Source organism: Impatiens glandulifera, chromosome 6, assembly GCF_907164915.1.
Source record: "Impatiens glandulifera chromosome 6, dImpGla2.1, whole genome shotgun sequence".
NCBI classification, from domain to species: Eukaryota; Viridiplantae; Streptophyta; class Magnoliopsida; order Ericales; family Balsaminaceae; genus Impatiens; species Impatiens glandulifera.
The window spans coordinates 54,086,970-54,141,410 of record NC_061867.1 but is presented as its reverse complement, the minus strand read 5'-3'; the positions used below and the strand labels follow the sequence as shown (position 1 = coordinate 54,141,410).

General features: G+C 28.1%; 6 protein-coding genes across 7 annotated transcripts; 5 read left to right on the top strand and 1 right to left on the bottom strand.

The window, feature by feature from the left end:
* The first annotated feature begins 2,838 nt into the window (after positions 1-2,838).
* On the top strand, positions 2,839-3,615 carry LOC124943915 (ethylene-responsive transcription factor ERN1-like). Its single transcript, XM_047484372.1, has one exon. The coding sequence runs from the start codon at positions 2,839-2,841 to the stop codon at positions 3,613-3,615; it is 777 nt and encodes a 258-aa protein (XP_047340328.1).
* Positions 3,616-5,545: 1,930 nt separating this feature from the next.
* LOC124942177 (serine/arginine-rich splicing factor RS41-like) lies at positions 5,546-10,169 on the top strand. 2 transcript variants are annotated; one of them, XM_047482634.1, is made up of 6 exons: positions 5,546-5,627; positions 7,195-7,323; positions 8,212-8,324; positions 8,594-8,829; positions 9,167-9,448; positions 9,885-10,169. In XM_047482634.1, exons 2-6 carry the CDS (start codon positions 7,218-7,220, stop codon positions 9,940-9,942), a joined length of 795 nt encoding a protein of 264 aa, XP_047338590.1. In that variant the 5' UTR covers positions 5,546-5,627; positions 7,195-7,217; the 3' UTR covers positions 9,943-10,169. The 2 variants fall into 2 exon arrangements, with proteins under 2 accessions (XP_047338590.1, XP_047338591.1); XM_047482635.1 differs by lacking the exon at positions 5,546-5,627 and adding an exon at positions 7,764-7,969 and having other exon boundaries at positions 7,193-7,323.
* A 1,247-nt stretch (positions 10,170-11,416) lies between these two features.
* On the bottom strand, positions 11,417-13,479 carry LOC124943971 (F-box protein PP2-A13-like). The gene is made up of 3 exons (XM_047484422.1): positions 13,086-13,479; positions 12,823-12,941; positions 11,417-11,848 (listed from the first exon to the last, which is right to left on the bottom strand). The coding sequence occupies exons 1-3, from the start codon at positions 13,404-13,406 to the stop codon at positions 11,446-11,448; spliced, it is 843 nt and encodes a 280-aa protein (XP_047340378.1). The 5' UTR covers positions 13,407-13,479; the 3' UTR covers positions 11,417-11,445.
* A 15,695-nt stretch (positions 13,480-29,174) lies between these two features.
* LOC124941446 (probable methyltransferase PMT15) lies at positions 29,175-33,631 on the top strand. The gene is made up of 7 exons (XM_047481776.1): positions 29,175-29,625; positions 29,699-30,002; positions 31,109-31,319; positions 31,396-31,693; positions 32,031-32,423; positions 32,504-32,581; positions 33,282-33,631. The coding sequence occupies exons 1-7, from the start codon at positions 29,249-29,251 to the stop codon at positions 33,511-33,513; spliced, it is 1,893 nt and encodes a 630-aa protein (XP_047337732.1). The 5' UTR covers positions 29,175-29,248; the 3' UTR covers positions 33,514-33,631.
* A 3,297-nt stretch (positions 33,632-36,928) lies between these two features.
* LOC124941178 (COP9 signalosome complex subunit 1-like) lies at positions 36,929-40,948 on the top strand. Its single transcript, XM_047481463.1, has 6 exons — positions 36,929-37,412; positions 37,494-37,814; positions 39,183-39,299; positions 39,444-39,529; positions 40,278-40,512; positions 40,582-40,948. Exons 1-6 carry the CDS (start codon positions 37,023-37,025, stop codon positions 40,756-40,758), a joined length of 1,326 nt encoding a protein of 441 aa, XP_047337419.1. The 5' UTR covers positions 36,929-37,022; the 3' UTR covers positions 40,759-40,948.
* A 1,094-nt stretch (positions 40,949-42,042) lies between these two features.
* LOC124941466 (probable pectin methyltransferase QUA3) lies at positions 42,043-45,550 on the top strand. The gene is made up of 7 exons (XM_047481800.1): positions 42,043-42,592; positions 42,674-42,877; positions 42,950-43,160; positions 43,325-43,583; positions 44,104-44,478; positions 44,571-44,666; positions 45,227-45,550. The coding sequence occupies exons 1-7, from the start codon at positions 42,170-42,172 to the stop codon at positions 45,435-45,437; spliced, it is 1,779 nt and encodes a 592-aa protein (XP_047337756.1). The 5' UTR covers positions 42,043-42,169; the 3' UTR covers positions 45,438-45,550.
* Positions 45,551-54,441: the final 8,891 nt, after the last annotated feature.

Here is a 54,441-nt window from a genome sequence, read left to right as displayed (position 1 = left end):
TTATATTTAAAGAAAAGTTTAACCTTGAATTAAACATGTCTTTAACAATGAATGAGACTATGGATACCGAGATAATTGTTAGAAATCACACAATAATAACATAATATAAATACTATAAACTAAAGAACATAAAAAAGATTTAACGAGGTTCGAAACCTAAACTTATATTATTTTTAACAAAAATATATTCTTTGGATGGAATTTATACATGAACTTATTGACTATAGTTTAAAGTAGTACAATTTGAGTTTTGTAATATGTGTTATTAATATTATTTTGTTGTTGGTTGATTTCGTTTAATTAAGAAAAATGCTTGTTTTGTTTTAATTTTAATTTTTTTTTTCTTCTTGGGTGTAAGAAAAAAAAAAAAAGTAGTACAATTTGGCAGTTTCTTCATAAGTTAAAGCCATACAAAATAGTACTAATCAACTATGATTAAATTAATGTTGTTTATTTTATTAGTGATGATCATAAAGGGACATATATGTCATTGACATTAAACCAATAATACCCACTATATTAAAATCAAATCTAAGCACTTGAAACTTGCCACGTGTCATTCTATGAGATGGGGTCTATACAACAAAATTTTCTTTCCTCTTCTTTACACGAATGAAAATGAGTGGAATCTTGTGCCGTTGTTAAATGATTTTGAACCCTAATTTTGTAACTAATGACAAACCCTAATTTTTTATTAGTGTATTAAACTATTTGCAAATGAGAACAATAGATAAGACACAATAAGGGAGTTAGGTTTGGCCCACAAATCATTCTACACCAATAATAACATACCAAAAAGATGTCACATTACTAGAGATTATAATATGAATCATTGATCTGATAACCCAAAAAAATTTCTAAGTTGAATTACTATTTAGGATTCGAAATTGAAGTCTTTTTTAATACGAGACTCGAACTTTCACATGTTTAGCCAAACTGGGTTTTTGTCCAAACTAACTAAACGTCGTTCTACTGCCTTCTGCCTTCGACGTAAAAGTTTTAAGTCTATTTTGTCCAAGTAGAAGTCGGTAGATAACATTTAATTTGTTTGGCCAGAAATTTAAACATGTGATGATGACAATTTAAAGTTCGAGTCTTATATTACGAAAACACTTCAATTTCGAGACCTAAACAAGTAATTTGAAAAAATATAATCTTGAATCCAACGGCTTAAATGTGGTAATCATTTAAAAAAGATGACAAAGTTTGGTGCTGCCTTTATTTTGTCTCATCTTTCTTTGATTTCATCATCAAGAAAAATAGCTTATTTGACTCTATTAGAGACATAATCAACCCATTACAATATCCAAGAGATTGTACTATTCAAACGGTTATTTACTATTGATATTTTGTAATTGAAGGTACTAATTCTTATTCGAATTCAAATTAGATGAATGTTTTGTTTCAACTAAACTAATGATTCGTCATATTAATTAGTCCATCTAGTAATCAAACTTAATGTTTTTGTATGAATTGAGATCTACTACAAACTCGATCCTTGGAACGTGACAAATGAAATACGTTGAAATAACATGAAAATAAAAACACGAGCTCTAAGAGAACCCTTCGCCAAGCCTATGAAAATTGTATGTGTTAGTGGTGCGTTATTTTCATTTTATGTTTAATCACAAAGAAATACGCAAACCAATCCAAGGTTCCGGTGACACCATATGATTGATCTACACATAATCGCATTCATCCTTGAGAAGGTCTACAAGAGCCCCCAAATATTACGAACTAATGAGCAATGAATCGAAATGACTTCTTCCTTTGTTTATAATCACATCTACTAAATATTATAAAACTTTCTCTTCCAAACCCTTATAAAAGTTATGAGAGGTAGGAAGCTTGTTTATCTAAAAAAAATAAACTAGTCTATGTTGTTAGAAAATTTATTTCTTACCAAGTCACTAAAGTTAAAGAAATCAATTTGATTGTTTAAACATGCCTGAAAACCAACTGAATCGGTCAAATAGTGAGCACTAATAAACAAAAACGTTTATAACAACGGTAAATATCTAACTGTTTTTGGTTGAATAGTTGTCTCCGTTTTTAAAACCGTTGATATAGAAGTAGTTGATATAGAAGTAGTCAATATATCTAAATGTTTTTAAAATTGTAGATAAATATCACACTTCTAAACCCATAATATAGAAGTGGTTGTATCATATACTAGAACGGGACTAACAACCAACCAACTAGAGTATTAATGCTTACAAATTAATATTTAATTCCTCAACCACACTATACAAATTTGAGCTCTTAAATTGTTTTACAAATAATAAATAATCATAATAATTGATGCCAATAGTTGAGATAAAAACAGATTAATTTTCTATGCAATTTTATTATTGTTATTGTTCCTGCTATTTTTTATTTGATAAGATATATTTTACTTATATTTATATTATTTAGGTTTGTGTGCTAACAAATATAATTGAATCAATCTTTTAACCTATCAATAAATATTACTATTTAAATTGTAGTTAAACATATATCAACAATTTAGTTATTCATCTAAAACCGAAAAATGAAACAATAAAAGAAAATTGAATTTTAATATTTATGCATGTATTTTTACATTCTTTATCAAACTTTGTCATTTTCTTCTCATCATGATTTAAAGATGAACACAACCCAATCTCCCTACAAAATTCACTAATCAATGAATATCATCCCACTAGATTTTCAATAGAAAACAACAAAACTCAATAATTGATTAAACCCTTCTTTATCAACCCCATGTATATAAGTAATAGAACACACTTCACTTGCAAACACAAAACAACTTTCTTCAAAACCTAACCCTACTTCACCAAAACCACCAAAAAAAACATCATGGTTCAATCCCCAAAAACCATCCCCGAAACCACATCCGACATACCACAAACTACCAAACCAACAATCACTCGCAAGTTTGTTGGAGTCCGACAAAGACCATCCGGAAGATGGGTAGCAGAAATCAAGGATTCATCTCAACGTGTTCGACTATGGCTAGGAACATTCGACACACCCGAGGAAGCTGCACGAGCCTACGACGAAGCTGCAAGAGCCCTTCGTGGCGAAAATGCACGAACAAACTTCAGTTTCGATTATAACAACCACAACATGTACAACAATAACAACAACAACAACAACAAATCTATCTCATCATCGGAGGATTCTCGGCTAAGTAAATTTGCTTCATTGAAGGCAAAATTCAGCAAGAATTTACAAAGTATAATGGCTAAATCCGAAGATTACAAAAACCGGGGTACTAAAAACCGAGTAAGTGATCATTTCACTTTCGCCAACATATTTAATTTCAAAAACAACGCCAACAACTTTGTCGATCAATTCAACCGCGTGTCGGAGAAGAGTACGACGATTGTACAACCGAGCATCATCGTGCCACCTCAAGTGGAGGATCATGATCTATATTCATCTGGGGAGAGTTTTGGTTCTCCATGTGATCAAATGATGGGACAATATTGTTGGATTGATCATGGTTCTGATCAAATGATAAGTAGTTATAATAGTTATGATGGTGATGAAGGTTTGAGGAGCAAGAGGTTTAAGGTTTCTTCATCGGTGGTGGTTCCTAGTACATTTAGTACTCAATCTCCTTTTATGTAATAATAAATGATACATGGAAGTGAAAATGGAATGACTAATGTTAGAATTATAATATGTGATGTAGATCAAAGAAGAAGAACAAGTTTGATCTAGTTTAATTATTTACTCTTCTTAAATTTGATGTAAAATGTAAAATATAAAATGTTTCTTATTTAAACTTATACATGATGAATCTTTGTGACAGCTTGAGTTATATTTATATTTACCAAATTTCTGGATATTAGTTTGAAGGAAAGAAAATTAATATTTGAAACATCTCAATTCTAATAGTGATCTATATGGAGATAATATATGAAATTTATTAAAATTATATATATTAACAAATTTATTACTAAAATTGTTTTCAAATCATTATATAAGAGCATTTGTTTGTTTTGCCTCTATTTTATTCTAATTTGATGGTGTCCTTATTTGTTAGCGTTGACTAGATTAATAAACAAACACTAGTATTAAAGAAAATTTATATATAGATAGAAAAGAAAACAATAAGAGCATGCCATCTCTTTCATATCAAATACAATGTGTAATTATGAATCTCATGCAAACTTATTAAGGACAAATGGAAAGAATTTAGTGAAAAGTTTGGATTCAAATAAGGATGACAATTATAATTTATTTAGGGTATATCTGTGCTTATTTTCTCCTTGTGTTCGCTCTTAAAGGAAGAAGGTTGAAATGACTTAAAGAAAAACATTTTTTAACATTCCTTAGGAGCAGCACAAAGAACATCGAGAGAAAATGGACATATATAATCTCATCTGATTATAATTTGGCTCGTGGTGTCGATTTGAATTGTCTCATTATAGACAATTTTTATGATTTGATCGGTATTTGATTAGGGATTGGGCGATATGTTATTTGTGTTTCCGCATCTATCTTATTTCGATTCTGTCCTAAACACAATTAAATATATAAATTTTTTAATGTATTTTTTTTATATTTTTAAGAGTTTTAATCTTTTTTATAATAATATGAATTTTTAATATATATAATATTTTTTAAAAAAAATTATATAATTTTATCATTGTTGTTATTGTTTAGATGATATGGTATAAATGTGACATGCAAGGATGTTGATATTTCGAAACGAATAATATTTTTCTATTGTAATCAATCGATTCGATGTGAGATGAGTTAATATACCGGGCATCCAAATATAAAATATGAGATCAAACACAATAATAAATAATATCAGATTTACGTGGAAACCCCTTTCAACTTGGAAGGTAAAATCAAGGAGTCAACCGACAAATAACACTATATCAACAAGAAACAAATACAAATGTTTTTCTCAACTTTAAACCTAAATTTGAGATATATATACCGGTTAAATCAATTCCATTCAACCCAAACAAATCTAGAGACAAAGAGATTGTCTTATTCTTTCTCGGTAACATAATGTTTTCTCCTTTTGTATCCTTAATAGATAGATTAAGGTTATTAGGGTTTATTTGTTTTATTGAGTGTCATAATTGGGAGGCCTAATAAAAGATTCCCGAAATCCGATACGAGAATGGTAGTAAAATTTTGTTTTGAAATAAAACCGCCCTTATTAGATCCGTGTTAACTTTGTTTTAGAGCAAAATAATCATCTAATATTTTATTAAAAAACATAATATTAAGTGCAAACATTGAAATAATCAAATAATTATATTAGCTTGATGATTATTACAAATAAAACTGATCATCATTAAACTAATTTTTAAATATTATTAAAGACCATTATTTATTTTATTCAAATCATTTATTGTTTTTCAAATCAATCAACTTTTAATATAAACAATTCATAAGTAGAATCTATAAAATATAAAACAATGTTTTTCTTTTACTTAAAAAGAAGAAGTAGAAATGGGCTTGGTAAAGCCCAATTCAACAATTATGGCTCAGCCCATTAAAAGTACTCTTTGCAGTTGTAAAGTCTTACCAAAAGCTGATCTGTTAATTCATTCATCTCTCTCAAAAAAAAATTAGGGTTTTTTTCGCTCTCAGCCGTTTGTTGCAGATTTCCGAAGGTAAATTATGTTCTTCTACCAACTTTGTATAGCTTGCTAGATCGACGATCTCTGATTCAGTTAGTCGCCGGATCTTTTTCTCTTTATATATTCCGGTCGATGATCTTTGTTTTGCTCTTTTGATGATTTTACTCGCTTAGTTTTGAATAATTAATACCGTAATCCGATCTCGTTTTCTATTTCTTTCGCATTGCTTCAGTAGAAGACGAGGAAAGCTGTTTACAAGTAGGTAACTATAGTTCTTTGATTATTGACTGATTGAGCTTGGAAGGTTAACAAATTTGAATATCTGATTCTGTTTAGTTGAGATTTTAGTAGGTTTTAGGTGTTTTGTGATAGTGAATGTGAACTTGATAGATTATTGGTTGGAGTATGGATTCATTCTGAAGTATGAGAGTTTTTGGTTGAGATTGTTCATGTCTGAGTATGTTTGAGCACTTTCAAGCTCATTCCAACTGTTATATTTTCAAATTTGATTATGGACTGATTGAGTTTGATCATTGGAAGGATAACAAATTTGTGCAGCTGATTCTATTTAGTTAGATTTTAGTAGGTTTTAGTTATTTTATGTTGGTGAATGTGAACTTGGATAGACTATCAGTTGAAGTGTGGATTCATTCTGAAGTATGAGCTTTTTTGTTTGAGATTGTTCATGTCTGAATAAGTTTGAGTACTTCCAAGCTCATTCCAAGCTTTGATTATGGACTGATTGAGTTTGGTCATTGGAAGTTTAACAAATTTGTATATCTGATTCTATTTAGTTAAGAATTTAGTAGGTTTTAGTAGTAACATGTTAGTGAATGAGAACTTGGATAGACTATCAGTTGAAGTATGGATTCCTTCTGAAGTATGAGTTTATTTTGTTGTGATTGTTCAGTTCTGATGAATAAGTTTGAGCACTTCCAAGCTCATTCCAACTGTTATATTTTCAACTTTGATTATGGATTGACTGTACATGGTCATTGGAAGGCTAACAAATTTGTGTAGCTGATTCTATTTAGTTAAAGATTTTAGTAGGTTTTATGTTAGTGAATGTGAACTTGATAGACTATCAGTTGAAGTATGAGCTTTTTTTATTGAGATTGTTCTTTTCTGAATAAGTTGAGCACTTCCAAGCTCATTCCAACTGTTATATTTTCAACATTCTTTGTCATGTCAGTAGTTTCTTCCAGTTTACAATCTTATGCTTTTAGTACTCATGTCAGTAGTTTCTTCCAATTTGTATATCTGATCCTATTTAGTTAAGATTTTAGTAGGTTTTTGTTATTTTATGTTAGTGATTGTGAACTTGATAGACTATCGGTTGAAGTATGGATTCCTTCTAAAGTATGCATTTTTTTGGTTGAGATTGATAATGTCTGAATAAGTTTGAGCACTTCCAAGCTCATTGAAACTGTTATATTTTTAACTTTCTTTGTCATGTCAGTAGTTTCTTCCAGTTTACAATCTTATGTTTTTAGTAAATGTAATAATATTTCAATCTGTAATTTTCCTTATCATAAGGCCAGTGATTTTTCTTTTGAAACAGTGCTCTGCTTTCCTGCTAACCACTTTTCTTTTCCTTCAGGATACAGAGATTCACTGAAGAACATGAAACCGATATTTTGTGGGAACTTAGATTATGATGCTCGTGAGTCAGATATTGAGCGGCTTTTCAGAAAATATGGCAGGATTGAGAGGATTGATATGAAAAATGGTAGAACATTATTTCTTCTATCTGATTCAAGTTGGTCTCTGTTTGCAGAGATTTTATGTTTCCTCTCCTAAAAATGATTTCTATGTATTTCCATCATTGGAGCAATAGTTTCACATTATTTCAATATTAGCTACTTTCAAGTTTGCCTGCCTATTGGAAAAGGCTTATCGACTCTTGGATTTAGAACCATCGCACAGCTGCTCTTTGAAGATTTGGAAGAGAAATCACTGATTCCATCATATTATGAGCACATGGTCTGAGAAATTCAAAGAGCCCTGTCATTCAAAAGAATTGGAGAACTTGGTGGCTTACCATGTGAAAAGGGTCGATTAGGTTCATGAAATAATTGTCTGACTTGGTGCTATATGTTTCCCTTGGGTGAAACACAAGTCTTTTCTTGTAGTCTAAACCCCAAATTCTCAATAGCTTCTTTGTCGCAGGATTACTTGGAATATTCATGCTCGTCCTGGTTTGTGCCCAAGGGTTCATGTCCTTTGGTTCTCCATCAGAACCAACCTGATTCACCATGGCACTACCATCCTTCACTTTCCTTGATTCAATTGCATTTACATTCATCATGCCCTTTCTTCTCAATTTCAGACATATTTCGACATAGAAATCATGACCATCTCAGATCCAATAGCAGGTGGTGTGTTTGATTCCTGATGGAATTATATAATTTTTCTTTTGTATAGTTTTATTTACTTTGCCCTTTGTTGTTTGTGACGTTTTCTCTTGTTTTCTTATTTTTCTTTGTGTTTCCCTCCATATGGATCAGTTAATGTTTGTGTCACAAATTGTTTCCATCGTGGTATCAACTAAACATGTTATTGGTATTCATTATTTTATTTTATTTTTTGAAACACATTAATCTTTTTTATTTCACAGGATTTGCTTTCGTTTACATGGAAGATGAGAGAGATGCTGATGATGCAATCAGGAGGCTGGACAGAATAGAACATGGTAGGAAAGGTCATCGTCTTCGTGTTGAGTGGTCCAAGGTATAAATCTTATTTGGATATTGTTATTTTGTCACGATAATGATTTCATTGGAAATTAGCAAAAAGTTTAAATAGAAAGTTATTGTTTTTCTTTGGGTATAAGATTTTTGTCTGAATGGATCTTAATCAGATTATTTTGTGGACCATGAACCATATATATTATATTGCGATTTTCTTTGCAATATTTTTTTTCTAATCATGATCATATCATTTCTTGGATCATAATTAGATTAATAGAACTTTGTAATGATCATTTGCTTGTATTTCAGCAAGATCGCGACACAAGGAGGCATGGAAGTCCAAGAAAGCCTGCAGCAAACACTAGACCATCCAAAACATTGTTTGTCATCAACTTTGACCCCGTTGGTACAAGGACAAGGGATCTGGAAAGGCACTTTGAACAATATGGTAAAATCGCCAATGTTAGGATCCGGAAAAATTTTGCATTTATTCAGTTTGAAACACAAGACGACGCCACTAGAGCATTGGATGCAACAAACAATAGGTCAGTTCTATTGATATATTGTAAGACCTTGTTTGACATGGGTTTTTTATATAAGATTTATTTTGAAATACCTCTAAAATATCTTTTTGGCCAAATAACCTTGGCCTTGTATGTTGAGGAACAGTTTGTATTTAATCAAATCATCAACTAAAATACCAAATTATCCTTGTAACATCAAACAAGCTCTTGATTTTCCCAAAAACCTATAAACCCTTTTTTTTCCAATGACCTTGCAATGTCAAACACGCTCTTGATTTTGAATAGCCGACCTCAAGGTTCTTTTGATCAACTGTAGCCTGATCAATCTATTAATTAAAATTTGATTAAATTTTTGCAGCAAGTTCATGGATCGCGTTATATCAGTAGAATATGCAGTTCGAGATGATGATGACAGAAGGAACAATGGGTATAGCCCCGAGAGAAGAGGGGGACGTGATGCCTCTCCCGATAGGAGGTATGGTCGAGGGCGTCTTTCGCCAAGCCCTTACCAAAGGGAAAGGGGCAGCCCAGATTATGGACGTGGTGGAGGTAACCCAACAACTAGGTCTGAACCTGCTCGAGCAAGTCCTACATACAATGGTGGTGGGGCTGAAAGCCCAATTGACAATAGGTACCCCAGGTCAGTAAAAAAATCTAACCCCTCTTTCAGCTTTAAAACACTATTTAGATTTTTTTATAAAAAAACAATCTTAATTTTAAATAACCCAAGATCAAACCATACTTTAAACAATGTTATTAAAATATCCAAGGAACTATAATTTTTTATTAAAAGTAATTTTCAATAATAACCTACTTCAAATAATGTTATTAAAATAACCCTAGGCATAGTTCCATCTTGTTATTATTTTCAAATAGCTCTATCACAAAATCAATCATGAATTCCCTAATTCAAATCATCAACAAAATTTTCCATTTATATTTGTACCCCTCAACTCATTGAAGTTGTAAAGTAATAGTGCCCATTTAAACAACATTATCTTTTAATGGTCATATGAAACATTGTTTCTCCTGTTGGCTGAGAATAATGGTTTCCCACCGTTTAAATATGTATGCAGTCGTTCCCGTTCACCGCCACCCCGAGAAAGATCCCGATCTGTAAGGTCCCGATCCTAAAGAGGATCTTAAAGAGCGATCAAAGTTGAGTCATTGAAAAGCCCTTTTCTCATGTTTACTCATTTCCTTAATCATCATTTGTGGGTTTTATTTTTCTTTTCAAATTGGAATTTGAGACATTAGTTGTGTTATTACTATCAGTCTGTTTGGATACTTATCTAGTCGGAGTTTTTAGTAGTGTTGTGTGAAATTGATTTTTTAAAAAGATTTTGATGCTGTCTTATTCATTAGTTCTCATAACTTAGCATTTTATATAGTCTATCAAAAAACATACAAGTAAAAAACATGGAAATAAGTTAAACTGCACCCATAGGCCAATAGGAGGAAACTGCATTCCATATTAAAATAAATAAAAATATTATTTATTATTATCGAGCAACACTTCATATTAAAATAAATAAAAATATTACAACTATAAAGAACATTATCTTTATCATAAGTAATCTCATTTTCTTTTAATAATCACATAAAAAAAATACAATAGCGCAGTAATCTCATTCTCTTTGTATTCCATAAATGTCTATGATTTGTAAAATAACACTTCATTATTTAAACAAATAAAAATTAACAATTTCAACCCAAACTTTTTTATATATATAAGTCGATGATTATCTTGCAAGTCAAGATCATTGCTTTTAAAATGCTCTAACATATATATCTTTAAAAAGATGTTGAAAATGGATAAATATCTCCAAGATATTTATCCTCAATTTAGGTCAAAGTTATCTAGTCTTTTATAGATCATATACTTTATGTCCACACATTTACAATTTTTATATTGTTCTATTCAAAAAATGATTTCTTATGCATATATGTTCTTCAATTAATTTGTCTAAAAAGAATAGAAATCTTACTAATTCATTAAGGTAGTTTAAGTTTGAGTAGTTCTAGTTTAAGGAATTTTATTTTTCGATTATTATTATAATGTCCTAAGTTAAATTAAAGTGAAAGAATGTGTTATCTTTTCGAAGAGAATAAACTTTAATTTAAAAAAAATAAAAAAATAAAGTATCTCGCTAAAATGAACTAGTTTACAAATTATTTTATTGTGATTTTGCAATATTATGAAAAAAAATCTTTAGGTTACACTAGCCGCCCATGTTTTGGGTTGCGACAGCCTCAAACAAACGACAATTTTGACAGCTAAAAAAAATAATAATTTTTCTTTTTGGTGAGATTAGAACTATGAACAGATAAAATTCTTTTGTTTACATCCTAAACCGATAGGCTAAATCTATTCTTGGTTAAAAAATATTAAAAACGTCTTTTTTATTTTAATAAATGAGCTGCCCTAGAGAGCAGGTTACCCTAACCCGGGACTTCCAGGGCTTACCCTAGGGCCGGCTCTGGTTACACTAAACAAAATTCATATAATATAATATATATATATATATATATATATTAAGACTTTTTCCATACATTATTTGTATTAATGTCAAAAAGTTATACAAAAAGAGTAAGCTAGCACTATTTTGACATATCTAGCAAACTAATCTTAATAGCTTAACCTAAATAATTTGGGCATATGAAAACCGAGTCTATACACAACCCTCCTTTTGTATGAGTACAATCAATCTGTCTCAACGAAAATTTTATCTTCGTAGACTGATCGGGCCTCGAAACTACAAAATCCCCAACACGATAACGCACCCAATTCCCTGGATTATCTAAGAAACATCGAGAAATTGAACACTGACCGTCAGATGTTGTGAGTTGAAAAATCACGGGCTTAATATCCCAACCATGAATATGATCAATGTTACAAATTCTTCTTCCTAACCTCTTCCCCGATTTCCCAAGTTGAAGTCGAAAAAAGAGGCTGTAGGAGCCTGAAGGGAGCTGAAAGTCTAATTCACCTACGATCTCGAGCCACCATGTTTGTTGAAGATATGCAATTGTTTCAAACCTATGTTATATACGTTTAATATAGAAAACAAAAAGTCAAAAGTTATAGAAATTTTTTTCATTCAAAATGAATTTAAAAAGAGAATAAGGCAAATAAATAATAAAAGGGCATATATACCTGTACACATGCTATACTACTAAAATTAAGCTCAACAACAAGTCATTATCTTTATTTTATTTTTAACTACTAATTTGATCTAGTATTACAATTTTTATGTTAGTTGTAAAATGTCTTGAATTCCATCATTTATTTTAAAATTGATTTTATTTTTCTCAATTTTAGAAGAATTGTAACTCAAAATGAATCATGAGGTAGTTTAAGTGTCAATAATTATCTATAAAAAAAATATTTAATTTCAAATTTGATTCTCACTAAAACCGTTCTAATTTAATCGGAATAAAAAAAAAATGTTTATTGTCACTACTAAAAATGTTATAATTCTCATTTATTTTAAATTGATTTTCCTTTTCTAAATATCGAAAGAATTGAATCACAAAAAGAATAATGAGCAAATCTTTGAATTTTATCAAACTTTTAAGTAACAACAAAATATTATATAATAAATCAAAATTTTCAAATTCAATTTTCACTAAAAAGAAAATAAACATATGAGCTAAACCTATAACTTAAAAACCAACTTATAAACATAAAAATCACTAAAAAATTTTATTATTATTTTTTTTAACTGTTGGTTCGTCAATTTAACCCAGCGAGTGAAACTTTTCGTCTTAAAGATTCGAACTAAGAGATATTCACATTTTTTGTCGCTATATTAAAAGAGGAGATCTAGAACTTAATTGATTTTCAACATTATAAGATAACCAATTTATGCTAGTTTGATAAAAAAATATATTTGAATTAAATTACTAAAACATATGTTTTTATCTAAAAATTATAAAACTAAAGATAAATTACATCTACCACTACTATTTACAGATAATTTAGTATAAGAAACGGCTTAGATTATCTTTTACCTAGACTCATCGGTCGGAATATGTGTCCAATATCTCCGATCATCAACTCCGGTAATCACCAAACCTATCGAAGAAATCAACAAACAAACACCCCCTGTCTTTTTATCAACCCAAATCTCCTACAATAAATTAAAAAGATAAACCCTTTTTAAGATATCTCAATCTAAATCCAAATGGAAGCGTTTTGAATGAAAACGAGTGTCGGATTTTCCTTAAAATCCACTATATAAAAAGAAATAGAGAGAATGATCAGAAGAACATACCCTAGTGCCGCCATCAAAAGGGTTGTGTTGACAGAGTCTACCATACAATTCCTTCTTCCCCAAATCAAAAAATTTAACTTTCTCCAATTTATCAACGATGAATTGATAATTAGAAGGTAATTTAAGATCCCAAATGAAATTTGCAGAAGAAGCGGCTTGGAATGATCGATTCATGCATGAAAGATTGCAGATTTCGATTGGATTTAAGTGGGTGAGAATTAGGGCTTTGCAATTCTCTGGTATGTCTTCTAGGTTGGATTTTAATGGTGTTGATTCTTCTTCCTCCTTTATTTGATGATATGAAGAAGAATTGCCGCCCATATTCAGTCTTTAGATGGAGAAATTTGAAGAAAAAAAAAACAGAGGATTTCAGGCTCGCCGGAGTTCTACGGCGGCGCCGGCGACGGAGGAGGCGGCGGAGGAGAGAGAGAGTTTCTATGTGATCTATTTACTCTCTATAGAGAATTATATAAGCCCCTTGTTTGATTTGCTTTTTAAAAATATGTTATTATCAATAAGTTGAATTAAATAATTCAATTTAATTGTAGGACTTTAAAAACTATATTAATATCAAATTTGAAATTCTAATTTTTATATTGAACACTACATAGTAATTTGGATTGGACATTATTTAGATAATCTAATTTATTATTTTTTAATGTTTAATATTTTATTTTTTCTAAATATTTTTTTGTTTCACTCTCATTTTTATAATTTTTTCAATCTAAAAACAATTTAAAATCATTTAAACAAAATAACTTTTTCATAAAAGAGATATTATAAAAAGAAAGGATGAGGTGGAAAGGGAAAAGCTTCTTATCCAATACACATGAACAATCAAGGGTCACATCAATGTATCAATAGTTTTAACCAATAATTATTGTATATAAATAAAATTTAAAAAATTCAATTTAACTAATTTTCCTTTAATATTTTTTTTATTTTTTGTTTATAAATGAGTATATAAGATTAAAATTATATTGAAAAAATCAAATCTTTCAAGAATAGCTCAAATTGAACCTTTCAAAATTTCAAATATTCTCTTACTCTTCTAATCATATTATTATTTTGAAAAAAAGTTGTTATATATTTATTGGTTTTATTAATCATATTTAATGCATTTTTGAAATTTCTGCCTCTCTAATAAATCTAGGTTCTAGCTTATAAGGGTCAATTGAAATTTCTAATCCACAACACAGCCATTCATTGAAATGCATAGTAAAAAGACACAAATCTAAGTAAGGTATGGAATTATTATTCAAAAATATTCCAATTTTTTTTAATGTTTAATATGTAAACAACAATTTTTATATTTATAATTAAAGAATATTGATAGTTTGAGAATAAAGTGAGTAATTTGGGGAATGAGAAATGTGAAAAAAAAAATTAATAGTTTTTGAGTCGAGTCATGTCATATCATGTGATGTTTAGGTGTCGTGATGTGTGGACTCGTGATTAGCGATGGCAATTGAGTGGTCCATTCCTGTCCTATTTTTGTTTCAGAGATTTTTTAATATCAACTCTGTCTTGTTCGGTTTTGAAGAATCCCTGCGAGGCACAATTTTTTTTTATAAAATATTATTTAATTTTTTTTGTAATATAATATATATTGTAATATATTGAAATTTTATATTATTATAAAGAAATAAAGTTACAACTCTTATAAAATATAATTAATAAATAAATATATAAGTGATTTTACATATTTAATTGTGTTTATAGTATTCGGGGTGAAATCGGTACAGATCGGAGCAGGGACACAAATATCATCCCCGCCTCATCCTCGTTCAAGTTCAGAAAAAACCCGTAAATAACATAAGAAAATTAGAGATTCAAATGAGTAATAACATGTAATAACTATCACAAATAAATAAGTTGAGATATATTAAGGGTTTATTTAACTAATAAACTTAAATAATAATTTGTATCAATTAAACATATTTTATAAATCGATTCCACTAAGCTGAATATTATTAAACATATTCGACATTTTGAATAATTGAACATTTTGAGTTCCGATTTTAAGAATAAATTTAAAATAAAAAATATATTATATTATGATTCTATATAAATACATAATTATTATGTCCACGTCGAGGACACGTTGACTAACTAATCCACCTGCTAGTAATTTGTTAATTATTTTATTTTTCACTTTCTGCTTTACATTAATAATTAATTACTTTATTTTACAACAAATAATTATTATTTTTTTACAATGCTCTTTTCAAGCCACGTCAGATAGCATTCTAGATAAGAATTACCGTTAATTGTTTACTTTCCGTTTGCCCACGTCAGTGTTTTTTCATCCATGTTACAGATTTTTTAAATTATAATTAATATAAAATTTGAACAAATATTTCATGACATAACACCTTTTTTCCTTTCATGGTAGAGATTTCGCTTAAGGACATGATCTGGTCGGGACTAGACTAGACGGATGACGTCGCTCTTTCAAGGACCGGGACACAAGGCTGTAGGGCGGAGCGAATACAGAAAGATTGTCTAATCTCAGTTCGAATTATTCTCTTCAACTCGAAAACATCCAAGGAGGCTTACCGGATCGGAACACCCATTAACATTATCTCGTAGACCACCTTGATCGGAATTATTTGTGATTTGATGACACAAACTTTAAATAACTTAAGACTCAAACTTTAACATTTTTAATCATGATTTTTTTTTGTTTACGGATTGCTCGCTACAGAATATATAAGAAGAGATTCACGTTTATTATTTTAAATTAATATTAAAAATAGTTCAAATAAATATACAAAATTAATTTATTAATATATAGTTTTAATTGAGCATAAACTTAATGTTTATAATATATATTTATTTATATATTTAAGGGCTCTAACAATATATATTATCCATTAAAGTTGACGGAAGAAGGAAGATATCACTTTCATGGGTGGCATTTAACAAATAAAGGGGATAATTTTATAATGTTCATTAAAATAAAAAGGGTTAATTTTATAGTATGGATAAAATAAAATATTGTTATTTTCTTAATAGTCTCCTAACTAACCACTAATAACTTGGATTAAGAAATGAAGAATGAACTTTAATAAGTTAGATTATATTAATTAATCCCATTAATGACTAGGCTAATGACATGTTGCATTATATTATTAATGATGGTATGAGCCAATTATTATTTATTTATTTTAATGATAGTGAACTATAAAATAGGTATGTTATATTATTTCTTCTACACAATTTCTATTAATGATTTAATTTAGAGTCTATAGATTAAATATAGTTGTAGATTTGGAAATGATTTATTAGGCAAGTGAATAGTTTTTTCGTTTCAAGAACTTTTTACAACCATTTCGCAGAATTTACACAATCTTTTTCATGACTTTAGAAGTATATTTAGATGGTTGGTTTATTGATCGTAACTATCTTGATGATGTTTTTCACATCATAGAACAATCGTGACAATTTTAATTGTTTAAAAGGTGGAGTGTATTACTTTTTGAATTGTTTATTTGATTTATATTACATATTTTTTCATTGTTAAAATAATTGCAGTAGTTAAAAATTTTACAATTTTTTTTCAGATTATTCTTTATTATTTAATATATATATAAATAAATGTCCATATATATTAAAAAAGATGAAAATTGTTTAAATTAAAAAACGTTACTCAATAAATTATCGAGCTGTAAGTCTTCGAGAAGAACGATTAACTCTCCGACGTACTCTATCGGCTTTTCGGAATCGGAATGAATCTAAAAAAGAATCATAATAATATTATAAATTATATAAATCGAACGACTAAGATCAATAAAAGTTCGACGGTTTTCTACACCAAGATAGCCCATAAAAAAATTAATTATAGGGTAATCCAACTAAGATCAAGAAAATTAAAATTATGAATTGATTTATAAAATATTATAATTTAAGTATTTAAAGAGATTGATTTAGGTAAATTTTCAAACTATATAAATTTTACGATTTCAAATTTACGTTTTTAAAATTGGTATGATTTTACAAATTTATAAATTATTTTGATTTTACGTTTTTAAAAGATTTTACAGAAAAAAAAAAGTGATATTTTTTTTTATCAATTATTCAAATAAATAATTAATTTTATAACCATGAACTTTTTTTAAGTATTATTTATTAAGATTCTTAAATTAATTTTATGCTTAATTATAAATAAACATAATAATAAAATATAATTAATATTATTTTAACTTAAATTTTATTTTACAAGTTTATAAATCATCAATAAGTAAATTTTCTATTTTAACGTTTGTTTTCTTTAAATGAATGAGAAATAATTTATAGAATATTTTTGTGTTCATACTTATATAAAAATAAAACTCCATAAATTGTTTTCAATCAGCCTATTGACCCAAAAAATAAATCAATTTAATGGGCTATTTAATTATTAATGTTGCATAAGAAGCCTTCAAATTTCCAACCCAATTTTTTAAAACAAAATCCAATTGATTATGAAAGAAGGCCTGATTCTTAATGTGGACCGGCCCGCCTAAGAGAGGCCCAAATAATTCCAGTTGAGGTTCTTCATTACTTGTATTATTTTTATAAGTGATATTTTTTTGAATTTTTTTTATCATTAATTCAAATAAAAAGTTACAAATAAAAATTAAATTAAAAAATAATTTGAACAAAAAAAACTAAATATAAAACTAAATGTTAAATAATATGATAAATTTCCAATAATAAAAATGATTTTAAGGTGATTACAAACGCATGTACGTAACAATAAAAGATGGAGTAGCAAACTGAATAAATTAATTAAACGGTATCGGAAAAATCTCTGTCATCCCATTTAACGAGTTTTTATCATCTTCGTTTATGCAAATTTCGGCAAAAATTGATTAGTACTGGGTAATTGAAGCTTGTTCATGAAGAGGGCATCAAAGTGAAACATGCACATGCAGAAAGGAAAGAAAGAAATAAATAAATAAAGTGAGATGATCTCTATTCTCACTCAACTTAAATATTCTTTCACCCTTTTTTTCATTTATTCTTGTTTTTTGTTGGGTAAGAAAGGAATACTTCCAATCAATTAAGAGTAGTGAAACGAATTTACAAATGTGAATTTTGTTTTTTTAATAAGATAAATAAATAGTTAATTAAATTTAAAAAATTAAGAAATTAAATATCATGTCATATTTTTAACGTAAAATAATAAAAAGAATAATTTTCACTTCAACCCTAACAAAGATTAACCCATGTGTATAAAAAAATTAAATTGGTTAATAGATAAATTTAATTTTAATACAACGTTTATACTCTAACAAGATTTTATATCTTACTTTTTATTAGACATATTAGATATATCAGATATTTAATAATATTTGAGATATTAGATGTACATCTATTAGCCATTCAAGTAAATTTTAAGGTGTAAAGATGACTTTAAGTAATGAAAAAAATTATTTAAAATAAAAGTATCTCAAATTTAATTTTTATTAACAACGCTTTAAATTAAAATAAAATTGGTCGGATGTTAAAAAAAAACTGTTAAATTAAAAAAAATGTTTTTTTAGTTCTAGTTATATATATTATTGTGGCTTTGTTTCAATTGGGCAATTTTCTTCTTTTTTCTCTTTTAAAATTTTGATTTAGTAATTAATATTGAACCCACTTAACTAAAGTCATATCAATTATTAAAAATCAACAAAGAAACCAAATTGCTTGAAAGCTAATAACTAGCATTCAATATTATTAAATAAGTTTGATGGGTAAAATAAGGCAAATATGTGGGGTCATAAGATATTTTGTTCATATATGTCCAATGAAGGCAAGTGTGTGGGGTATGCTAAAACAACTAGTGATGGAAGGTAGGATAAGTGTTTGGTATTTCACAAAAAGCAACAAACAATTTGATTTACAATTGTTCAATTTCTAAATAAAAAATGTTTACCTATAAACTTGACATCTATTAAATTGCCTTCATCACATCCTTTATTACCTGAACATAAAAAAAAATATAAATATTATATCTTCTTCTAGCCTAGTGACAATAAAAGATGGATATCCCCAGCCTCTTTGAGAGGTCTTGAGTTTGAGCCTGTCAGACGATAAATTATGCTGATTAAATTGTTAAGTGTGTTTGAGAGTTATGTGCTTAACCTTCTTATTGTCACATTTTTTTTAATGAAATTGTGTTAAATCGTTTAAAAAATAAAAATAAAAATATTTGAAATAAGTCTATTTATTAAGTATTATTTTAACTTATTTGTCAATAAAGAAAAAAAATGTATTACCTAAAAAATCAAATATTTTATCAAATCATGTTAATTTTCTAAAAATAAAAAAAAAACATAAAAAAAAAAATAGAAGTTGACTCTTTGAAATTAATTAAATTATATTATTATAAAGATAAAATAATCCACTAACATATTTATTAATTTATTCAACATTATTTTTTCATACATTTACCTAATTTGAAACTTAAAATTTAATATTCATTTCCATTTTATACACATTACTATAGTTATAAAATGGTTGCAATATGATATGGGTTATTTTGGAGGAAGTACAATAATTCATATTTGATGGGTAATTTGATAGAGAAAGTTTATTAATTATTTTTATATTTTGCTAGAAAGGTTTTTAATTGGGTTGCACTACTTTGTGGAAAGAAAATATTAGTGACAATAATATTTTTAAAAAATGACCGTTAATATAAATGTTTAACCAATTGAAAATTTATTGGTTAACCATAATTTTAATTGACATCCTTAAACTATCATACTAATTTATATACTAATTTATATTCGACGATAATAAAATAAAAATAAATTATTGTAAATGTTAAATAAATATTTAAAAACATTACACTTTATCTTTCTTTTTTCATCTTTAAATATTTTGTTATCTCTTCACAGTTTTAATGTTGAATACTTATAATTTACCTAATCTAGAACTGTTATATCTTAAGCACTTTATGAATGAAAGCAATTTCCTAATTAACACAAGAAACTTGCCTCATATTCTAAGTTTCCTCCCTAAATTCATTTTTTCTCCTTTTGATAATTAGTTGTACTATTACCCTTCTCTTTTACTTTTCTCAAAATCACTTTAATTAAAAATTAAAATTAATAACATTAATTATTTAACATTTTTCAATAATATAATAACTATTTTAATTAAATTAATAGAATAATCCAATTAAAAAAATTAAAAGGAGAGCGGTCAATAATTTTGTTTAGGTGAGATTATTTAAATAATCTCAATCTAATAACGACAAAACATTATATAAAATTATATGAGAAAAAAATAATATACCAATGTTATTCAATAGAGTTTGTATGTCCTCGAGAAAACGATTAACTCTTTAACCGACTTTCTAAGAATATTAAAAAACGTCATAATAATAATATGATTAATACTAAGAATGGTAATGGGGTGGTTCGGAGGGGGAAATGTATTTACTTACCATCCCCGCCTCATTTTTATTTCGGGGATCTTTTTAATATCATCCCCGTCCCATTCAGTTTTGAAAAATCCCTACGGGACACCGTTTATAAAATATATTTTTAAAAATAAAAAATTATTCAATAAAATTATATAAACTAATTTTTTAATATAATATATATTTTAATATATTGAAATTTTATATTATTATAAAGAAAAAAACTTACAACTCCTATAAAATATAATAAATAAATATATTAATAATTTTATATATTTAATTGTATTTATAGTGTTTGGGAACGTATCAGGATGAGATCGGGACGGGGGACACAAATACTATTCCCGCTCATCCCTGTCCGATTTTGGGAAAAAATCACCCCAAACAGAACAATTCAGCTAGGTTACTGCGAGGCGGTTTCAAATTGTCATCCTTAATTAATACGCATTTGACAATTAGGATCATTAAAAGTTTAATGATTTTTTCCGGCCAGATAGATAGTACACTAAAAAATAATTTAGACGGTAATTCAAATATATATTCATGTCATATCATGCGCATCAATTCAAAATTTTCAACAACTACGTACCCAAGACTCGGGCAATATCACTCAGTGAATCTCAGTAATACTCCACAAAAATTCCAAATACTATAGTCATCCCTCGACAATGCAAAAGTAAGTGAGTTATCGATTCAACTTACTCAAAACACATACGATAATAAATTACCCTAATGCAATATTTTTTTAATGTACATATATTCTGTAAAATTTCTATCGTGAATAGCGTTATCTTTGACTCTCATAATATAATAATACATTTTAAACTTTTTTACCCAAAACAAAAAAAAATCCCTTTCTCAAAATTACTATAATTACAATTATTTAAATACCACATAATTTATTTAATTAACTAATTTCAACCATGTACAACTATTAACTTATTAATAAACTTTATTTTAAATAATATATAATTATATATATATTATTTTAATATGCCGGCTACCTTCTCTCCTTAAAACATACAACCTCTCATGTTGTAATTATTTAATTTAAAATAAAATAATTTAAATTTCACCTAAAATAATTGATTATATTGGTAGATATCATTAGTTAAGTTAGGATATAATTAGTTGACCCATTTTTAGTGGTCCGTACGTTCTCCTTCAGACTGCACTCTTCACCACGCGCGTGAAACAGAGGTGGGGTATACGCGACATTTTTTTCGTCTGTTTGTTTTTAAACTTTAAGCTTTTAAGAGAATTGATTATTTTTTAAAATATTAAATTATTATAATTATAATTATTTTTAAATACATTTTTATAGAGGAATAGTCGAGTTTTTTATTAGGTCAATTAGAATTTTGAAAGTTCTATATTTCAAATATTAAGAGTTTAGAACTTTGTATTATTATTAAAGATATACCAATTGATATTTGTCTTAATTTCAAAAATCTTTAAAATATTATATAAATGATATTTATAAATAAATAATAAATAAATATTACAAATTTAACTATTGAATTGACCCGTTTGAAATAATTAAGACGATATTATAATTTTAAAAATAAGAAACTTCAACTTGTAAGATTTGAAAAAGATATTCAAATTTTAACATAATAATACTAAAAACTAATGATTAAAAACATATTTAAATAAATTGAAATATGAGGTTAAATAGTGAATAAGTTGTTAATAATATCTAAGATTTTTATTGATATTTATGCAAAAATATATTATTTGATAAAATAAATTAAATTATTTGAGTTTGTAGTTAGCCACACAATGATAAACTCGCATAAAATATATATATGTATATATTTATATAACTAAAATTTTCAAATGAATTCATCAATGTTATCTTCTCGAATTTATTTTATCAAACTAAATGAGAATTAAATCGAGTTTCACAAGTTTTTTTTTAAAATTTGTTGAGAAATTGAGATATATAATAATAATTATAACTATTTGAAGAATTTTACTTGATTATTTAAGAAATATAGGTAGAGCAATTATTAATATTTTATACCCTTAATAATTTATTTAAATAAACATATTTGAAAACATTATAAGTTGAGAAATATTATTAAATTTATTAATATATATATATATATATAATTAATTTATATTTTAAAATATTATTTCATCTAAATCAATATTTAAATAAAATATTCAAATAAAATAATTTATAAATAGATTAAATTATTATTTTTTTCCAAACTCAAATTCATCTCCGGATTAAGGGAATTACATTATAAAATTTGTATTGAGAAACTGAAATGAGATATAACTATTTATTATTGCATTTTAGTGTGTTTTAAATTTTAATACTGTTGGACGTGACAAATAATGGATATTATATTCAAATTTAAAATGTAATAAATATGATAATAATGTTGATCAGTTCATTTTCGACCCTCACTGTCATTGGTCACATGTGAGTTTATTTGACTTTTTTTTAATATTTATTGTATTCTTCTACTTTGTGTTAATTCTTTCAAAATTGAACACTACCCAAATATTCATATATAATATATATTTGAAAAAGTTTATGAGAAATATGTGATCATTTATCTAATTGAGATAAATGGTACTTTGAAAATATAAAATATTTTGATTTTAAGTTATGGGTAATTTATTCAAAAACTTATTAACTAAATTTTCAATTTTTATTTTAATTGAAGAAATTAAAGGCCCGAGATTCCATTACAAAAATAAATTAATTCATATTTCATTATTGTTAAAAGCACTATAACTTATTGCACATTTTCTTTTGAAATTGGTCAATGTTAGTGCAAAATAAATTTATATTTATCTCGAAATTTCAATTGAGAAAAGATTGATTTATTCAAAATTCAAAAGATAAATATTTTTAAAATTAATTTTTTTTATGCCTGATATTATTATACTATGCATAGATTGCATGATTTTACTTGTACAGTATTTTTATTTTGTCTTGATATTTTATTGTGTTAAAATATTATTATGAGCTATTGTTATATCAAATTTGACTTGGCTTCAGATTCAGATGAGGCCTAACTTCAATTCCCACCATCTCACACACACATTTATTAGGGTTGGTTTGAATGATTTGGGGGTATTTAAATAACTTTATCTTAGTTTGATTTGGAGTATTTAAATAATTATATCTGTTTAAAAATGATTGGTTGATAGTAATTTTGAAATTTTGATTTTTTTTTTTTTAAATCTTAGAGCTGGTTGATGTTGATTTTTTTGGGATAAAAACTGTTTTTTAAGTAAATATTATCTTAATATCTTTATTTATTTAATAATAATATTTAAACAATGGGTAGTTTAATATTTTGTTTAATGAGTATAAACAAAATATATAAAGAGAAGTGTGTTAGCTCAAACACATAATCCTTGTAGCAACTATGTAGTTGACGAAGTAGGAGATGACAATAGTGAAGACAAAAATGACACATTCTATCTATAGGATAACGAGGATAATAATGGCGATGACATTAAATGTATTTTGCAAAATAATATTCATAGTGGTGAGGAGATGAAATGAATGTATGTATAAAAATTTTAGTATTCAAATTGTGGCGACGTAATAAATGAATACATTAGTATTATTTTGATTCTCGGATTATTGCTACCTAATATTAAAAATCTCAAATATCATAAAAAAATTATTTAAAAATAAATAAATTATTTTAATTGTATAATTTAATTATAATTAAATGTTATCATTTCTAATTCAATAAATAAAAATATATTTTAAACTATAAATAATATAATAAATATAAAATTAATATACATATAAACCAAATTTATAGATTAAAAAAAGGTTACAGATACACTTATTCATACTAAATGTAACTTCATAAATTATTTCTCGATTTCTCAATTTAAGTTTAAATTTAAGTTCTAGAGCTAGCGTGAGCGCTAATTCTATATCTAGGTCTAAGTCTAAAATCTAGCTCTAGATTTAGTTTTAGGTCTAACTCTAATGTCCAAAGCCATTTTCAAAAGAAGCTAATTTTATCAAGTTAATTTCTTTGACAAATTCAAGGCAAATAGAATTACCAATAATGTGAAGAAAAAATTTAAACCAATCACAATATATAATTTTGAAAAAAGAATGTCAAAAAAATTAGAACTATACAGTATTAAAATTTTTACCTTCATCTACTTATTTTATCTATAATTTTTTTTTACAGGATTTTAATCAAGTTCCTTCTAAATTTTTTTCAAACCCACTTTAATTATTCAAACTCTATTTTTTATGTATTTATTTTTAATGGTAAGAACGTGACATATACCTAATTTCCTAATTTGTTCACAATTTCATTCATTATTTGTTTTTTATTTTCAAAATAGACAAAACTTATAATAATATGTTTTATTCATAACTTCCATTTTTTTTCTTCATATAAATCCCCACTTTATTTTTTAATCCGTAACCCACAAACAATAATATTAATTATTCAAATAAATTAAATATTATTAAATTAATTATATTAAAATTTAATGAATAATCATAATCAAACCCATCATGTTAAATCAATTATATTAAAATTTAATTAATAATCATAATCAAACCCAACATGTTTAATTGATTAAACTTGATGTCCCTATCACAATAATGTTACATATAACCAATTATAAGATGACATAATTATATCTCCCATAAATTTCCACTTCTGATTTATACATGCTGTTTGTCATGTCACTCATGTATGATAGCAACAAGAGGCAAATTCTATACTTTATTTGGTTTGGCTATGATTCTCACCGTATCATAATTTAAATGAAAATCCCAGCTCATAAATACAAATTCTTACATAGATTAATAAGTTTTCATTATAACTAATCATTATTTATTTCAATCAAACACAACCTGATAGTAGTCCAGTTGTAAAAGTCGATTTAAGAGACCAAAATGTCACGGGTTCGATTCTTGAGTTTAAGTAGGGACCATGACGGTGGAGTGTCATGTTAGTTCTCCTTTAGTTCCCAAAATAAAACATGACTTGGTCGTCAAAAATTATTCCGAGACACCAATTCATCATATGACTTGTATTTTGGGAAAGACTAAACACAAGAGATCGCATCAGGAAATACATGGAAATTCCGGATTCAAGTTGTCTGTTGTGTGAAGAGAATGAAGAAACAACTGATCATCTCTTCGGGAACTGTTCATTTGCCTCAAAACTTTGGAATAAATTTGCAAAAAATATGGAGATGATCAGATTCCCGGAAGACTTGAAAGAATCAAGGAAGTGGCTGTGAAGAAAGCGAAAGGCACAAAGTTTAAGTCAAAGATTTTCAAATGCGGGTTCGGCTCAACAGTTTACAACATCGGCGGGAGAGAAACGCGAGGGCATTCTCGAGGAATCGTAGAAGTCTGGAGCAGCCCTGTAATGATATTGTAAACAAACTATAGCGCGAACATCCAGACGTGGATAATAATAGCCTCGAAAAACGAACAGAATTGGAACATCTGTGGGAACTGAAAGATATCATATCAAGAAGTCACAAAAGACGTTGTTTTTTTAGCGAGATAAACGCAATTTAAATTTGCTTGTAATTCATTTGTTTTTAGACCGTAACAAACTTAATTTTCCTAGTCTTGTCTAGGAAAATACAGAAACTTATTTTGTTTTTAGTTTTTTCCGTTTTTGAAATTTTTTAATGAAATAACGTTAAGTTGTTTTTTTTTAAACAAAACCTGAGTTGAACAATTTTAAGAAATAATTATAAATTAAGATTTCAAATCTTCTATAGTTTTTATTTTTATTTTTGAATATAGGATAACTAACCTGATCTCACAACTATTATATTCACTTCAAATTAATGTGCTTAAAGTGTCAATCCAATCCGTAAAATTTTGGTCTCGTATTATTACATTGGTAGCTTGAGCTAACCTTAGTAAATTTTATTTTATAGAATTTTTTAAAATAAACTTAAAAAAATATGTCATTTTTCATTCATCCTCTCTTGTTCAATCAAAATGCTAAACAACATTCTATTTCTTTTATTATTGTTTTTTATTATATATTAATAAAAAAAAATCACATTTTAAAAACCACACAAATTTATTCAAATAAAATTTGATTTATTCAACCAAACTCTATCTGATAAAAAAAATGTACACCAACCATATTGAAAGAAGCCTTACCAAAGACGTATGGTTCTTATTGAACATTCCAATTTAATAAAAAAAAAGTAAATTAAGTAATTTAGATATTAGGTTCTTGATATTTATTTATTTCATCTGATTTATAATAATAAAAAATTATATTCATATATATATATTATGTTTGATCATTTAAAATATTATTTAAATTTTGAAAAGGAAGTATCTCAATACCAAATAAAGACAACACTATAATCTAGATCATAGTATAAAACAAAAATTATATCAAATTATAATTATAGTAATAAAATCTTATGTCAATCTTAAAATAAATCAATTTTTTATTTTACTATCAATTTAAAGCTTATTACCTATTCTATTTTAAGTTAGGATGTATATGATAAAATTGAAAATTTAATTATTGTTTTAAAAAATGAATTTTAAGTGTGGGAAAAGTAAATATTAAACGAATTAAATAAAAATATATGAATTTGAGTACATAAGATAATTTAATAAATATAAATTAATATCGAAAAAGATTCTTAAAAGAACAATATTTTATAGACATAAGTTATTTATAACTATAGGTATTCTAACTTATAAATTTAAATAGTGAAGTCATTTTAATTAATAATTATTAATTTGAGTTTAATTAAAATATTTTCTATAGAATACAATATCAACTTTTCAAAAGTGTAATTTAACTTGTTTTTGTTGCATAAATCATAAATCATAAATGTAAGTATGTTTATTTACATTTCTGTATAAGTAATAATTTTTTATTTACTATGTTCAAAATATTTATTTATTTTATTTATTAATAAAAAAATCATTTTATCTTGTGCAAAAACTAAATTAACAACTATAAAAATAACTTAATTTTATGTTATCAAACATGAATGGTTTTCAATCATCCTCATAATCAGTGCCTGCCCTTTGCTTTTGGCTTTCCCGTACCTACAATTTTTTTATCTTTTAAATACAGTATACCTTAAATTAAGATATATTTTTTATATTTAAAATCATAACAAACTAGAAATAAAATAGTATACTTATTATGAAGGATTAAATTATGATCTTCTCATAATCTTTAATAGATAACTTCTTATTTTTTACCACTCAACTAAATAAATATATGTTATTAAGTATTTCTTAAAAAAATATTTTAGTATTATAATGACTTTATTGAATTTTGTTAAAAATTGGAAACTAGCTTGCCTTTGTGATTTTTGATATTTTAATAATCAATCTCATATATTAATTAATTTTTATTTTTGAAGTATAAGATCAATTTAACTTTTTTTCTTTCTTTCTAATTTGCTATTTATGGCTCAAATTTGTGTTATTTTTTTAAAATTAAGCTTGAATTATACCATATGAGACTCTAACCCTCACAATTTTAGTAATTTAAGGTTGGTCATAAACAAATAAATGTATGTCTTTATACTTTAACATACTATTTTTATTTTCTGAATTAATTTACCACATTTTTAAAATAAAATAGCAATTGCTTTTAAATTATTCTCACACATTAAACATTTAGCATTTAGACGGTATTCATCCGTTTTAAACGTGTATATATTAAAATAATATTCAATTCAAAGCACAAATATGTCTAAATTAATAAACCGTACACAAAGTTTATGTTATTATTTTTTTTTAAATTTTTTTTTCATCTCTACTCAAACTTCTTCAAATCTTTCATAAAATTATATATTTTTTTAGTCATCGAAATCAACTTCGGTGAATTAAAATGCGTAAATCTCGAAAATAATTCTCAATTTTAAAAACAAATACGTCTAAAACGTCTCTAAATATCATTTTATTTAAAAACGTGACAAATTAATTAGAAAAAACTAAAACAATACATTACATTTTTCTTAAGAGGTCTTGGGTTCAAACCCGTTAAATGTCAAATTCTGCGTCTGATTAAATGTGTTTGCAAGTTATGTGTTTAACCATGTGTTTGCAGGTTATGTGTTTAACCCACTTGTAGTCACATTTTTTATTTTTCCCAAAAAAATAAAATAACAAATAATTTTTTCATTTAAAAAAAATCTTTAAATAACTAAAATTTTAATAATTTAAATATGAAAAACCACATAAATTCGAGTTTCAAATATTAATTCAACCCATTATTATACCATTTCAATATAACATACCATATATCAAACTAAATCAAAATTAATAATAAATTGTTTTCCCATAAGAAAACCCAAACTTGGGAGAATGTGTTATTAAAATAACAAAGTTCCATTTTCAATGTGGTTATGATAATTTCAATATTAAAAAATAAATGAATATTTATTTAAGAATGAAAAAATTTATGTTTTAAAATTTATATTTATATTTTATAGATTTAAATTATTTTATTAGTCTTAGTTCAAATAATAATAATAATAATAATAATAATAATACAAAATAATCCAAAACTGATATTGCTTTGAAGTATGTGGGTCCGGGGAGGGCATACCGGTCAGACTACATTTAACCGGAGCGTAGGCGCGTGTCACGTAAATCTCGCGTTTTTTTCATCAACAATATAAATTCATCACTTCATCTTCTTCATTTCTCCACTCTCTCTCTCTACTTTCTCTTTCAATAGACGATTCATTGACTCGATGAAAACTTCCTCTGTTTCTTCATAAATTCTCATCAATGGCGACATTTCTCAACATAATACCTCATTACATCGGTTTCAAATCAAAGAAATCAAAGCTATATTGGATTATCCTCGCTTCAATTCTATGTTCTACAGCATATCTTATAGGTTTATGGCAACACGGCGGTGTTTTCAACCGATCGTCTGTTGAAGTTCCTAAAGTCACATGCAATCCATCGATCATTTCAGCTAGATCTCATCCACTTGATTTCGATTCTCATCATTCAGCTGAGAAACTCGTTCCTACATCATTCGATGATTCAGTTGTTAACGCTAAACAGTTTCCTCCTTGTGATTCGAAATACATCGAGTATACTCCTTGTGAAGACGCCGAACGATCGCTGAAGTTCGATCGTAATCGTTTGATATACAGGTATTGATTATATATTAGTCCGATCATTGTAAAAACGATGAATATCTAATTAATGTATTATAAATCTAAACAGAGAGCGGCATTGTCCGGAGAAACATGAGCAGTTGAAGTGTAGGATTCCGGCGCCGTACGGTTACAAGACGCCGTTTAGGTGGCCGGAGAGCCGTGAATCAGTTTGGTATGCAAATGTACCACACAAGCATCTGACGGTTGAGAAGGCTGGTCAAAATTGGGTTAGGTTTGAGGAGGATCGATTCAAATTCCCAGGCGGTGGTACTATGTTTCCCCATGGAGCTGATGCGTATATCGATGATATTGGGAAATTGATTAATCTGAGAGATGGTTCTATCCGAACCGCCATTGATACTGGCTGTGGGGTATGTGAAATGCTTTTTGATGTTGATTTTTGGTTTTCGTGAATTTTCTTTTTGGTAGGTTGGTGTTAGTTAGATGATCACACGTAATTGATTGGTTGAATTAGTGCATTAATTGAGATTCTCTTCATTAGATAATTGCTTTTTTTGCTGGTTTATTCTATGAAGTTCATCCCTAGAAGAACGGAATTGCAATCAGTTTTGCTTTTTATATGTATAGAGAGTGTGACTTGCATTTTAGTTGGGTAAGTGGGGTCAGGGTTTGTTTCAACAATGGCGTAAAATGAAAGTCATTGAATCCCATCCTTTCCTTTGCTATAGAAAAAAATTGTAAAATGATTGAAAAGGAAAGGATATCATTGGAAGTAACGATAAAGAACGAAAATTTAGGGTCATGTGTCGGGAATGATGTGACAACACGTGATTGAACTTAAATCTATTAGGAGAAATTTCATTTTTCAAGTCCAATCATGTGTTGCTACATCATTCTCGACAACATTCATGACATCAATTCCCGATCTTTGATATGTATTGTCTTTTTATAAACCCTTGAGAGGTTTCCTGGAAATCTCTAGAATTTGTTTTCTAATGACCTTTAATGGTGATTATAAATTTGTACTAGTTAATTACTAAATTTGTTTGATATGATCATGGAGAAGATATTTTATACCTTTGATAGTGAAATAATTGTTATATTAGTAAGCTATTAATATAACCTCATATTGGGGTCAAAGTAGGTGTTATTCATTTCAAATGGCAATATTATCTTGTTTGTTTTGATAATCAATTTTTGAAAGAAATGTATAACCAACTATTGGGATTGGATTGAATTCAATTGGTTTTTGTCTTTTTCTTGAATTAAGATGAAGACAAAACTAGCTTTATCTAGTTTGTTAATTGCTATGGCTAGAATTATTTTGAGAATTGAAATTGGATCTTTCTTTTCACATGGTTTAATTAATTTCATCTGCATAATACAAAGTCAACCAGATTGAGCAGCTCTATACCATGATGATATATAATATTAATGATTTGCAGATGTCAGTAGGTTTTAATTGATTTATATATGCTTTCAAGTTTTATTCAAATTTGGTAAAAATATGTTACAGGTTGCTAGCTGGGGAGGTTATCTTTTGTCTAGGAATATTTTAACTGTCTCATTTGCACCAAGAGACACTCATATTGCTCAAGTGCAGTTTGCTCTTGAAAGGGGTGTCCCAGCACTGATTGGTGTTATGGCCTCGATTCGTTTACCTTACCCTTCAAGAGCATTCGATATGGCACATTGTTCTCGATGTCTAATCCCTTGGGGAAAGAATGGTAATTCTCATTTTTTTTTATCGAACAATCATTAGTATAAACATTGAATTTTAACTTATGAATAAAAACTATGCAGAAGGGCTTTATTTAATTGAAGTAGATAGAGTGTTACGTCCTGGTGGGTATTGGATTTTGTCTGGACCACCTATTAATTGGGAAAGACATTGGAAAGGCTGGGATAGGAGTGCTGATGATCTCAAAGAAGAGCAAGATTTGATCGAAAAAGTTGCTAAAAGCCTTTGCTGGAAGAAATTGGTGCAAAGAAATGATATTTCTATTTGGCAGAAACCTTCTAATCACATCCATTGCAAAGTGAACAGAAAGGTTTTCAAGAAACCAGAATTCTGTGTGGCACAGGACCCAGACAGGGCATGGTAATATATTTTCATACCCCCTTTTTAATACCCTTTTCAAATAATCTTATGTTAATGTATTAATCTAAAAAATAAACATGATCAAACAATTGCCTAATATGCAAATATGGTTTTAACTTTTATGTGACTTATGGTTTGAAATTATGCTTAAAAATGGTTCATTCCAAAATGGATTACTAGTTAAGATGCTCATGATATCATGAGAAAAAATTAGATTACTAGATTGTACTACTATTACATTATCTATTTGAATAACCAAACTTTGGTTTATAATTTGAATGATATGAATAACCAACCTCAAATTGTATTTATTGACATTGTCTTTTGGATAATGAAGGTATACCAAAGTGGAACCTTGTATAACTCCCCTTCCTGAAGCGTCCGAACTTAAAGAAATAGCAGGCGGGCAGCTGACCAATTGGCCCGAAAGGCTGAACTCGATACCTCCAAGGATCAGCAGCGGAAGTTTAACAGGTGTAACGGCTGAAATCTTTACAAAAGATACAGAAATGTGGAAAACAAGAGTATCTCGTTACAAGTCTTTGGATAGCCAGCTATCGGAGAAAGGGCGGTATCGTAATTTACTAGATATGAATTCGAATTTGGGTGGTTTCGCGGCTGCTTTGGTTGATGATCCTGTTTGGGTTATGAATGTTGTTCCTGTTGAAGCAAAATTAAATACTCTTGGAACAATCTTTGAACGTGGATTGATTGGAACCTATCAGAACTGGTATTTTAAATTTTTTAAACTTTTTTTAGTTATTAATTATTGTCGTTTTTAGACTTTATTTATCGTTTTTTTTTGCACAGGTGCGAGGCAATGTCTACCTATCCAAGAACATACGACTTCATTCACGCAGATTCGGTTTTTAGCCTATACAAAGACAGGTAACATCGAATTATTCACATCAATTAAAATATCAAAATTTTCTTGATTATACTAGGAATAGACCAATTTTAAACTTTTTATTTTATTATTAGGTCATTGCTGCAAAAAAAATAAGTTAGGTAAAAAAAATTCAATTAAAAAGATTCATATCAAAAATTGGAAGATTAATTTGAGGGTTTATTTATATAAGTTTTTACTCATCTAATTATTTCCAAATAACCCACACCAATCAAAAAAAGCCCCAAGTTTGTTTATTTGGGGATTGATTTGCATACATTTTCAAATAACCTTATTAAGTCAATAATTTACTCATTATTCAAATTATGAACTAAAATACGAAAAACACTCCCTCCAAATAAAACGTAAAAGTTTGGACGAGAAAACATTAATACATATATATATATATTTTTTTTTATGTAAAGTTCCGTCTAGACGTAGATTTAGATAAATAATATTTATTGACTTTACCTAGTTCTAAAACATCAAACTTACTCGAACATTATTAAAAAGATTGCCAAAGAACATGAACTACTTACTCGTTCTTCGCCCCTGAATTTTAATGACCTATATGAAACGAACTTAGTTTGTAGATAACCACTCTATTATTCAAACAAAACCTTAGTTTGATATGAAAATACCCCCAAAAGAAGACAATTATTGACTCATTTTAAGTTGTTTTATGGTATGTTCTTGTTTTAGATGCGAGGTTGAAGATATTCTGCTGGAAATGGATAGAATATTGCGACCTAGTGGTAGTGTTATAATAAGAGACGACGTCGATATTTTGCTTAATGTGAAGAGCGTTATAGATGGTCTTCAATGGGAGAGTCGATTGACGGATAACGAAGTCAGCCCACACGCGAGGGAGAAGATATTGATTGCGGTTAAATCTTATTGGACGGCTCCACTAGCTTCGGAGCAACAAACATAGAAGAAAAAAAATGCGAGTTTCTTAAATATTAATTAGTGTAACAGTAATAACATTGATCATATTTTGTTTTTATGATTTTTGTGTTCATAATTCTTTCCAATTGAGTCTCAAACAATTTTATTATTAATGTCTTTTTGAAGATGAATTGGAAGTTTCAAATTTTTTATGTACTACTTTAAAGGGTTTGTTCATTTCTATAGATTAAGAAGGTAAACGAGTGATTGTGAGTAACTCGATTAAAATTCAACTTGGATTCAGTTTGACCAAGTTTAAGTTGAATTTGAGTAGCTCGAGTTCAAACTTTATATTATATTAAATTTGAGATATTATTTAGATTAGTAAAATATGTAATTTTAATTAATAAAATTTAATTTTCGAGTTCGAATTCGAGTATTATCAACGAGCCGAGTATAAATTTTTTATACTCGCTCGAATTCGAGTGTATATAATGCAAATCAAATTCGAGTAGTTTGGTATTCGCTTTGTTTAACCCGGATGACAACAACAAATTTTGTGTTGGGCAACACCCCCTCACTTATCAGTGACGTGGAAAAAATAAGTCACGATAAGAAAAAAAAATTATCAGGTAAAAAATTAGAGAGAGAAAATTATAAAAAAAAGTCATGTTCTTGACATAGATATTTCGAACATAATCATATTATAAACAGAATCAAACATGCCCATATTACAAAATCATCTCGAATATGGTCATATTTTCTTATAATTTTTTCGCTCTAATTTTTTAGATTATAATTTTTTTTTTCACCTAACTTATTTTTTCACATGCTGCTGGCTGGATAAAGCTAGTCACCCAACATTTTTTAAATGTAGGTCCTAATTTTATAAACTTATGGATCTACATAAAGTATAAGCTTTAAGACTTATTTTTCGTGTATCATTTATTTTTTTACTATAATTCTTGTTTCTTCTAGTTAGAGAATATCCCGAATTATCTCTTCTAGTTATAGAATATCGCATGCTGCAATTGTTAAATATTATATTCTCATCATAATAATTTATTTATTTTTGATGATAAAATGATTTTTTATATAATATATTTTAAAAAATGGTCTATGAAATATATAAAAAGTGTGAATTGTTTAAGCAAAACAAAACATAACAATACATCAAAAAAAATAACGTCCCAACCGACTTCATATACTTTTCCGAATGAATCTCAAATAACGTCGTAATAATATTTTTTAAATAACATATATAATGTAATATATTTAAAAAAATATATTATAATAAATAAATAAACCTAAAGCTCTAAACAAAATAAAGAATAAATAAATATATTGTAATATTATACTTTTTTTGTTTTTGTTTTTGTTTTATTAGTATTAAAAGCGGAATTATAATAAGATATAAATATCATCTCGGTTAACTAAAAAAAAAAAAAACTAATAAAGAACAGAAATTTGATTTTTTATTTAAATAGTTTCCAATTCACGTGTAAAATTATTTAAACTAGCATTTAGCCCGTGGATTTGCACGATTAATAATATAAAAAACCGTGAAAAAAAATTACAGATAATATTTTTAATTTTATTTTTAACCGTTTTAAGTTTATGGGTAGGTCAACCCACAATCCGACCCAAGTATCCATTTACTCAACATCATATTATATATATATATATATATATATATATATATATATATATATATATATATATATATATATATATATATATATATATATATATATTAGTTAGTTAAAAAAATGAATTTATATTAATGTTAAAACGTCCCGCGTTCATCAAATTTGGTGTTGAATTTAAAATATAAAGTCTTAGTAGTCTAGTTGGTTAAAGAGTTGTACTTGTTTTTGTTAGGTTGCAAGTTCGAAACATACCTCTAGCATTTTTTTTTTATTTTTAACCGTTTTAAATTTACAGGCGGATCAACCCACAATTCGACCCAAGTATCCAAATTAACCAGAGCTCTCGATCCGGCAATCCGAACACTTTAAAAATTAAGCATCATTATATATATATAGATTAGTTAGTTAAAAAGTTGAACTTATATTAATATTAAAACGTCCCGCGTTTATCAAATTTGGGGTTGAATTTAAAATATAAAGTCTTTGTAGCCTAGTTAGTTATAGAGTTGTACTTGTTTTGTTAGGTTACAAGTTCGAAACATATCTTTAGCATTTTTAATTTTATTTTTAACCGTTTTAAATTTAAAGGCGGGTTAACCCACAATCCGACCCAAGTATCAAAATTAACCACAGCTCTCGACTCGGCAATCCGAACACTTTAAAAATTAAGCATCATTATATATATATATATATATATATATATATATATATATATATAGATTAGTTAGTTAGAAAGTTGAACTTATATTAATATTAAAACGTCCCGCGTTTATCAAATTTGGTGTTGAATTTAAAATATAAAGTCTTTGTAGCCTGGTTGGTTAAAGAGTTTTACTTATTTTGTTAGGTTACAAGTTCAAAACATACCTCTAGCATTTTTAATTTTATTTTGAACCGTTTTAAATTTAAAGGCGGGTCAACCCACAATCCGACCCAAGTATCCAAATTAACCACAGATCTCGACCCGGTAATCTGGACACTTTAAAATTAAGCATCATTATATATATATAGATTATCAAAATTTATTTATTTTATTAAATTTTAAATATAAAAAATATTTTCCTAATTCATTATTTACCAATCTTGAAATACACATTAAAGAGTTATTCTTAATATATAAATAAAAAATAAAATCTTAAATAAATGTGAAAGTCATGATTGTGGGTAATATAACAATGGAGTGTATTAGGGCAAGAAATATATATTACCATTCTCGTCTCATTTTACTTTGAAAATTTTGTTTTACTTTCATTCCGTTCCAGGGAAATTTGACTAAAAGATGTTTATATTTGACTTTTTTATCAGCGCATAAAATTAATTGCGTTGGTGACACCTTTATGTTTTTTGGACGAAAATGCCCCGTTGCGAGATACAACCGGCAATCGCGAGACAAATTTTATTTATTTATTTTTGAAAAAAAAATTCGTCTCGCGATTGTCGGTTGCGTCTCGTGAATGTCGATTGTGTCTCGCGGTTGTCGGTTACGTCTTGCGAATGCCGGTTGCGTCTCGCGAATGTCGATTACGTCTCGCGAATGTCGGTTACGTCTCGCGAATGTGGACGTCTCGCGACATGGAAAAAATCGTTCAAAAAAAAAAAGGTGTCACCAAAAGTTCAAATAAGACTGTCTTTAAGGCCATTTCGTCAAATTTCTCCCATTCCATACCGGTCAAATCGAAAAAAACACAATTCATATTATTCCGTAAATGATGAATGTAGTATGTTATTACGCAATCAATAAAAATTAAACGCTAAATAAACATATCCATAGGTTCGTGCAAGACACATGTGCAGTCCTTAATTTATAGTTCAATCCATTAGAGTCTTCGATCGAGAACCAAAGAGGAGAGTCCTAGCCCTAATTCTCCTTCCATCGTCTCTTAAACCACTCAATCAGATTCAAATAATGGATGAAGAAAACGAAACTTCATCTCAAATGATAGAAGAGATCTATACAAATGGGATTGACGAGGTTCATCATCATAAACCCATCATCAGTAGTAACCAGCTCGATATCGAGGCCTATGCTTCTCTCTACATCGGCCGAACAAAAATATCTCGCCTTCTCTTCATCGCTAATCGCTGTAACAACCCCTCAATGCAACTCGAAGCTTTAAGGATGGCCTACGACGAGATCAAGAAGGGAGAGAATACCCAACTCATGCGAGAAGTTTCTCAGAAGATTGATGGAAGATTAGGGCCAAGTTACAAACTTGACATGGATTGGATTGAGGGTGTTGAACGCAGAGCTGAACAGAAGAAGGATAAGCTCGAGAATGAACTCAATACTTATAGGGTATGTATGAATTATAGTTTTGTTGAAGATGATTCTTGAATTGTTGTTTATTGATTGATTGTTTGTTAATTTTTTTGATAGACGAATATGATTAAAGAGAGCATTAGAATGGGATACAATGATTTTGGAGATTTTTTTTATGTCCATGGTGCGCTTGGAGATGCATTTAAGAACTATGTTCGAACGCGGGATTATTGCACGACGGCAAAGCATATCATTCATATGTGTTTGAATGCAATTTTGGTGAGTATTGAGATGGGTCAATTCGCACATGTTTCTAGTTATGTTGGAAAAGCAGAACAAACTTCGGAGAAATTGGAACCTATTGTATCTGCCAAATTTTGTGCTGCTTCAGGGATGGCTTTGTTAGAGATTAAGAAATACAAGCATGCTGCTCGAAAGGTTTGTCAGTTCATATCGAATCCCATTTTTACCTGATTATTGTATGAGGATTTTGATTCTTTCTTTTGTTATGATTCTTTGAGCATAAAGGATTATAAATTTCTTGGTTTTGTTAATTAGAAGTGATTTATAAGTCTGAGGAGTTGAGATGGATTATGGTTATGAGGTTATCTAAGTGCCCTAACAAATCAACCCATAGGCAGACTATTTTGGTGTAAACCTATCTGTTTCTCTTTTGTAGTTCCTTCCCTTTTGTTGAATCTGTCTTTCTTATTCGCCAAATTCCCCCTCAAATGCTTGCTGCCTCTGGTTTCTATAGATCTCGTTCAACATGAGTCTCAATCTGAGTTCTATGTATGTGAAGAACAATTATAAATAGAATGCTGTAGATATGATACCATGAACTAATTGACAAATAAAGGAGGAATAAAACTTTAGGCTTTTATATATAGCCATTAAGGACTATTCTATAGAGTAAACACTAAAGGGATAAAAGATAAATGCAAGAAGTTGGAATATTCTTGTCGTAACCATATCATCTGTCATGTCATTTGCCACATATTTCTACCCAAACTTGGAAACACTTGTTGTTTGTGTCTAGATCTGGATTCGTTTCAAGTAAACCACGTCACACAAGCTCTAATAAGCTTGTTTGATCTTGGGTTATTTGCGTTTTTTCACAAAACCCTTTATCACAAACCTATCTATTCAACTATCAAATTACCTAATTCATCAACTAAAATACCAAAATACGCTTACTTTTTTAAATTTAAATTTTAAATACCAAAAGACATTTTAGTAATTTATGTAAAATCATATAAGTTTGGACTTACTTGTTTAGAGTTATGTTTTAGTGGGCTCTAATGGGATTAGGTTTATATGTATGTACCTCTATAAATAGAGATAATGTAAGTTAGGATTAATTGGACCATTAATAATGAAAAATTTATAACGGCTCCCCGGTAACGTAGGCATTGTTGGTCAAACCTCGTTAATTCTTGTGTTATTTACTTTACCGTATCTTGAATGTTTTAGATTATTGTTATTATTTGTGCAATTTCTAACAATTTAAACCCAAATATTCCAAAAAAACCCACTTTTTCATCAAACAAGATTTTTATTAAATAACTTTCAAATAACCCTCATCAAGCAAGTGTTTCCAAATTGGCTATGAGTTGGGCTTTTACTATCTTCAATGCTTCTTCTTGCTTATATATTTTAAGTATGTTCTAAATCTTATCTTAAAGTAATTTATGTTTCAAGCTTGGCTCATGATTGAAGATTACTTGAGGGATCATTTCATTGTACAAAATGATGTTAACAATGCCGTGGTTTGAAAAAAATGTAATCTCTTCTGCATATTTGCAGTTTCTTGAAGTTGGTTTTGAATTAGGGAACAATTATGCCGAGGTCATTGCACCTCAAGATGTTGCAACTTATGGTGGACTTTGTGCACTTGCAACTTTTGATCGGATGGAACTGAAGGCAAGTTTTTAGTTTTCTTAATTCTACTATTGAATTGATAAAACACCATATGTTATTTTACTCTTTTTTATTCCATGGATGTCTTCCACTTTTTTTTTTGCTTTAAATCATGTTACTGATATGCTTATTGTTTTCTTTTTATAGACAAAAGTGATTGATAATTCCAATTTCCGGAATTTCTTAGAGTTAGTGCCTGAAGTAAGGGAGCTAATCCAAGATTTCTACTCCAGGTAACTTGAAGCTTGATTGATGTTGGGTTATTTCGAAGTTTAAAAAGTTGATTATTTGGGTAAAATGATAACAAATATTTCGTTTGACGTGGATTACTATACAATCAATCAAATCATAAACTTAAATATCAAATATTCCTACTTTACTCTTTATAACCTTTAAAAATGTTAAATACAAATGCTATTTTAGTCATTTAACTCAAATAAGCCACTTTGTTCATCAAACAAGTTTTTTTTACAAAAGAAACTGGTTTATTTTGAAAAAACCCTACATCAAACAAGCTCTTACAGTATTTTAATCTTTTAGTTTATAATTTAAATGATTGACGAGGAGATGTGGCTCGTTTGATGTGGTGTTATTTGGAAATAATCTGTATTTTTATGGTAAAAAATCTTGCTTGATGTAAAAGTCCTTTATTTCGGTCATTGCGATTAAAAGAGCAAACTATCCTTAGTATTAGATATTTTAAAATTTGCATAGGATATAGTAAGGGTATTGTGATGAATGTTTTAATATAAGGAGTGATTAATTTTGAGATGTTGGCCTTTCTTCGGTTTATCTTTTCATATATCCTCTCATCAATCAAATTATCAACTAAAATACTAAACTACCCTCTATTTATTTTTTTTATAAATATTTTACTTAATACCACACTTTTCATAACCCGATCCAAACAAGGCATTTTCTTTCATGTCTAAAAACTTGCGAAGGAAATTTAAACCTTGTATTAATAACTCGAGTTTGCAGCCGATATGCTTCATGTCTGGATTATCTTGGAAACCTCAAGGAAAACCTACTTCTCGACATCCACTTAAATAAACATGTTGAGACATTATATGAAGAAATCCGACACAAAGCCATTATCCAATATACACATCCATTTATATCCGTCGATCTTAAAATGATGGCTAGTGCTTTTAAAACAAGTGTAGCCGGGCTACAGAAAGAACTCGAGTCTCTAATTACAGACAATCAAATCCAGGTACCTCATTTTGATCCCTTCATGACTAGCTTCCTTCAGAGGTTAAAAAAAATCCTTTTTTTACTGCAGGCTCGAATCGATTCACATAACAAGATCTTATACGCTCAACATGCTGATCAGAGGAACGCCACTTTTCATCGGGTTCTGCAGAATGGAATGGAATTTGATCGTGATCTTAGGGCTATGTTGATTAGGTCGAACCTTATGAAACACGATTTTAACATCAAGACTGCTAGGAAGATGTGAACATAAAAAAAAATAATGTGGTCGGGCTTCGAAGTAATCATTGCAAATCTTATTTGTATATTATTGTGTATTTTTATTATGACAAATGTTGTTGTGTTTTAAGTAAATTAAAGTTAATGGGATAGATTAATTGTAACCATCTAATGTAAAAGTTCTTTATTTTTGTTTAATAAGCTCACTTTGCTTTCTTTTATGTTATGATGAAATTGATTTCTTCATATTCAAATGGGAATTGAAGATAGCTTTTAAAAATAAATCAAATTGTATTTAAGGGTTAGATATTGTAACTCAATCATAACAAATTATTTTCAATTCATGGATATTTAGAGCTGGCTTGATTTTGATTTTTTTTAGTTTTTAAAGATTTTTTAGGGTTTAAAAAACTCAAATACATTTAATTTATTAAATTTAAATTTTAAATACAAAATTATATAATGGCATTTTTGGAACACCTCACTTGATATTGGGTGAGAGATTTCTGAGTCTAGAGCGATAAATGAGTCAAGTCGAGCTCAAGTCAGTTTGAACTCGATTCGATTAAGTGGTTAAGTATTTATTAGCTCGAGCTTGGAGAGTTTATAAATTTGAGCTCAACTCGACTATTTACCTACAGTCTCGACTCGAAAAACTTGATTTAAAATTTAAATTTTAAATATTTGTAAGAAAAAATATTTATTTTAAATTTTAGATTTTAACATTAAAATAAATATATATGATTTATTATCAAACTCGACAAGCTATCGAACAAGTATTATAAGAGCTCGAACTCGACTCGACTCGATTCGAATATTAAACGAGCCGACTCGAGTTCAACTCGAACTTGGTCAAAGTCAAACTCAAGTAGAGCTTTAACCGAGCGACTCGCGATGCAGCCCTATTTAAGTCAATCTTCGGTTGTTGGGATGTTTTTGATAAAAAAAAACTGCGAGTTCTGTCGAATTTAGTTGATAAATCCATATCCTGATTATTTTCTCGTGAATTATATAGTTCGAAAGAAACTGTAAAACTTATCTTGATCGCGGTCGACCGATGTGTTTACTCTACGACATTATTATTATTGTTATGATAGAGGAAATCTTTTTCAGAAAACGGGTTGAGACGGTTGATGAACTCATTAATTTTCTTGAAGATCTCCGAGCTCGTTAATGCTAAATTTAAGTTATATTATGTTAGTTGGTTAATCTTGTTATGTTTCGAATACAATTAGTAACAAATTTGAAGACTAGTATTTTCTTTTATTGTTTTTACAATGATTTTCAGTTTATTAACAATAAACAGAGTATTCTCTTTCTCTTCATTCAAGATCCAAGATCAGTCTCTCTGTTTCACTTCCACTGACAAATCACTCTCAAAAATCCAATCACCATTGATTTCTACCAGAATCCACACTTACATAAACTACAACTAGACGATGGCGCATCTCAATTTGCCACCGTTCAAGCGAAACGGTCGGCAATGGCGTCTCTTAGATCTCATTACAGTAGGTTTCTTCGCCGCACTCTTCTTCTTCTTCCTTCTCGTCTTCACTCCATTAGGCAACTCCCTTGCATCCTCCGGAAACCAATCGCTTCTCCATTCCTCACTCGATCCGCGTCACCGTAACCGTATCATCGCACTAATCGAATCTGGACGCTTACAATCAATCGATTCCTGCTCTTCCGATGCCGTAGATCACATGCCTTGCGAAGATCCGAAACGAAACAGTCAGCTTAGTAGAGAAATGAACTTCTACAGAGAAAGACATTGTCCACTTCCTGAGGAAACTCCTTTATGTTTGATTCCTCCGCCTAATGGATACCGAATTCCTGTTCAGTGGCCTGAAAGTTTGCATAAGGTACTGCTCAATCTCAATCTCAGTTTCAATTTCAATCTCAAATTAAGTTTAAATTTGAATTCTGTTATGTATATTGTATAGATATGGCATAGCAATATGCCGCATAATAAGATAGCTGATAGAAAAGGTCATCAAGGATGGATGAAAGAAGATGGTCCATACTTTATTTTTCCAGGTGGTGGCACAATGTTTCCAGATGGAGCTGAACAATACATAGAGAAGCTCAAACAGTATATTCCGATAGCCGGTGGAGTTCTTAGGACAGCCCTCGATATGGGATGTGGGGTAATAATACGAACTAAGAACTAAGAACTGACATTGTTATACAAAGACTGTGGATTAAATTCGTATTTGCAGGTAGCTAGTTTTGGTGGATATCTACTGTCTGAAGGTATTCTACCCCTCTCATTTGCTCCAAGAGATTCACATAAATCTCAGATACAATTTGCACTTGAAAGAGGAATACCATCATTCATTGCCATGCTTGGAACTCGGAGACTTCCATTTCCCGCATTCTCATTTGATTTGATACATTGCTCTCGATGTTTGATACCTTTTACAGCATACAGTTGAGTCTTCTTGTCTTCTTTAATTTGCTTAAAATTTGAGAAGAAGAAGTTGAAAACTATTACAATGTGCCTATTCAATCAGAAATGTACTTTCAGTTGAATTTTCACATTATCTCTGCCCATTTTCTTTCTTTTGGTCATATAGATTCTATTTTTTCTGCAGATGCAACATATTTCTTGGAGGTTGATCGTTTACTTAGACCTGGAGGGTACATGGTTATCTCTGGCCCCCCTGTAAAGTGGGCTAAGCAGGAGAAAGAATGGGCTGATCTACAGGAAGTGGCTAAAGCAATGTGTTATGAGTTGATTGTTGTTGATGGAAATACAGTCATTTGGAAAAAACCAAATGGGAATTTGTGTTTACCAAACGGAAATGAAATTTTTTATTTATGCGATGCAACCGATGATCCAAGTTATGCTTGGTATGATTACTTTTGTTTCTCTCTTTTTTTTTATGTAAAAAAGATAACTTTTCAATAGAAAAAGGGAAAACATGCTATGTGGGTTACTTCTAGATTACTAACTGAGGACGAGACTCGTGTGTCTAAGTTGAAGAGATTGTGAGGTACTACATAAGGAATTTATAGAAACTATATTTGGGGCGTAGGCCTGTTTGATCTAGGTTTATTTCAAAATAACCCTTTTTATGTAGATTACTGAGATTAGGTTATTTAGGTAAAGAGACATTAGGGGTATACATATAATAATTTTGTTTTTAAATTGTGGGTATTTTAGTAGTTTGGCTGATGATTTGAATAATTTGATGATGAGTAGGTTGTTCAAATAACTCATATCAAACAGGGTAGCTCTTGCCTAATAGAGTAAATGTCTCATGTTCGATTCCATCTAAGAATCAATGTTCGATGTCTTTAGATTGTAATGACTAAGTTATCTATAGTTTCTGCAGTGAATACATAAATTTGACTTTATAAAATTCTGCAGGTATACAAAATTGAAGACATGTGTGAGCAGAACATCATCTATAGAAGGAGAGTATGCAATTGGAGAAATTGAGAATTGGCCTGAAAGGCTAAATAAAGCTCCTGCAAGAACTTCCATCATTAAAAATGGAGCTCATGTGTTTGATGCTGACACTAGACGTTGGGTAAGAAGAGTTGCTTACTATAAGAATTCTTTGAATGTGAAACTCGGCACTCCTTCTATAAGAAACGTGATGGACATGAACGCGTTTCTAGGAGGCTTTGCTGCTGCAATAGCTTCCGATCCTCTTTGGGTTATGAATGTCGTCCCTGCTCATAAATTACCCACACTTGATGTGATCTTTGATAGAGGCCTCATTGGACTTTACCATGATTGGTGAGTTTTCTTCTTTCTCAATATTTTTGTCTGGTATTTTTCATGATTTGTATAAATAAGAAACTTATAATTGATGATGATGATAATGATAGGTGTGAACCTTTCTCAACGTATCCTCGGACGTATGATCTTATCCATGTTGATTCCATTGAATCATTAATCAAAGATCAAATTTCCGGAAAGAACAGGTAATTTACTTCATTAATTCTTATTTGATTTCGGGTTATTTGAATAATCTTATTTGGAATAGCCACGTAGGTATTGAAAATCAGGTTATTTTGACAAAAGAGGGGAAGAAAGATAATGTCAAACAAATATAAAGTAATTTGGTTGATATTTTGAACGATGAGATTGATTAGAAGATGTTAGTTGGACAGTAGGTTATTCGAAATTAATCTCAAATAACCCACATCAAGCAAGACCTTAATTTTTCATGTTCTTGTTGGTGCTCATATTGGTGTGCGCCAATGCTAATCAAAACTCAAAATCGCCCCAACAAGAGCTTTGGACTAAGGGGCTTAGGAGACATCCTAAAGTATGATGTTTGATTCTTGTTAAATGTTTCACCTAACCTACCAGACTAACTCAAGTGACAATGGTCTTCCTTAAGAGAACAAAGTTCTCGGGTACAATTCCAACTATGAATCTTATGATATAAAATGGGTCATGCTAGCCACCCTCAGACAAAAAAGAAAATTCAACCATTAGTCAGATCATAGTAATTTACTTATTTCTTTTCTTATCAAAGGTGCAACCTGATAGATCTAATGGTGGAGATTGATCGAATGTTACGACCGAAAGGGACAGTTATAATTCGCGATTCGATAGAAGTTCTCGACAGAGTTAGTCGGATTGGTGGTGCGATAAGATGGTCTTCTACTATTCACAATATGGAACTTGAAACAAATGGAAAGGAAAGGATACTTATTGCTACAAAAGATTTATGGACTCTTCCTTAATTTGACATCCCCACTAAATTAACAAAACTGCTACCATTTCCATTTTTTTTTCTTTTATTTGTAATATATAAGATTGTATTGTGTTTTTTTTGTACTAATTTATTACATATTTAATTATAAAACATTGTCATTTTTTAAATAAACTTGAAAATAAATCAAGTTTGTACAAAATGTTTAAATTATTTTGAAACATTTAGAGCGGTTATTTTAAAGAGGAGTTATAGGAAGAGGGAATTTTGGAGAGAATGTTGGAGGGAATGTTGGAAAAATAATAAAAAGTGAGTAGAGAAAAAAAAATATTAATTTTTTAAGAAATATCTCATTCCCATGGAATTACTAGGTGTGGTTCAATAATGGAGTTATAATTATTTTTTATCTTGATTTATTTGGATTACCATGGTTTTAGTTTTATTGGGTTTTTCTTCATTTTTTTAACAAAGTTTTATTGGTTTTCTCAATTCACCATTTAAAAAAACTTTAAAATTGCTTATAGCTACGAAGTTTTGCATGACACCTTAATATTGGATTAAATATATTTAATACTTTTAATTATTATACAGATTTGGGATGTTTGGACCCTTAGGTGAGATAGATATGATTAGATGTAGCCCCGTGACTCAAAATAATGGGCATCAATAATGATGGTAAATAACATTGTTATTGCTAGATTCTTGTCGCTCAAGGGAAATGGCCACCGAAATGTATGTAAATTTTGTTGGTTTGTTTGATATTATTGTACTTAGATAGATTTTGTAAAAAGTTTTTAGTCCGAATAAATTTCAAATTCTAGCTCCGTCATTGGGTACGAAGAAGTAACGAGTTTATGATGTCTAATGGCTTATTTGACTTGAACGTAATCATAGAACTTTACATTGTAAATTGTAATAAAGTTTGTTTGAGATACAAATAGGGTGTGTAATCGAGTTTGTTTGAGATACAAATTGGGCATTAGACTCTATGAGAGATCGACTTGTCATGATAGTATTCGTCAGGTGAAATGCTTAAAACTTTCATCTCAATAAAGATGGGGCAATAAAATTATTGCCACGACGAAACAAGAGAATGAAAGACGGTTTTTCGTTGGATTTCTTTACACTCCCTACAATGATGTAGCTGATGTTTGGGAGGGGGAAGAAGAGCGAATCATCTTCTATGCTAATTAGGGTTGAAGGGATCAATTCCAATAGCATGAACAAGGAGAAAAATCCATTCTTTATAGTCGAAAAGCTCCCGACTCGCAAAGAGAAATAGCCAATTGTAATCGAGTTTGTTTGAGATAAGTATTGAGCGTCTAATCAACTTCGTAAGAGATCTCATTGTTATGAAATGAGAATTTTGTAGCACATAATATTTTTGTACACTTTTTCATTGTTATTTGATCTCCTTATTTTCTTTGTATGATGCTTTTAGTTGTTATGTGTAAACAATTAATTTTTTTATTTGTATCATGCTTTTAGTTGTTATGTGTAAACATTTTGTTTTTGTTGAGAATAAAATTAATTTTATATTTTAATTGTTACTTTAAACAATTTATTCCAAATGAGATTGAAATTATTTGAATTTAATCAAAATATCTCACATCAAAGAAGTTATTGATAAATAAGGGCCCATGAATAGTTTGAAAATTGTCTAAAGAAGTACTTTTCACAAGCCATCTATTATACAATTAATACATTTTTTTTGCTAATACTTAGTCCTGGCAATTAATAATATCATTATCAAATTGAAGTAATTAAGTTGGTGATGTGAGAGTGTAATTAAATTTATGGGCCCAAAACTTCAACCAATTTCACAAAGATAGTTGGAATTTGGCATTAACATAATAATTTAATACTAATAAATGTCACCATTCATTATTCATTTATTTCTCTATTACTAGAATAATTCATAAAACCTACCTCCCTAGTCCTCTACCCCTCATACAAGTACAACCACATAACCACTTTAGTACAAAAATAAATATACTTGTTTCATATATAAACTAAAAACCTAAATTGGTCTTCTTTCAATCACAAGTGTAATTTCACTTTAAAATTTTTAAATTTGGTTCCCAAAGGTCACTTGATATATCAAGTTTTTATTATTATTATTTTGAATTAAAAATCGTGTCAAATTTGCAATTGTGATAAAAATCGAGCAAATTCAACTAACTCTTCAAAAAAAAACATATAGTCTAAAATGATTTCATTAGTCATTAATCACGCCATTGCAACAATTCCTGAAAAACAAAAATTGAAAATGAACCTATGTATGCGATAAATAATAACAGAAACAACAAGTCATAACAAAACAAATAAATAAAAAATTCATCAAACATTTAAGGTCTTTGTGATGTGTAAACATAGTCTCCTTAGTTTTTATTAGATAATACTCGAATTTCATTGTATCACTCATAGATAGTTATGAGGATTTCTTTTTTTCTTTTTTGAGACGAACCAAAACCTACCCATTCCATGACATCGTGCACATGCAATTGGAGACTAATTGGTTCAATTATTTATTCTCTAACCATCATCTCTATTTGATTCTTTATTCTCAATCGAGTTCAAAAATTGAACTTCTTAATCAATTTACTTTTAAAAACATTTTGATTATTTAAATTCTCATTTAAAATATTTTAACATTTTTTTATTCTCTCATTCTCCAACTTAATCAAGTGTGAGATATGAATAACACATGAGAACATGTTAGAGTTTCAATGATGGAGGAATTATAGGCCGCCCAAAGTGAGAAAATAAGCTCACATAATATTATAACTATGACCCATTTGAAAACACTTTTTAATGTGCATTCTAGACGAAAAATCGTGATTAAATTTCATTACAAATATTTTTTTAGTCAAATATCGTATTTGTAATGTGTGAGAATCTAGATAAAATAACAGCGAATTAAGTATATAATCCGCAAACACACTTAACCATTTAACTGACGGGCTCGAACCCAGAAACTTAGGGTTAATATACATCTCTTATTGCCGCTAGGTTAGAAAAGGGGATTAATTGGATGACATATTATGTATGTAACATTCAAACACACTCAATCAGGCGCATAATTTATCGCTTTACATACTCGAATCCAAAAACTTAGGATTAGTATCCCCTCTTATTACCTCTTATTTTCGTAGAGTTTCAACGATGGACCTCTTATTGCCGTAGAGTTTCAACTATGGAGGAATTATAGGCAGTCCAAAGTAAGAAAATAAGCTCATATAATATTCTAAAAAAAATCAATTAAAATTAGTTTTCAAGTTAAAAGTCAATATCCCAAATTTAGAAGTGAAGATAGTTAAGGGTCTGTTTGGAAGTGATAAGAATATGGAATGGATGGTTGTTCCAAAAGGGGTGGAGAGTGTTATTGCATGTGACAAATGACAGCTCTAATATTAGGGAGGTGCATTTAATTCAAAGATGGTTGGGAGATAAGTGGTCCATGAAATCTAAAAAAAAAAAAAAACTTAAAAAAAAAACTTGGAACCCATGACATGTACATGCATGCCAGTATGAACCCAACTGGGGGCTCAACTAACTTTTTTATCATTTTTAGACCAATCAAATATTATATGCTCTCAATTTTATTTCATAAATACATAAGAACTTGTATAAAAAAAGTCATGGATTTGACTTAATTTACACATTGAATCATTTTTAAAACATCTTATAACAATTTATACCAATCTTTATGACCGACCTGAAATATATATAAATATATATATATATATATATATATACCCATAGATCTACAACGCAAAAATTCATATCTAAAAGTTCATAAATTTGTAAGATCGTAACCATTTAATCGATCAAAATCTCCATCATTAATCTAAGAAGGCAATACCAAATCATTAACATCGATAAACAACTTTAACCTAAGAAAATCAGCAAATTTGATCTCAAATTTATCTTAATTGAGCACTGTTTGAGTTTGTTTCACAAGATCAGTCGTAAAAACAAAACATTATTATTAATAGTCATTTGATTTATCTTCTAGATCAAGGTCTTTCAATAACTATTTTTAAAAAAAAGTTAATAGATTAGGTTTTGTATTTAATAGTTATCAAATTTACATGGTGAGGAAACTCTTATTTTGGCTATACTTTTCCTGCTTTGGTCATTATTATTACCCTCAAATACACTAATGTCTATGAAGTGTTCAATTTTTCAAAATCAAGTATATATATATAAAGAGATAAGTTGTGAAGTAAAAATATCCCGACTAAGGTTTCTTTTTTGGAGTGATCATGTGATTTACGACGGTATTCTTATCGTTGAAAAGCGTAAAAAAAAGTGTGCATTATGTTTAGTCAATGTCATTACCTAGTTTTTTTCCTATTGTTAACTCATTAACTTTGGAGTAGAACCTAAAGTGTCCTTCATAATCGAGTGGGGATTTCATTCTTTTACTAGAGGACAGTTCGGCTCATAAGTATGCCTACTTTTTGTGCTTTTTGCCCGTTTTATTTTCTTCACTTTTACTTTATTTATATTTTAAACCTCGAGACAATTAATTATAAGAATTACCCCTCGTTATTACATAATAATTATAATTAGTCGTTAATGAATAAACTCCATCTAAGTTTTCGATTAAATACAATTGCTAAGGTAAATGAAATAAATGTTTGTTTTAGAAGGATTAAATGAGAAAGTGGGGACAATAGACATTATATGATAAATACTATGGTTGTAAACTTATTAATAACATTATCAAATTAAATAGGTTGTTTGTTGAAAAGGATCATCAATCCCATTCAAAGTCCCTATTCATGTTATTTATTATCATCTTTCTCAATTCTCTACCCAATTTCTTCACCCTTATCATTATGATAATTATTCTATTTCTCTCTCTTCCGACATAGTTTTTTTTATCTAACTTTTTTTTTTTATTCTTTTTAAAACGATTTGGTATCCTTTCATTAAAAAGGCTCTTCTAATTTTAATTTCTACTATTAGAGTATTCAATCGAAAACTTTTGATCTATTAAAAAATTTTTATATAACAAACAATAATTAGTTAGATTTGGACATTTATGTTGGTATATATAACTTTATTAGCATTTTTATAATTAAAGTAAATTGTAATGCATGCATCTTGGAAACAATTGAACTACTATTATTAAATAGTTATTTAGATTTTGATCTTAATTAACAATGATGACATGTATATATGCCTAAGTATTTGTTGCTAAAATAAATCGAGGATTTAACTATAACTAAATATATTTATTATCTACAAAAAGTTATCACGATACATAGTAATACCTCTAATTCAACTAGGTTAATCTATTTGTGTTTGAAATTAATTAAACTAACTTCTCTATATATCTTATTTGATGTCGTCGTCATCATTATCGTCGTCATCATTATCATCGTCCTCTTCTTAATCATTAATATTTATGGTCTTAATAGGAGGGACTCCGGTTGTTGGAACAGCCTCGTGGTAGTTTTCATTATCGTTTACCTAAAAAAGTTCAGAAATTAACGAGGTTAGTTTTATTGTAACTCTAATATATATATATTTTTGTAAAATTGGCATATATAACAAATTAAATAAAAATACAATATATACAAATATGAAATAAATAATACTCATCTCTTTGTCGTCGTCGTCATCATCATTATCGTCTCTAAGGGGATTAGGGACAAGGTGGGCTTCAACCTATCCCTAAAAAAAGTCATGAATGAATAAATTAACATTTGGTATACCACAAATTAAACATTTCTCCTGATATTTTTTTTTATCAATAGACCTTATCAAATTGGTAAAAATTGATAAATTTATTCGAAAAAACATAAATGTATCAATGGACCAAATTATTTTTAGGTATTTATTTTCCTTCACGAACCGTCGTAAAGCGACATAATCGATTAGGTTCATAAAAGATTGGTAAGTCAAAATCAGGACAAAATATAAGGCAACTCGCAACCTAGTGACCTTTTCAAATTCGAACAAACCCTTTCACATATTTGTATGCGTCAATCTTAAATTATTCGACAAGGAATTGATTAGAATAAAAATGAGTTTAGATTACTTTGAAAATTTTGTAAATGAAAAATGTGTTTCGAAAACATCTTAATTAAAACGAAGAGAGAATTATGAGAAATGTTACAAAAATGAATAAATAAAATAACATCATTTAATAATTTCAGTTTATTTCAATAAATATTATATATTTTCCAAATTTTTGTAGACCAAAAATTAACTTAGAGTATCTTTAAAATATATTATCTTAAACAATATCATATAAATATCAATCTTCACTACTATATAATAAATCTTATTAATTTAATAAACTTTCATTTTCGTCCATGCATCATGGATTGTAGACAAAATTAAAGATTGCCTTTTTAATTTGATTTGAATTTGATTATTTTCAAATAATTAAAGATGCAATATCCATGTCTGAATCCGATCTCTTTCCCGTTAACCTCGCTCACATGTCCCATGAGACAAGAAAAAAAAGCTCTTACAATCAAATATTTCTCGTGATTATACACATGGTTCAAATCCTCATGATATTCAAAATTCCTTAAATAAATCATAAATACATCTCTTTCTCTTTCACACACACACAAACAATTAATAAAAAATAATGTATTATATATTTTCTTGGAAAAAAAAATAAGAGTAGGCCATTTTGGACTCGAATTTGAATTTTGTTACTAAAGTTCGAATTTTGTATGGTGTCATATGGAGTTCGAACAAATTTTTAAGTTTTCTTTTCAAATAAACAAAATGTTATAACATAGTATTTTCGATTTTCTAATAAATTTGATATATTTGTAAATTAAATGATATTTATAGACATTTTTGAATGGAGTATTTTTTATTTTATTTTTTGAGATTAATGTATTTTATTTTGTTTAAAGTGGTTTGAGTGACTAAAAAATGTATGATTTAAAAATATATTTGAGAAATTCAAATAAAAATAACTTTGATATTTATTTTTGTACCGTACTTCGAAATAACATAATTTTGTGTCCAATTTGGACATATTTGTGTTCTAAATTAAGTGTATTTTGATATATATATATATATATTTTTTGATATATATATATATTATAAACTATGGGATATCGTTTGGATGCTTTACAAAATATGTGAGGTGTGTGAATAGTTAAAAAATTAAAAAATAAGATATTTGTTATTTTGTTTACAAATATCGTGAATTGGTTTTGAAAAAAAAAAATACCTTAAACTAAGAAGATTGACGAGTTAGGACATTTTGAAAAAACTTCAAAATACTACAATTATAATAGTTGGAGTTACATAAAACACACTTAAACAAAATAAAACTCAATTAAAAAAAATGACCAAGTAAAGACTGAAATAGTAATTGGTCCATTTATTTTAATCTAATTGGCCTTGAATTTAATCAATGAGTCAATAAAGAAAATAAATTTTATAATTTTAATTTTAAAATTTTAGTACGTTGTACATTTTTTAAAACAATAAAAAGATCAATATATACTTCATGAATACATTTTTTAAATCAATAAAAAGAATAATATATATATATATACTTGATGAATACATCATCAATATTTCAACATCTCGATCGTCTTTAACCTCAAATTGTTCAAACGTTCTCCATTTTAAATTTGAGAAATGATCTTAAAATTTAAGATAATATATATATATAAGATATTATTACAATATTATATTATATTAATTTCTCTATAATCATAATTTATATAATTTAATATATTATTCAATACAATCTTCTTTTTTTATTTCTTACCTATGTATTTTTAGATGAAAAATGATAAAGGCTTCAAAAACAATGTTACAAATTCTACCCTACATTCTATATATTATATATTATAAATATATATATATATATATATATATATATATATATTCTTTTATTTTTCCTTTATTTTCTCGTTCAATAGTATTTTTTGTCATTTTCACTCTCTTTTCTGGCGATTCGTCGATTTCTTCCTTTGAGCTTGTGCGACTTCAGCGTCTTTTTCCTTCTCATTCTTCTTCATCGGATTTTGCGATTAAGTTTAGCGATTGGGATTTTGAGAATAACATTCCAATAATGCACATTTTGGAGACAAAAACGTCCTGAAAGTTTTCATTTATTGTACTTTTAAAATAATTTTGAAATCTAATTTTTTTATAACTTTAAAAATTATAAAAAGTTATTGCAGTGTAGTTGATTAATTATCTTATTATAGAGTTTAAAATTTGAGTTCAAATTTACTATCACAAGTTTTCTTTTATTTTATTGTTTCATCTATTATTTAGTTAAACTCTTTGGATACATGTTTATTGTTAATAATATTTATTAAAAACTTTAAAATTAATGATCATTTATTTAAACCCCACAAAGTAGTCTAGTGGTAAAAGTTATTTTAAGAGACTAAAAATTACGATTTTGATTATATCTGAAAATGCTTTAAGTTTAAGCAGAGGGTCATAACGGCAAAGTATCAAACTAGTTCTCCTTTTATTCTAAAAATATCATTTATTTATAATTATTTAGTAATATATCTTGAGTTTCAATCCATTATGCATATAGTAAGTATATATAATGAATGAACTAATGTTGAAATTAAAAAAAAAATATTATTATTATTGTAATAAATTAATAATCATGTAATTAATTATTAAACTTGTAATTCCATCAAAATCTCAATAAATTGATTTAAATAAGCTTTCCAATATTTAAGGATCCGATTTAAAACTCCCTTTCAATATATCTAATTTGGGATACCCTCCTTAATAAGGTATTTATGTTAATTAATGACACGTGGTTAGGCTATTAAGTAAAGCTGTTTAATTATTTATTTATATTAATTGTGACACTTACACTTTAACATTTATTTATTTATTTGGCTTATAATAATATTTGAACCATATGGTCCATATCTTTATGGATACTTTAGGAATCATTTAATATGTTTTGTTTGTTTAGGATTCTTCTATACAAATCATACTACATGTTTTTTAATTTCAATTTTAAATATTAATTATCTCTATAATTCTAAATCAAACAACCT

What these genes read in the sequence shown, in the direction of transcription:
- LOC124941466 (XM_047481800.1), top strand. Translation starts at nt 42,170, where the DNA reads ATGGCGCATCTCAATTTGCCACCGTTCAAGCGAAACGGTCGGCAATGG. An exon ending in GATACCTTTTACAGCATACA is followed by an intron (nt 43,161 to 43,324) that starts GTTGAGTCTTCT and finishes TTTTTTCTGCAG; the next exon opens with ATGCAACATATTTCTTGGAG. An exon ending in CAAATTTCCGGAAAGAACAG is followed by an intron (nt 44,667 to 45,226) that starts GTAATTTACTTC and finishes TTCTTATCAAAG; the next exon opens with GTGCAACCTGATAGATCTAA.
- LOC124943915 (XM_047484372.1), top strand. Translation starts at nt 2,839, where the DNA reads ATGGTTCAATCCCCAAAAACCATCCCCGAAACCACATCCGACATACCA.
- LOC124941446 (XM_047481776.1), top strand. Translation starts at nt 29,249, where the DNA reads ATGGCGACATTTCTCAACATAATACCTCATTACATCGGTTTCAAATCA. An exon ending in CCATTGATACTGGCTGTGGG is followed by an intron (nt 30,003 to 31,108) that starts GTATGTGAAATG and finishes AATATGTTACAG; the next exon opens with GTTGCTAGCTGGGGAGGTTA. An exon ending in CAGGACCCAGACAGGGCATG is followed by an intron (nt 31,694 to 32,030) that starts GTAATATATTTT and finishes TGGATAATGAAG; the next exon opens with GTATACCAAAGTGGAACCTT.
- LOC124942177 (XM_047482634.1), top strand. Translation starts at nt 7,218, where the DNA reads ATGAAACCGATATTTTGTGGGAACTTAGATTATGATGCTCGTGAGTCA. An exon ending in GAGGATTGATATGAAAAATG is followed by an intron (nt 7,324 to 8,211) that starts GTAGAACATTAT and finishes TTTATTTCACAG; the next exon opens with GATTTGCTTTCGTTTACATG. An exon ending in TTCGTGTTGAGTGGTCCAAG is followed by an intron (nt 8,325 to 8,593) that starts GTATAAATCTTA and finishes CTTGTATTTCAG; the next exon opens with CAAGATCGCGACACAAGGAG.
- LOC124943971 (XM_047484422.1), bottom strand. Translation starts at nt 13,406, where the DNA reads ATGGGCGGCAATTCTTCTTCATATCATCAAATAAAGGAGGAAGAAGAA. An exon ending in CTTTTGATGGCGGCACTAGG is followed by an intron (nt 12,942 to 13,085) that starts GTATGTTCTTCT and finishes AATTTATTGTAG; the next exon opens with GAGATTTGGGTTGATAAAAA. An exon ending in ATTCCGACCGATGAGTCTAG is followed by an intron (nt 11,849 to 12,822) that starts GTAAAAGATAAT and finishes TATATAACATAG; the next exon opens with GTTTGAAACAATTGCATATC.
- LOC124941178 (XM_047481463.1), top strand. Translation starts at nt 37,023, where the DNA reads ATGGATGAAGAAAACGAAACTTCATCTCAAATGATAGAAGAGATCTAT. An exon ending in ACAAGCATGCTGCTCGAAAG is followed by an intron (nt 37,815 to 39,182) that starts GTTTGTCAGTTC and finishes GCATATTTGCAG; the next exon opens with TTTCTTGAAGTTGGTTTTGA. An exon ending in TTGATCGGATGGAACTGAAG is followed by an intron (nt 39,300 to 39,443) that starts GCAAGTTTTTAG and finishes TTCTTTTTATAG; the next exon opens with ACAAAAGTGATTGATAATTC.